Genomic DNA, 72,089 nt, shown 5'->3' on the forward strand with positions numbered 1-72,089 from the left:
TTTCAAACATTTCCCGGACTTAAAAAAAGCCACATAGGGCCATAAACAAAATCAAACATTGTTCAAATCTATTTCTTAAACATCAAACAGCCAAGAGGAAGGAAAGGATTACTTATCAAGAGGACTAGAGGAGGGCTCGACTATAGAGGAGTTACCTTCAGGTTGGTTCTCTTCGGCGTTAGGAACACTACGTAATTAACGAAGGCCTTCCATATCAAGCTCACCAATAAAGATAAAAGGCAAAGTCTATCACCATGAAGTTTTTTATAGAGGCATGCATTGCACGGGTCTGCTCTACGATAGCACTTGGCTCTCCAGGGGTAAATTTCTTGGTGGTGACTTGCCCCCACACCAACATTTTACCACCCTCCACGCCGGCAGTCATGCTTGCCACCTTCATTTTCCAGACCCCCAACAAAAACTCAATGCTCTTAATCACCCGGTCCATCACGGGTACAACTCTTTTCTAGAGAATCCAAGCTGCATCCCCCTTAAGATCTTCCTCTTCGACTTCTCTATAACCAATTGCTTGTCCTATTGATTCACTTTTGTCACACCCCCAAACCAGATGGCGGAAACGTCTGGGAGTGGATGACTTCATTTGTAGTATCACAACACATGCATAATAGTAATCAGAGTACAAAAAACCATTGTATTTATTAAGTACAAGTATTTACGTGTGTTCCATCATTGTATAATGAAACCAAAATAGTTATACAAAAGAAGAAGACAAGACTCAAAATAGCTGCATCTTTTAAAAAGCTCGGGGAGTACCTGTCTACTGGTTCCCTGAGAATACAAGTAGTTTGAAAGGAGAGTATCAACATAAAGTTGAGTGAGTGCATAAGTATTAATGTTTGAAAGTATGTTTCTGTTTCTTGAATATGTAAACTGTTCCAGAAAGTCCTATATTTTCTACGGTATATGAAAAGTAGTTTTAATCTCATAAAACCGTTATGTTTGTAAACCAATGTTCGTATTTGTATTCCTTTATGTAAAACTTGTAACTGTGAGTGTGTCTGGCTCCACCAGTTGTTATTGTAAACTGTAATGTAATACTATCAATTGTATCTTGTAAAACTTAGTACTTTGAAAATGTACTTATGTTTAGTAAATTATACACTAACGTATTGTTAATATGTTTTTAATGAGTTATTATAACCATACTGACTAGATGGCCTGAGTCAACGCTGTAAATGCATTAAAAACTGTTGATAATAACTGTCACTCGTAGGAGTGTATGCCTGGCTGTAGCTAGCAGTCTGAGTGTGGGGTTGTAAATCCCAATATAGATCTATACACACATTGTTTCGATCCCCAGTTGGAGATTCTGGTTATAATGTCAGGACTTTAACTATATGGTTTAAATGAATTAAACAACCTGTATCAAATGACTCATAAAAAGCATATAAACGTTACATGTATAATAGTTATGAAAACCCAATCAATCTGCAATTAATGATTGACAGTATGTTCTTAAATTAGTATTCTTAACTTGTATATGAAAGATGTTTACTCTTGATTAGTTTTGAATCAAACCTTTGTTCTTGTAAAACAATGTACTTTAGTATACTTGAATCGTGAATTAATGTTCTCGGAATCATAAATTATATCTGTTATAATTTATATATACTTTCTGAATTGATACTGAGTATTCATGAATGCAACCATTTGTATTTGAATTGATTGAAATAACTTTTATACTTACATACATATATAATTATACATAAGTAAAATTTAAATGACATTTGGACAAATAACCAACACTTATAATCCCACATCCAAACAAGGAAAAGGAATCAAAGTGGTTTATCAATCCTAAGCCTTTTAAATCTTTTTTATATAAATATATGTATATAAATATGATTTATGGGGAAAAATATAAGTTTATAGAACCATTTAAAAGAAGTTTAATATTTTGAAATACTTTTGTAGACTTGATGTCATTTTAACACAATCTTTGAAAAACCATTTGATTTGATGATCACTGAAATCCATTTTGATAAGATATTTGAAATCATTTGTTTATAACACAAAATCTTTGTGTTAGACTTGTATTCCCCCCCCCCCCCCCCCTTAAAATAGTAAAAACTATGAAAATACGGGGGTATGAACTCACTTTTTGGAGGGTGATTCAAATGATGATTTGATATTGGATGTTTAGTTCCAGGAACGAAATCCCGCAACAAAACTAGTCCTATATAGTAATTTATATAACATATATGCATCCAATCAGCTAATATAATTATATTAATGATTGGAAATTGGACTAATTCGTAAGTATAACTTACAAATTGGAGTGTTAGAAGCTAAAATGGAAGCTGATAAGTGTTCATGACCAGGAGAGGTGTTCACTGCCCAAGAGTCATGAAGGGTTCACGGCCCAGGAGGTGTACACGACCATGAGTTCTTGAAGATTGAAGAACACTTGATGATCCTAGACCAGTTTCTAAGAAGATTTAATGGTTTTCAGGTGCTTGTTCTTCACACGTTCTTCGTGTTATTCGTGAAAACTAGGGAAATCAAATGATTTTTAGCCTAGTATAAGAAGATTGAATGATGTTCTTGAAATGATAATAAGATCAAGAAGTGATACATGTTAGATATTATGAAGAACTAGTGATTTAACACTTAAATATAATGAGAAAGGATGGATATAGCATGTTCTTGAGTAGAGAGAGGTTGTTCTTCGCTGATGATACTTGAGAGAAAAAGACTTGAAATGGTGTTTGAAAGTGTAAAAAGTAAAGAAAAATCGGCTAAAAAGTATATGTATGCGAGGGTTCATGGTTCGAGGGGTTCACGACCGTGAACCTCGTATACGGTCCGAAGTGATTACGGCCGAGAAGTGGTTCACGGTCGAAAATGAGGTTCGAATCGAGAAGGTTTGATTCCCGAGGCGATAAGATACGAAGAGTTTGTGGCTCGAAGTTTGATCACGGTCGAAGCCTGATCACAGTCCAAAGTTTACGGCTCACCTATTCACGGCTCGTACATTCACAGGGCTCGTTTGCATTCAGAGGATTTGTGGTCCGAAGGGAATAGGATTCTAATGTTCTCGTTGTTAAGCATTTTCCTTCTTATTTCAACCACAATTATTTTAAGGATTTTTAGCAAACAAAGGTTTTTATTTTAACCTTAATAAAACCCGAAACAATAAAGAAGACTTTAGTTGACCCAATCTAGACTGTGATTGACTAGGTTTGACTTTGACAAACAGAAAATAACGAGATGTTACATTATCCTCTCGTTAGAGAGAATTTCGTCCTGTAATTTGGATTAGAGCGATACAACAAGACTAGGGAAAGAGATGTGGATACTTCTGTTGCATTTGATCCTCCCGCTCCCAAGTGAATCCAGGTCGCCGTTTTGCATTCCAGCGAACCTTCACTATCAGGATACAACTTTGTTTGCTTCTCTTTACTTCCTTGTCTAAAATCTCTATAGGTTCTTCCACGAAGTTGAGGCTCTCGTTGATCTCGATTTCATCGAGTGGATAACTAGAGTCTCATCATATAAACACTTTTTCAAGTTAGAGACACGGAAAACAGGATGTATGTTACTTAGTTCTTGGGGTAGTCGGAGTTTGTAAGCTACTGGACCGATTCTAGCAAGAATCTTGAATGGTCCTATGTACCTTGGATTCAGCTTGTCACTCTTTCCAAAGCATACCAAGCCCTCCCAGGGTGTGACCTTCAACATGACGCGGTCACCAACCTAGAATTCCAAAGATTTTCTTCTTTTTTCAGTGTAGCTTTTATGTCTATCTCTGGAAGCTTTAAGTCGCACCCAGATTTGTACGATCTTCTCCGAATTTCGCAAATTATTTCCGGAATAGTGCGAGCACTTTTAGGAAGTTGACTTCTAACTAGCTGCATGTCACCCGCTTCAGCCTCACATAGAGGTGATCTGCACTTTCGGCCATATAGGGCTTCGAAGGGAGCAGCCTTTATTCTAGTGTGATAACTATTGTTGTAAGAGAATTCGAAAAGGGGTAAATGAGTATCCCATGCCTTTCCAAAGTCAATCATGCAAGCTTGCAACATGTATTCTAAAGTTTGAATTGTCCTTTCACTTTGTCTGTTGGTTTGTGGATGGTAGGTTATACTCATGTCCAACCTAGTTCCCAAAGATTTTTGTAAAGACTGCCAGAAATGAGAAGTGAATCTACTATCTTTGTCTGAAATAATAGACATTGCCACACCATGTAGTCTAATGATCTCCTTAAGGTAAGTTCTTGTTAGTTTCTCCATCTTGTCAGTCTCTTTGATTGGTAAGAAGTGTGTGGATTTGGTTAATCTATCGACGATTACCCAAATAGTATCATAACCACCCGATGTCTTGGGTAACTTAGTTATCAAATCCATTTTAATCTGCTCCCACTTCCATTCAGGGATTTTAGGTTGTTGCAATAGACGTGAAGGTTTCTAGTATTCTACCTTGAGTTTGGCACAAGTAAGGCACTTGCACATAAAGGTAGCGATTTCGTCCTTCATGTTAGGCCACCCCGTATAGTTTCTTGAGGTCCAGATGCATCATGTTTGAACCTGGATGAATGGAGTATTGGGTTTTGTGTGCTTCTCTCATAACCACATATCTGTAACCACCGAACTTTGGTGTCCAAATCCGGTTCATGAAACAATAGACTCCATCATCCCAAATTTTGAAGTTTTTATCCATTCCTCTCAGGGTTTCACCTGCCACATTTTTAGGTTTTAAGGCCTCGAGTTGAGCCACTCTGATCTGTGTGGACAGATGTGAATGGATTGTTATGGTCAAGGACTTTACTCGGCGTCCTAAGTATTCTTTTCTGCTAAGGGCGTCAGCTACTATGTTGGCTTTACCAGGGTGATAAAGAATCTCACAATCGTAGTCGTTCAGTATCTCCACCCATGGTCGTTGTCTCATGGTCCGTGAATATTGTGCATTACGTGCCATATAAATAATGTATCCAGATCTTCAGAGCAAATACCACTGCTGCTAGTTCAAGGTCATGTGTTGTATAGTTGATTTTATGTGTCTTTAGTTGTCTTGAGGAATAGGATATAACCTTTCCTCTTTGCATAAGAACACATTCAAGTCCTTGATTAGATGGATCACAGTATAGTACAAAATCCTAGGTCCCTTCAGGAAGAGACAAGATCGGTGCACTACACAGAGTTTGCTTCAGCGTTTGGAACATTGTCTCTTGCTTTTCTCCCTAGCTAAAAGTTACACCCTTTTGCATCAGGGTGGTAAGAGGTTTAGCTATTCGATAGAAATTTTGGATGAATCTGCGATAGTAGCCAGCAAGACCTAAGAATTGACGGATTTTTGTAGGTGTTTTGGGTGCTAACCAGTTTTCAATTGCCTTTATTTTGGAAGGTCGGCGTGTATTCCTTCTGAACTGACCACGTGGCCTAGGAAATCAACCTTCCTGATCCAAAATTCACACTTTCAAAACATCGCATAGAGTTTCTCTGATCTAAGAGTTTGCAATATTTGACGAAGATGTTGGCCATGTTCCTCTTCACTTCTTCAGTAGATAAGGATGTCATCAATGAAAACTACGATGAATTTGTCCAAGAATGGACGACAAACTCTGTTGATTAGGTCCATGAACACAGCAGGTGCATTCATCAATCCGAATGGCATCACTACAAACTCATAATGACCATAACGAGTTCTGAACGCAGTTTTGGGAATATCATCCTCCAAAATCCATAACTGATGATACTCGGATCTTAAGTCTACTTTCGAAAACTAGCTCGCACCTTGAAGTTGGTCGAACAGATCGTCAATGCGAGACAAAGGATATTGATTCTTGATCGTAATTTTATTCAGCTCACGATAGTCTATGCACATACGGAATGATCCATCCTTCTTCTTCACGAATAAAACCGGTGCTCCCCAGGGTTAGAAGCTTGGTCTTATGAAACCTTTCCTAAGGAGTTTGTTAAGCTGGCTGGATAATTCCTGCATTTCAGAAGGTGCAAGATGATAGGGGATTTGGCTATAGGGGTAGCCCTAGGGATTAAGTCGATTCTGAATTCGACTTGTTGTTCGAGAGGCACTCCTGGAAGATCATCTGGAAAAATATCGGGAAAGTTTCATACCTCAGGAATGCTCGCTATGTCTTTCACTTCTTGCTTTTTGTCTACCACGTGAGCTAATAAAGGACAATACCCTTTGCAAAGGTACTTTTTGTTGGAATAGTGTCTAAGGCTGTAACTATATTTGGCAAGTATTTGACCCGGTTGTGCATGATCCTTTTAGGTTGCCTTCACCATAGCAACTTGACAGGATGATTTATAATGAGAGAAGAAATATTATTAATATATTATGAGAATAATATAAGAAATAATAATATTGTTATTTGATTAATATAAGTCAGAAATTAATTAGGAATTAATTTGGTGACTTAAAGAGATTAATTGAATAAAGGGGCATAAACTGTCAAATGTGTGATAGTTATATTTTGGGCTATGAATCCTTAAGGATAAGAGGGTGGACAATTTTAGGGTTTGGAAGAACCTAGAAATCGTCCAAGTCCTAGTCCATAGGGATCATTGGATTGCTTAGGGCCTAAGTTATCCAATTAGGGTTTTAAGGGTGAAACCCTAGGAGCTCACTAGTATAAATAGACCCATAGGGTTGAGGAATCGACACCCCTTGTTATTGGAGTAACCCTGACTGATTTCTCACCCTCCTCTCTCTCTCTATTATCATCCTCTTGCTAGTTGGTGTTTTTAACCCATTAGAGGAGTGACAATTGTGACTCTAAGCTCCAAGGACAAGAAGATCCAAGCAAGCAACTCAAGGTATTCCTTTAGATCTGATTTCATATGTTATGATTTGAATGGTTACACTAGATCTGTCAATGAAAGTCTTGGATACATTGCATGTTCAATTAGAGAAACCTAGATCCAAGCATTAAGGTTTGTATGTGCACATAGGAATGTTCTTATGGCTCAAACCCATCACTTTTATGCCTTTATGCAAGATATGATCTGATGGTTTGTTCAAGGTTTGTCGCCGTAAATAATAAGAGTTTCGTTAGTTGGCAAGTTTAGGAGAATGGCTCTTTCATAGCATAGGATGTCAGCATGGTTAGGGCACAACCAATCCATACCTATTATGACGTCGAAACTTTTGATAGAGACCGGCATAAGGTCTATTCGGAACGAAAATTTATTCAAGGTAAGAGTACATCCTATGTATATATCATTGGTGGATTCAGATATCCTGTTAGCCATTTCAACTGTGAAAGTTTCATTTAATGGTTGGGATTTTTTGATTTAGCAAATGTTTGAAATTATGGCTCACAAAGCTCTTCTCAGCACCGCAATCAAATATAATGCATGCATAAGTGTTGTTGAGAAGAAACGTACCCGTGAACACCCCCCTACGGCCACTGCTTCTTCATGACCCAAAGCTAAAATTCTCCCAACTTCACCAGTATTTCCGACTTTTGGACAATCTCTCTTGAAATGCCCTACATCACCGTATTGGTAGCATGCTTGACCTACTCCAGCAGCAGGTACTTGGTTAATTGGTTGGGGTGGTGATCTATAGAATCAGGCAGTATGCCCTTTTCTGTTGCAGTTATGATACTGTATTTCCCGAAAATTTTCGTTATGGTGAAAATTGCACTTGTTGCACTTGGGGAGATTACCAACATAAGGCTTAGCTGGTGCAGGATTAGCAGGAACAGCAGCAGGTATAGTAGCAGCATTGACTGGCACCAGTTGTTGCTTCTTTGAGGATTCTTGTGAAGACTTGCCCTTCCTCTTGTTCTGTCCTTTCTTCTTGATGTTGTTGTTGTTATTGTTGGTGTTATTGTTTCCCTTCGGTTGTTTCTGGTGAAACAACCACTGAGTTTTGACGGGCTCCGTGGTCTATAAGAGACTGTGCTAGCTCTTTAGCACTGTCGAAGGTAACAGGCCTTGAAGCTAAGACACTTGATTGAATCTGGGGTGACAGTCCCCAAATATATCTCTCGATCTTTTTGCTCTCCAGGGCAACCATTTTAGGACAAAGAATTGCCAAGTCATCGAATCTATTCGTATAGGTTGTTATGTCTGAACCAACCATTGTTTGACCCCAAATCTCTTGCTTAAGTTTCTGAATTTCTCCTCACGGACAGTATTCCCGCATCAGCATAGTTTTTAAGTTCTCCCAGCTTATAGAGTTAGCCACTACCAGATTCAGTGACTTAACATAGCCGTTCCACCATGTTAAGGCTCTATCTAAAAAGGTACAAATAGCGAACTTAACCTTGCTACCCTCCGGACAGGAGTAGATTTCGAAAATTGCTTATGTCTTCTCAAGCCACTCTCTTAACTCCATAACTCCTCCAGTCTCGTTAAAGGTCCTGGGTTTGGCATTCGAGAAATCTTTATAAGTACACTCTCATGAGTGCCCATGACTCTCTCCATGGTTAGAAGGATGTTCACCATCTCCTGACCCACTAGTACCAAGAGTGTAGATATAATACATGGCAGTTGAAATAGCTGCCGTGACGCCGCTTGAAACATAACAACGTCGAATTGAGGAGGTGGTGGCGGAGGTGGTGTTGGTGCTTCCTTGACATTGTTACGTCTTGGATTTCTCCGAGGAGGCATATTTTACTATAAAAGTTAAAAGAAAAAAAGATGATAAGATATCAAGAGTGAAGAAGAATTTGATATCTCTGAACTAAAACATTTAGTTCAACATGAATCTTGTAATGAGTTGGAAATAGAAGTCTACTACAAGTACAAATTGCAATAGGATAACATGAAATTGAGTGGTTATTTTTTCAAAAAGTTGTGAAAAAGTATGTCGATTATATTGGCATATTGGATACATAAAGTCTGGAAAAATTGACCTTAAATAGGTCTACAATACACCAAATTCCTGGAAAAAACATCGACATCAACCCGACCTACCGAAAGTGAAATTTTCGCGGTCGTACTGAAAAATATGAAAAATAACGCTACAACATATCCATAGAATTAACTATAACCAAACGACTAAACAAAGAGAAAATAGAGTAAAATCCTTTCTTAAACCACAAGAAAGGATGAGTAGAATATCTCCTACTAGCGAATAGCATCACTCAGGCGAACCCTCAATTCGGCCAGTTGACGCTCCACATTAAGTAGATGTCTTTCATACACTGTCTGGCGTGCTCGGAGCTCTATGAATTCAGCTCAAGTTATCGCTAGCTCTTGCAGCAGAGCCTTATTGTCTCACATTGCCCTGTTATGAGCAAGTTCAAGATTGCGAATACGATCCGTATTGGCATTCGTGTCCGCATCAAGCTCCACAGTTTGTTGAACGGCTGCCACTCCTAGCAGAACATTTCGAGCTACTCGGCGAACCAAAATAGGAAGAATTTTTTAGATAAGGTGTCTAAGTCCATAACTATTTCTGGTATGTACTTGACCCGACCCGGCATGGTCCATTTGGGTTGCATGACATCATGCATTTGGATAGACTAAATGAGAGAAACAACACTTGTGGTTTACCAATATATTATAAGTTCTAATATATTAATAGTAATATTTAATTAGTATTGATCAAGAATTAATTTGGAATTAATTAAGTGATCAAAAGATGACTAATTAAATATATGGGTTGATTATGTTAATCATCCATAACTAGTATATTGAGCTAAAAGGCTCCATGGATTATCAAGTTAGGTTAAACCCATAGGATGCTCCATAGGAGTTACAAACCCATGGGTCATGGAAATGAAGAGTCATGTCACATTAGGGTTTACATGGTGTAACCCTAGCTGTGACACACTATATAAAGAACATATCATCTACCAAAATCGGCTACACTAAGTTACAAGAGGGCTAGGCCGATTTTTACAAGTGTTTGCATTTTCTCAAAGCCATTCCAAAGCATTTGGTGTTGTGTGAAGGATTTGAGGCATCACACTTGGGGTGCTAGGCTCTCAAGGTTTTCAAGGAATCAAATCAACTACAAGGTATGCAATTCTAGCCATCTTTTAGATTAAAAGTTCCCCATGTATGCTAGATAGGATAATGAACCTTGGAAATCATATTTTGCATGTATTTTAGACAAACATAGATCCTAGGTTTTCTAGGGTTGCATGTACACTTAGGGGTGTTAGAATGCTCAAAACTCATCAGTGGTATCAGAGACTAGGCTTGTTTGTTAATACTTGATGCAAAATAGTGATAAAAATCGATTTTTGAGCTGTCTGTGCAAGGGACTCGACGAGTCCAAGTGAAAATGCAACCAACTCGGCGTTTCAGTTCGAGCACTCGACGAGTTGGCCAGGCAAAGTGCAGAATTTTGATTTTTGTTGTTGGAAATGGACTAGAAACATTACCCTAAACTGTTTTGGTGTTGTAAAACTTGTTTTAGAAGGTGTAATGGTTGTTCTAATCCATTTTTAATGGCTAATATCAATTTTTCATGATCTTATGTGTTCATATGTTATTGAAACTTTGATATGAATATTCATGTTCCTATGAGTTTTTGATAGATCATAGGAATTACTTTTTTTAAATGTTTAATTCATGATCTTTATGTGTTTTAATGGAGTCCATAACTTGTCCTGAAGTTATGGATAACCAAAAGTCTCTTTGTGTTAAAAACCATTAAAAGAACACATAATTATAAAATGAAGAGTCATCATTTTAATAACTCATAAGTTATGAATTTGAAAGGTTTTGTAAGGTCACAAAACTTGCCCTCAACTTTTGGAACATGTAAATTCACTTAATAAACTTTAGTTCCAACCCCTAGATTTTTAAAAGTTAAAAATCAACCCTTATACTTTATAATATTATAAGTTTATATATATATATATATATATATATATATATATATATATATATATATATATATATAAGAGCAAGTCGTTTTACCATTAGTAGGCCTCATTCACGAAGCCGGTCTATAAGGGGGTATAAGGTCGCTGCCTATAAAATGGCAGCTTAATGGGTGTCCACTCTCACCCACCGCTTCCTTGATCGGTGGAGGGTCGTTAGCCGAACGGGTAGGACAAGGACTTATAAATTCTCATTAAAAGTATGATGAATATTTTAAAGTAACTAAATGCTTTATTAAATTCCCAATGTTAGTTACTTTAGGAAAATGTGAATAAGGTGCTAATCCATGAAATTACAGTTTACACTTTGTTTAAGTCGTTAGTGGAGCGTGTGTGGTTAACCGGCACACTAACCTGGACTTAACAAAGTAGGTAAAGGGTGACTTAAAGTTTGTTATAGGTCGATGGAGGGCGTGTGCCGGCACATCGATTGAGTGATAAACTTTAAGGTTACCAAGAAATTTGCATGGTTACTTCACACCTCGTTGTGTGATCCTCGATATCCCAGTCACAAAACTTAGAGGGCACACTCGAGATTGATACATGTCTTTGAAAAGTTCATTGAATCTCTAAAGAATCTAGGAGTTTCTAAGAACCAATTAAAACCTAATAATCTATATTTCGGTTTTTGGTGGAAATTGGTGAATCGTCATTCACCTACCTTTCAAATATGTTATAGCTTAGAATACGGCATACCTCTTCTAAATTATAATATATTGTAATTGGATCCTAACCTTAATATTAAATTTGGGTGTTTTATTAAGGACTATCTTTATATCTAAACTAAACTTGTTCTCTTATTTTTCAGATGTCTTCCAACAACACTGCTTCTGGCTCAAACCCTACTGGCTCCTTCTCCCTCGTGAACCTATGTGGTAGGATCATCTTTGATGGTTCCAGCTTTATGGATTGGATTCGGAACATCAGGATGGTGACTCGTTACGAGGACAAGGAATATGTCCTCAACAAGGAGCTAAAGGAGATCAATGAGTCTACTGTGACATCCCCAAAATCTCGGCCAAAAAAGACCGATTTTCATTTATGCTTTTAAATACATTTTCAGAGTAAATCCTTTTGATTTGAAAGAGTTGCGGAATTTGTTCCCAAAACAAAACATGATAAAATAATATTTATCAAAGCATTTCATCAAGAGATGCATTTCATTATACAATCAAAACTTGGGATGTCATGTTCCGATACAGACCATAAAGCATAAACGATAAACATTACAAGTCATTCAACAAATATATACATATACAGACTTGTAAACAAAACAACAAGATGATCCATCCATCTTACGCCCTTGTGCCACTTCCTGTAATACAAATAAAACTGAGTGGTTCAGGCTTGGGAGCCTGGTGAGCATATAGGGTTTTCAACCCACAATAAATAAATTATATTTAATTTCACCAACCAATCACTATCCCGATTACCCATTCCCGTTATCCTCACTTTACGTCCCTAAAACAACATCTATCTCAAGGGACCTAATCTAGGATTTTCATCGGGACGGACATCACTGCGAAGGAGTTTCCTCAACAATAGATATCCTAAAGGCAACCATGAGGGGGATAGAGTACACCGGTGAACACATCGTTCACAACACCTATAGGTTATGAACCTGCTAGCGTTCCACTGGACTGTCTAGAAAGAGTCTGTGGTCGTTATACATACTCCGCTGAATAACTAGATCAACAACAACAACAACATCGAGGCCTCTCATCTGTTTATTACACACCAACTATCAACCCATGTTCTACCCAACATATTAGTAGATAATAATATATATTTTCATACGTATTTTAAAACCTGTATATCATTTTCATTCAATATATATTCCACATAACAGATGAGGCATACCACATAACACGTATTCCATAGAAAACAATTCAGATCTATGAGATAGAATAAAGTGAATATCCATTCACGCGTACAATCACAAAATATACACATAACAAGTATATCATATAAAATACTTCATAGTTACTCGTTAGAAGAAAGTAACTATACCCTCACACCTATAAACCACAATTTACTTAATACACTCAAACCGCACTTGTATTATTATCGTGTTTATGAAAGGTAGTATACACTCACTTGATCAAAAGATGATCGGACAGCACTACGACTTGCAGAAGTAGTAATCCACAGCAGATCTGGAAGATCTCCTCAAAAATCGAACTTCTCGCGGGCAGAGCTTCGGCTCGGGAACCGCACTTCTCGAGATCTTCGGGATCTCGGGACTTGCCTCGGGGCTAGAGAATAATATCGGGGCTTCGGGGTATTTCTGGCATGCAAAACGATGCAAAACGGGAGAGAGAAGAGAAGAAATTGGCAAAATAGTCGGCTGCCTTCGGACCCCTTTTATAGAAGCTGGAACCTCGGAGTACGCGGGGCGTACAGGCGTACTCGAGGCGTACTAGCCTCCGAAATCGTCACTGCATGCGTCATCAGAAGTGTCGACACTCTTCGGAGTACGCGGGGCGTACTCGCGTACGCGGGGCGTACGTCGGATCGGACTGGTGACTCGTCTTCGGATAATACCTCCGAATTTATTATTAAATTTAAATACAAAATGATTAATAAACTTCGGAAATTCATAACTTCTTCATACGAACTCCGTTTTCGACGTTCTTTATATCCACGGAAAGGTGAGACTACGCTCTACAACTTTCGTTTAGACTCCGTCGGCTAATTTCGAATTTATTTTTATTATTTATTTTTAATAGGCCGCGACAGAAAACTTCGTTATAAATTCATAACTTCTTCGTTTGACGTCCGTTCTCGCCTAACTTTTTATCGCTTCGATACCAACAATGAGATCTTCGATTCTCATTTAGATTGCTTCGGCTAAAAACCGCTCGATGTCAATTCGAGTATTTCAGGCTGCACATCGCTAAGTCGAAACTTCGATAAATCATAACTTCCTCATACGAAGTCAGATTTGGGCGTTCTATATATATTCGGAAACCTCGTTTCAACTACTACAACATTAACCAAAGATATTAAGTTTATTTTACACTTAAATTTTGACGCTTATTTTTATTCTTAATTAATCATACCACATAATTAAGTAATTAAGCACAAAACACATAATACTCAAATAATACATTCTTATTATTTCAAAATGGGTTACAAAGGTTAACCTAGACTATTATATTGTTAAAAGTGGCAAGCCCGGAAACACTGGCATTACAATTCTCTCCACCTTAGAATGATTCCGTCCCCGGAATCACACATCAACAAACAAATGCGGATAGCGACTCAACATGTCACTCTCCGTCTCCCAGGTGAGATTCGGCCCATTCGTGTGTTTCCATCGGACAAGCACTAACCCAACCATCTTGCGTCGCAATTTCTTAGTCTTTTGGTCAACAATTGCCTCTGGTTCTTCAACCAACCTTTTATTCTCATCAATTCTCAATTCAGAGATTGGAATTATGTCGGGAACTTCTCCCGTGAACTTCCTCAAATAACACACATGAAAAGTGTTATGAATTCCATTCAGTTCTTCCGGTAATTCGAGCTTGTAAGCTTGGTTCCCAATCCTCTGAAGAACTTTAAACGGTCCAATAAACCTTGGACTCAACTTTCCCCTTTTTCCAAATCTTATAAGTCCCTTCCACGGCGAGACTTTAAGCAAAACCGAATCCCCAACCTCAAAAGTTATCGGTCTTCGCTTCTTGTCAGCATAGCTCTTTTGACGATCCTGAGCCGCTAACATTCTTTCCCTAATTATTTTCAACTTTTCAGCAGTTTGATGAACCAACTCCGGTCCCATGAACTGCTTTTCCCCAGCCTCAAGCCAACAAGACGGCGTACAACACTTCTGTCCATACAAAGCTTGGTACGGTGCCATCTTAATGCTCGAGTGGAAACTATTATTAAAGGAAAATTCTACCAACGGTAAATGTTCATCCCAATTACCTAGGAATTCCAGAGTACATGCTCTCAGCATATCTTCAAGTGTTTGTATCGTTCGTTCGCTCTGACTATCAGTCTGCGGATGGTAAGCTGTACTTGAACACAACTTGATACCCAATTCCTCTTGTAGACTTTTCCAAAACCTCGATGTGAAACGGCTATCACGATCCGATACAATCGTTAACGGAACACCGTGAAGCCTCACAATTTCCTTCATGTAAGAATTCGCAAGCTTCTCCATAGACCATTTCTCCTTGGCTGCTATGAAATGCGCACTCTTAGTGAATCGATCAACGACCACCCAAATCATGTCGTGACCATTCTTTGTTCTGGGAAGTTTAGTGACAAAATCCATAGCAATGTCTTCCCACTTACCCATAGGCACAGGCAAAGGTTCTAAACTCCCGTACGGTTTCTGATGCCGTGTCTTGACTCTCGCGCAAGTCACACACTCAGCCACATACTTTGCAACATCAAGCTTCATCGTCGGCCACCAGTAGTAGGGTTTCAGGTCCCTATACATTTTAGTGCTACCGGGATGAATCGAGTACATGGTTTTGTGAGCTTCTTCCATCAGAAGATCTCTGACTCCTCCTGTCTTAGGTATCCAAATCCGATCTTGGAACACCTTCAGTCCTTGACTGTTTACATCGAACACCAACGTTTTGCCCAAACGTTCCTCCTTTCTGTCATTCTTCTCAGAAGCTTCGCTCTGGGCTTTCTTTATACTTTCCAAAATAGTCGAGACAACTTCAATTCTCAACGCTCTTGGCCTTTTCCTTTCAAGATTGACTTTCCGACTGAGAGCATCAGCAACAACATTAGCTTTACCGGGGTGGTAAAGTATCTCACATTCATAGTCTTTAAGTAATTCTAGCCAGCGTCGTTGCCTCATATTCAATTCTTTCTGATTAAAGAGATATTGGAGACTCTTATGATCAGTGAAAAGTTTGCACTTCGTGCCATAGAGGTAATGTCTCCATATTTTCAGAGTGAAAACTACCGCTGCCAACTCCAAATCATGAGTCGGGTAATTCTTTTCATGCTCTTTCAGCTGTCGAGACGCATATGCTATCACCTTTTCTCTTTGGGTCAAAACACAACCCAATCCAACCCCAGACGCATCGCTATGAACAACGAAGTCTTCAACTCCATCGGGTAGAGAAAGTATCGGTGCCTCGCATAGCTTCTTCTTTAACTTCTCGAATGCTTCTTTATGCTTCTCACTCCAAGCATAAGTAGCTCCTTTGTGGGTCAAAGCTGTCAACGGAGTAGCAATCGAAGAAAAGCCTTGGATAAACCTTCGGTAATATCCGGCTAATCCTAAAAAGCTTCGAATCTCCGTGGGACTTTTCGGTTGTTCCCACTTTGTTACAGCTTCGATCTTCGCTGGATCAACCATTATCCCTTCTTGGTTGACCACGTGACCCAAGAATTGGACTTCACGAATCCAAAAATCACATTTGGAGAACTTTGCATACAACTTCTCCTTCTTCAAGACTTCTAACACTTCTCGCAAGTGTCTGCCATGCTCCTCCTGGCTTTTCGAGTAAATCAGAATGTCGTCTATGAACACTATCACGGATTTATCAAGGAACGGGTTACAAACCCTATTCATCAAATCCATGAACGCTGCCGGAGCATTGGTTAGTCCAAACGACATAACCAAGAACTCGTAATGTCCATATCTTGTTCTGAATGCAGTCTTCTCGATATCTTGCTCTCTTACTTTCAGCTGATGATATCCTGACCTTAGATCGATCTTCGAGAAATAGCTCGAACCTTGCAATTGATCAAACAGTTCATCAATCCTCGGCAACGGATATCTATTCTTTATTGTTGCCTTGTTCAGCTCTCTTTAATCAATGCACATTCTCATACTTCCATCTTTCTTCTTTACAAATAACACCGGAGCTCCCCAGGGTGATGAACTAGGTCTAATGAAACCTTTGTCCAATAACTCCTGTAGTTGCATCATTAGCTCCTTCATCTCCGTTGGTGCTAATCGATAAGGTGCTTTTGCAATTGGCGTCGTTCCTGGCAACAAGTCAATACGGAATTCCACTTGTCGATCAGGCGGTAATCCAGGAAGATCTTCCGGAAATACTTCCGGATAATCACACACCACTGGAATATTCTGCATCACCTTCTTTTCCTTCTTAGCATCAATCACGAATGCTAAATATGATGTACACCCCTTGGTCAAACATTTTCTGGCTTTCATCAATGAAATGATTCCAGAATTCACTCTGCGTTTATCTCCATACACCATAAACGAATCTTTCCCAGGTGGGTTTACTTTGACTATTTTCTTCTTGCATAAAATTTCGGCGTCGTTGGCGCTAAGCCAATCCATTCCCAATACGATGTCGAAACCATTAAGTTCGATAGGCAATAATTCCTCGTGGAACTTATTCCCATTCAGATCAATTAAGATGTTTTTCATGCAATAGCTAACAGGTACAAACTTGCCACTAGCAACTTCGACTAATAAGGCATTATCTAGTCTAACAACAGGCAAAGCTAGCTTTCTACCAAATTCATGCGATATAAAGGAGTAGTTGGCTCCAGAATCAAATAAAATTTGGGCAGGCAATTCGTTAACGAGAAAGGTACCTGAAGCGACATCAACTTCATCTTTAGCAGCTTCCAGTGTCATCTGGAATGCTCTCGCCTTTGGCTTTGGCGGAATGTTGGGTCTACCTGCCTCCTTCTTCTTCGGGCAGTCCCTCGACATATGACCCTCCTCACCACAACCATAGCAAACTTTCTTTGTGAGGTTACACTCATTGGCATAGTGCCCTGGCTTTCCACACTTGTAGCATGTGTTCGCCACCTCACATCTTCCATGATGCTTCTTCTTACATTTGTCGCACAATTTCGCTTCACCTCCACCTCCCCTCGAACCAGACTTCGAGAACTTGTTTCTCTTGTTGGACCCTGAAGTTCCATCGAACTTCCTCTTTTCTCCAACATCTATCCTTTCCAGACCCCTTTCCTTCTGCTGGGCCTCCACATTCTTAGCTGCACGAACAGCCGTTTTCAGAGTAGTTGCCATCTTGACTGTCGGACCAAAGTCGGCAGGCAGTCCGTTAGCAAACCTCTCAATCTTGGAGAGTTCCGTTGGCACTAGGTACGGAAACAACTTCATCTTCTCAGTAAATGCAGTAGCATAGTCATCTATGCTCATCTTCCCTTCTATAAGTTTTGAAACTCATTGTTCAGATCAATCAGATCTATCTCCGAACAATACTGCACCCTTAACTGTTCCAAGAACTCCTCCCATGACATTTTCAGGGCTTCTCCTCGTGGCATAGTATCTGCCAACAACTTCCACCAACTCAAGACTCCAGTCTTCAGTTGTCTAACCGCAAAGACGATCTTCTGTTTGTTGCTACAGTCGCAACTTTCAAATACCATCTCCATTTCGGAGATCCAATCCATTATCTCAACAGGCTTTGGGCTCCCAGAAAGACTTGGCGGTTTGGTGCCCAAGAAGTTCTTGTACATACGCCCATCCTTGTTGTTTCTCCTTTCTGGATCGTTCCTTCGTTCCTCTTGAGTCCCAACTTGACTCACCATGCGACTATTGTTCCCTTCCTCCGATTGCTCGGGAATCAATTTAGGTTCCTCAATAGGTATGACAGATTCATCCCTATTATTATGCAACATTTGTCGCATCTCCTCCCTTTGTGCGGCTAGCATAGCCCGAATCATGGCTTGCACCGCAGCCATTGTTATTGGTTCTGGTGCTGCTGCTACAACAGGTATCTGCTCAATCACTGGCGGTTGATTCCTATTTTCATCCGCGTTTCCAACGCCACTCCTTGTTCTCACCATTTTGATCTACACACCGAATAAGGTGAAATTAGATCCTTATTCACGATAGATATTCAAATCATCCTTATTACTCCGAAACGTTTACATGCTAGTTCTAATGACGTAGACGCACGCTTAGAATCCTACACACATAAGGTTTCCAGATCCGGTCGGCAACAGACCGTAGATCCGAACAAATAATATCATATATGGCAACATATAACATTTAGCACATAAAGCATTTTAGGCAACTTTCCTAAAATAAACTAGTGCTCGTGTCTAAAATCCAACAGACACACATCTCATCATTCCATTTAGCATTCTAAGTTTAAGTCTAGAAATCCTACAAATTCCTAGTTCGCTTAAACTAATGCTCTGATACCAACTGTGACATCCCTAAAATCTCGGCCAGAAAAGACCGATTTTCATTTATGCTTTTAAATACATTTTCAGAGTAAATCCTTTTGATTTGAAAGAGTTGCGGAATTTATTCCCAAAACAAAACATGATAAAATAATATTTATCAAAGCATTTCATCAAGAGATGCATTTCATTATACAATCAAAACTCGGGATGTCATGTTCCGATACAGACCATAAAGCATAAACGATAAACATTACAAGTCATTCAACAAATATATACATATACAGACTTGTAAACAAAACAACAAGATGATCCATCCATCTTACGCCCTTGTGCCACTTCCTATAATACAAATAAAACTGAGTGGGTCAGGCTTGGGAGCCTGGTGAGCATATAGGGTTTTCAACCCACAATAAATAAATTATATTTAATTTCACCAACCAATCGCTATCCCGATTACCCATTCCCGTTATCCTCACTTTACGTCCCTAAAACAACATCTATCTCAAGGGACCTAATCTAGGATTTTCATCGGGACGGACATCACTGCGAAGGGGTTTCCTCAACAATAGATATCCTAAAGGCAACCATGAGGGGGATAGAGTACACCGGTGAACACATCGTTCACAACACCTACAGGTTATGAACCTGCTAGCGTTCCACTGGACTGTCTAGAAAGAGTCCGTGGTCGTTATCCATACTCCGCTGAATAACTAGATCAACAACAACAACAACAACATCGAGGCCTCTCATCTGTTTATTACACACCAACTATCTACCCATGTTCTACCCAACATATTAGTAGATAATAATATATATTTTCATACGTATTTTAAAACCTGTATATCATTTTCATTCAATATATATTCCACATAACAGATGAGGCATACCACATAACACGTATTCCATAGAAAACAATTCAGATCTATGAGATAGAAAAAAGTGAAAATCCATTCACGCGTACAATCACAAAATATACACATAACAAGTATATCATATAAAATACTTCATAGTTACTCATTAGAAGAAAGTAACTATACCCTCACACCTATAAACCACAATTTACTTAATACACTCAAACCGCACTTGTATTATTATCGTGTTTATGAAAGGTAGTATAAACTCACTTGATCAGAAGATGATCGGACAGCACTACGACTTGCAGAAGTAGTAATCCACAGCAGATCTGGAAGATCTCCTCAAAAATCGAACTTCTCGCGGGCAGAGCTTCGGCTCGGGAACCGCACTTCTCGGGATCTTCGGGATCTCGGGACTTGCCTCGGGGATAGAGAATAATACCGGGGCTTCGGGGTATTTCTGGCACGCAAAACGATGCAAAACGGGAGAGAGAAGAGAAGAAATTGGCAAAATAGCCGGCTGCCTTCGGACCCCTTTTATAGAGGCTGGAACCTCAGAGTACACGGGGCGTACAGGCGTACACGGGGCGTACTAGCCTCCGAAATCGTCACTGCATGCGTCATCCGAAGTGTCAACACTCTTCGGAGTACGCGGGGCGTACGTCGGATCGGATTGGTGACTCGTCTTCGGATAATACCTCCGAATTTATAATTAAATTTAAATACAAAATGATTAATAAACTTCGGAAATTCATAACTTCTTCATACGAACTCCGTTTTCGATGTTCTTTATATCCACGGAAAGGTGAGACTACACTCTACAACTTTCGTTTAGACTCCGTCGGCTAATTTCGACTTTATTTTTATTATTTATTTTTAATAGGCCGCGACAGAAAACTTCGTTATAAATTCATAACTTCTTCGTTTGACGTCCGTTCTCGCCTAACTTTTTATCGCTTCGATACCAACAAGGAGATCTTCGATTCTCATTTAGATTGCTTCGGCTAAAAACCGCTCGATCTCAATTCGAGTATTTCAGGCTTCACATCGCTAAGTCGAAACTTCGATAAATCATAACTTCCTCATACGAAGTCAGATTTGGGCGTTCTATATATATTCGGAAACCTCGTTTCAACTACTACAACATTAACCAAAGATATTAAGTTTATTTTACACTTAAATTTTGAAGCTTATTTTTATTCTTAATTAATCAGACCACATAATTAAGCAATTAAGCACAAAACACATAATACTCAAATAATACATTCTTATTATTTCAAAATGGGTTACGAAGGTTAACCTAGACTATTATATTGCTAAAAGTGGCAAGCCCGGAAACACAGGCGTTACATCTACTGCTACTCCCCAGGAGATTGCTAACTTCCGGACTCATGAATGAGATGCCACCAAAGTGGCATGCATCATGATGGCCACCATGACAGTTGAAATCCAGAAGTCCTATGAGGACTACTACCCTTTTGAGATGCACCAAGATAAAATGGAAAGATACCATCAGAGTGGTCGTCAAGAGCAGTATGAAATAATCTCCATGATAACAACCAGGATGAAGGACGGAGAATCCGTCACGAGCCACATGCAGAAAATGCAAAGGTATGTGGATCGTTTGTTGAAGCTTAATGTGAACTTCCGTGAGGAGCTTGCAATAGATATTATTTTACACTCTTTACCCTCGTGTTATGATCAATTCCGCATGACATACCACATGAATAAGGAAGAAGTCACACTTAGCAAACTTCAACGACTCCTAAAGACCGCAGAAACATGTCTTAAAGGTAAGTCGGTTGCTAACACTCCTACTCCTACTCCTACTCCAAACTCCACCCTATCTTGGCAATCGGGAAAGGTAGAGGGAAGAAGAGGAAGAGCTCTTCGAAGGGTACCAAGGCTAGGACCCTTGATGGCTATTCTTCAAGTGGAACCGAGAAAGGTTTCGTCACTCCTTCTTCTGACCCAAAAGAGGCTGAATGCTTCTACTGCCATGAAAAGTCGCATTGGAAGCGGAACTGCCCAAAGTACTAGCAAGATGTGAAGGATGGGAAAGTTAAACCCAACCATGCAGGTATTTACATTATTCTATCTAATAAATTACCCTATTCTAACTCTTGGGTCCTTGATACTGGTTGTGGTATTCATATTTGTTTTGATTTGTAGGGATTAAGAAGATGTGAGAATGTGGAGCATGGAAAGATAAACTTGATCATGGGGAATAGGAAAGCTTCACCTGTCACCAAGATTGGAGTTTATTCTTTGTTGCTAAGTAGTGGTTTTACTTTAGATTTCAATAAATGTTGTTATTCGCCATAAATGGTAAGAAATATTATTTCCTTTCATGCTTTGTACAAACAAGGGTTTACCTTTTCTTTTGATAATGAAATTGGTGGAATAAATGCTTTCTTTGATAATGTTCTTTATTTTAAAGCATTACCTTGTGATGGTGTGTATGAAGTTGTATTTGTTGTAGATAATCTAGGAAATAATGTGTTGTGTATTGATTCTTCGAGTGATAACAATAACTTGGATAAAGCATCATTATGGCATTGTCGTCTTGGACATGTGAGCAAGAAACACATAGGCCAACTCCAAAAGGATGGAGTCTTGGAGTCATTTGACCTAAAGTCAGACGATAGTTGTGAATCATGCTTACTTGGAAAAATGGCAAAGTCATCCTTCACTGGTTCTCTTGATAGGGGTGAAGGTTAGTTGGATCTAGTGCACACGGATATGTGTGGACCCTTCAAATTTGCCACAAGAGATGCTAATCATTATTATTTGACTTTTACTGATGATTATAGTAGATATGGATATGTCTATTTAATCAAGCATAAGTCAGAGACTTTTGAAATGTTTAAAGAGTTTAAGTAGGAAGTCAAGAATCAGTTGGGCAGGAACATTAAGATGCTTCGATCCGATCGTGGTGGTGAGTGTCTTAGTACAGAGTTCCTCGACTATCTTAAGGAATATGGGATTATCTCACAATTGACACCTCCCAGGACACCACAGCTTAATGGTTTGGCTGAGAGGCGTAATCGAACCTTGTTGGATGTGGTTCGTTCCATGATGAGTCGAGCTTCGCTACCAATCTCATTTTGGGGGTATGACTTAGAGACTGCCGCCCATATCCTTAATCTAGTCCCTACAAAGAAAGTTGCCAAAACTCTTCATGAGATGTGGACTAGTAAAGTTCCCAAACTAGACCACATCAAGATTTGGGGTTGCGAGGCTTTCGTGAGGTGCGGGACTCATGATAAGCTCGAACCTCAAAGTGAGAGGTGTATTTTCATCGGCTACCCATAAAAATCCTTTGGTTACCTCTTCTACAGACCCAGTGACAATGTGGTCTTTGTAGCATGGAGGGTGTCGAGAGAGAGAGAGAGAGAGAGAGAGAGAGAGACAGAGAGAGAGAGAGAGAGAGAGAAAGTTCATAAGCCAAGGAAATAGTGGGAGGAAAATTGACCTTGAAGAAATTCAAGAGTCAAGTGGTGAAGGAACTTAAAACCCTAGCACTTAACCTGAGGAGGAAACTCCTGTTGAGCCAATTGACAAGTTTGTACCTCTGAGGCGTTCCACAAGGGTTAGGAATGCACCTGAGCATTATTATGGTTTCCATATTACTGCTGAAGGTGAGAAACTTCGTAGTGATGAGACATTAGTAAGTATGGATGAACCTAACAGTTTTTCGGAAGCCATGGCAGGCCCCGAGTCTACCAAATGGAAAGAGGAAATGGACAGCAAGATATAGTCCATGTATGACAATCAAGTTTGGAACTTGGTTGACAATGTACCAGGTTGTAAGACAGTTGGGTGCAAATGGATCTTCAAGAAGAAGACCGACATGGATGGTAATGTACACACTTATAAGGCACGACTGGGTGCAAAGGGCTTTTCTCAAACTCTGGGAGTTGATTATGATGAGACCTTTTCACCAGTTGCAAAGATTAAGTCCATTAGGGTTCTGTTAGCCATAGCTGCATTTCATGATTATGAAATATGGCAAATGGATGTCAAAACCGTCTTCCTTAATGGAAGTTTGGCTGAAGATGTTTACATGAGTCAGCCAGAGGGTTTTGTCAGTACTGAATACCCTAATAGAGTGTTTAAGCTCGAGAAATCCATTTATGGATTGAAACAGGCACCTTGCAGATGGAATCTTTTCTTTGATGAGAAGGTCAAAGAATTTGGCTTCTCAATAAGTGAAGATGAATCTTGTGTATATGTGAAGGCTAATGGGAGTATAGTTAGCTTTTTGTTACTATATGTGGATGGCATACTACTCATAGGAAATGACATCCCAACCTTGCAGGAAGTGAAGTCCTGGCTTAGGAAGTGTTTCGCTATGAAGTACCTAGGAGAAGCTTATATTCTAGGGCTAAGGATTCTGATAGACCGGAGTAAAAGACTAATCAGAGTACCTACTTGGATAAGGTGCTGAAGAGGTTCAACATGCAGGACTCCAAGAAAGGAGAGTTACCCATCCAGAGTAACGCCAGACTGAGTAAAACTTAGAGATCGAGTACTAAGGCTGAGATAGCAAAAATGAGTCGAGAACCTTATGTTTCTGTGGTAGGCTCGATCATGTATGCTATGACTTGTACTCGTCCTAATGTAGCCTTTTCCTTGAGCATGGTTAGAAGATATCAGGGGAACCCTGTCAAGGCTCACTGGACCGCGGTAAAGAAAATCCTCAAGTACCTGCGGAGGACTAAGGAGTAGGTCGTTACCCTCGGTGGGAGTATGACTTGAGAGTTGTGGGGTATAGTGATGCCAACTTTCAGACTGATAGGGAAAATTTCCGCTCTCAGTCAGGCTGGGTCTTTACCTTAAACGGAGGAGCAATTACTTGGAATAGTTCCAAGCAAGAGACAGTGGCTGATTCAACTTGCGAATCAGACTATATAGCAGCAAGCGAGGAAGCAAAGGAGGCGATATGGCTGAAGAACTTCATTGGAGACCTTGGAGTTATACTAGCTATAAAAGAGCCAATGGAAATTTTCTGTGTTAGTGAAAGTGCAGTTGCCTTAGCCAAGGAACCAAGGGATCACGAAAGATCCAAACATATCGACAGAAAATACCATTTCATCGGACATCGAATACAAGAAGGACTCCTCGTGGCAAAGAGGGTATCATCGAATGAGAACCCAGCAGGTCCCCTCACGAAGGGACTGACTCTGGTTAAGCATCTCCAGCATGCTCGGAGCATAGGGCTGAAAGATGATATTAGTTTTAGTAGTTAGATAATTTTGAAATGTGTAAAGTGTAATTGACATTTGATGATGAATAAAGTTGTGTTTATTTATGAGTAAAGTGTTGCTATCTCTTGTCAACCGTTTACTATATTTCTTTTGCATGTTTTGACTTCCAGAATAATTATGTTTGGTATATCATATTATTCGAATCTCCACAGTCGGTCATATGTTGGAAGTAGGAATGAATCAAGACTGTCATGAGATGGTTGTAGAGGTCTAAGTTGTTGGACATGGCCTCGACACTCATGAGTGCTCATAAGTTCTGAGCATTAGACTCAACCCACGCTCATTGGTATCACTTCATGGAATTTATCTCGAGTGATTGTGAGACGGTAATATCATATAAGTCTTCAAACCTAGAGATATGACTTGTTGCCTATGAGTTGGTTATGCATTGATCATACGAAACTGCATTGGTAACTCGATGTTATAAAACGTACTTTTGTGTGTGATTAAACAAGTAGTAGAATAAGCATATGTGTCGAAGTTTATATGTTCCTTCTTGGATTAGAAGCGATATTTGGGCCCCTCGATGATTTTTTTTTGACCTATGTACCGGGCCCAGTCAGAACTGAATTGATGTGTTCAATCTAGTTCTGTGTCAAACAAATCGGAAATCAGGAAACAAACTACTGGACAATAAGTAAGACATTGTTCCATGTATTTGTCTGGCTGATATCTAGAACGGAGGATTATATGATCACTTATCTTAAATGGCACATCATCATCATCTCAGATCCGAGAGACCTTGAACGAGCTATGATTGATGATCGGTTCCTGAAGTCATACTTGCAGTTATAGTTATTAGACTTATCCAGGTAGGAGAATGTTGGATAAGGTGTCTAAGTCCATAACTATTTTTGGTATGTACTTGACCCGACCCGACATGCTCCATTTGGGTTGCATGGCATTATGCATTTGGATAGACTAAATGAGCGAAATAACACTTGCGGTTTATTAATATATTATAAGTTCTAATATATTAATAGTCTTATTTAATTACTATTGATCAAGAATTAATTTGGAATTAATTAAGTGATCAAAAGATGACTAATTAAATATATCGGTTGATTATGTAAATCATCCATAACTTGTATAGTGGGCTAAAAGGCTCCATGGATTATCAAGTTGGGTTAAACCCATAGGATGATGCTCCATGGGAGTTACAAACCCATGGGTAATGGAAATGAAGAGTCATGTCACATTAGGGTTTACATGGTGTAACCTTAGATGTGACACGTTATATAAAGAACATGTCATCTACCAAAATTGGCTACACTAAGTTACAAGAGGGCTAGGCCGATTTTTACAAGTGTTTGCATTCTCTCAAAGCCATTCCATAGCATTTGGTGTTGTGTGAAGCATTTAAGGCATCACACTTAGGGTGCTAGGCTCTCAAGGTTTTCAAGGAATCAAATCAACTACAAGGTATGCAATTCTATCCATCTTTTAGATTAAAAGTCCCCCATGTATGCTAGATAGGATTATGAACCTTGGAAATCATATTTTGCATGTATGTTAGACAAACATAGATCCAAGGTTTTCTAGGGTTGCATGTACACTTAGGGGTGTTAGAATACTCAAAACCCATCAGAATTCTGTCTACAGAGCCTCCCTCACTTATGTTGTAGAAGCTTTGGTCTCTGTTGTAGGGTAAGGGTTGACCTTGCTCTCGGCTCCACCTACCCAAGTTTTCAGCCCACGAAGGCATCGGGCCTTGGAAATTTTGTCATGGATTAGGATTCTAGGCAACTGGTGGTGGATGATAGGCTTCTGATTTGGAATCAGTGTCTTAAGGAAAATTTTCTGCAAAACCATCATCTAAGGGAATTTCATGATTCTCTTCTGGCTCTACATCTTGTCCTTGACCGGGAAAGTACGGGTCTCCGCGTAAATGAAATCCAACTGATATTGCCATATTTATACCTATTTTTAGGCAATATTTAAGTACATTTTTATTAATAAGTTGATAATATGTTTAGAATAATGGTACTTATGACTTTAAATTGTTATTTTCAGTCAATTAAAAGAATTTCCGAAGAGAGGGACCAAAAGTGACAATATGTAGAACATGGGAGACTTGGAAGACAAGAAAAGAATAAATCCACGAAAGTTACTAAACCCACGACGTGGCAAAGTCGGCCACGATGTGGCATGAGGATTCTAGAAGATAAAGATCGCGATTCGGAGGAATCCTTGCCCGGTACGGATAACTTGGAGCCCACGATGTGGCCTGGATAGCCACGATGTGGCGCGGGATTTTGGAGTCTATTTAAGTGTTCCTAATTATTACGAGAGAGAGAACTTTTGGCTGAAGGAAGGAGTTCCAGAAGGCGATTTGGAGCGAAAGAAAGGTTCTGGAAAAAGGTTTTCAACACCAAAAAGAGTAAAGGTCTATATTTTAGTTAATTAAGAACATGTTTTCTATTACTTTAATTTGTGTTGGTTTATTAGTTGCTATGATGAGCAGCTGAATCTAGCTACTCTTGTTTAGCTAGATGAAGCTTCCAACTTATGAATAGCTCAATTTTTATGGATTAAGTTTAGTTGGTAAAAATTGCTTGTGTTTGATTGGTATTACTTAGCATGCTTATGTTTGTTTTTCTAATTGCTTGATTACATGATTTATGTAGCTTAGTGACCATTAACTGCATGAACTTGTTTACCTAATGATTTAGTGAACATTGAATTGTTAGAGCTAGGATTGACCAATCTTAGTTAGTAATTAGAGTAAATAAGCTTAGCCGTGCTAGAGAACGTGTATTGTGACTATAATTGCGTTTATATAACAAATCTTACATAGCATATTTACATTCATAATTAGTTTTGTGTTTAATTATGTGTGAACATACATGGTTTGACATGAATTAGTTAAATATTTGTAAAGTTAGAACTAAATTACTAATACAACTAAAAACCAACTTAATAATCCGTAATCATTAGCTAGCCATTAGGAAGAAGTGGATTCAAACTAAACAAGAGTGTGTTTTTACTTATTGAATTTGATTTAAGTTCATCTGATCTTGTAAAATCAGATAAAACCCTTTTAAACTTGTTAATAATTAGGTTAATTTAATAGTAAGTAGATTAATTAGTAACACAATTCCCTGTGATCGACACCCAACTTACCCAAGCTATACTGTAATCTGATTAGGTACACTGCCTATAAGTGCATAGTTAGTTTAAGTTAGTTAGGTTATAAATATTAAAATTAGTGAGTACTTTTGTGCACATCAAGTTTTTGGCACCGTTGCCGGGGAACGGCTTAGTTTTTAGCTTATTTATTTGCATTAAATTAATCGATCCTTCTTGTGGAGTAAAAACCACAAAATAGTTAATTTTTTAGCAAAGTATAATTTTTTCTTTCAGTCACAGAGTCCACGACGTAGCCAGATACCTGCCACGACGTGGACATCTAAAACACTAGATTTTTAGTTGTTAGTTAGTTTTTCTTATTTTAGTTCAATTTTACGTTTTTAGTTTAGCAAGTTTCAGGAGTTCATGACCAGAGGCTCAAACACACCCTTGGTGCCACCACTTGAAGATCCCGAGTCTGCAATTCACAAGAAAAAGACGCCCATACAAGAATTGAAGTCAGCTTTTTCAAGGAAGTCGGGAAAGAATACAGGAGAGTCAAGTTCATCCGCGAGGCACAAGAGCAATTTTGAGCACTTGGATCAAACACCCGTCCAAACAGAGTCCAAATACGATACCAAGCCGGAATTTGAAGAACACACAAGCGAACCCGAGAACGAGCCAAGGAACGAGATGGTAGCAATTGAAGAGATGTCCATGGGAGCTTACAAGAAGTGGATCCGAGAAGATATGGGTCCCGGTTTAGTCCAGCCCGCAATACCTGCCACTGCCACATTCGAGTTGAACGGGCACATATTGACTGCACTGAAGGATATCCCATTTTTTGGGAAAGATCATGAGGATGCTTTTAAGCATCTAGATGAAGTCAATGACATTGCGGATTACTTCAATGTCCCAAATGTCAACAGAAACACAGTCTTGCTTAGGATGCTTGCCATCACTTTCAAAGGAGCTGCTAAGGAATGGTTAAAAGCACTTCCACCGGGTACAATTACCACTTGGGCTCAAATGTGTGAGCAATTCCTGGACCAGTTTTGCCCACCATCCAAGATAGCCAAACTCAAGAAGGCAATAGCCAACTTTGAGTAACAGCCGGGGGAGTCATTATACGAAGCATGGGAGCGGTACAAGGGCTTGCTTAGAAATTGCCCTCAGCATGATCTAAATGTGCAACATGAGATGTCAATCTTCTATGACGGGGTCAACGTTATGACAAGACAACTCCTTGACTCTCAAGGACCTTTGACAAAGAAAAATCCAAGGGAGGTCAAGGAGCTGATTAAAGAATTCGCAAAGCACTCTTGCGAATACCACAACCCTAGGCAAGATGGAATAAAAGGTGGTGGAGGGGCCCAAACTGAAGAAATAGCAGCTATAATGGCCATGCTGAATAATTTGGATCGAAGGATAACACAAATGGACCAGTCAATACATGCCATGAGAGTGGGTTGCGAAAGATGTAGTGGTCCACACTTGACCAAGGACTGCAATGTAGATGAGTTTGGGAACAGAAAAGCTCAAGTGTGCTACTCTAGTGGGGATAAGTTTGATGAGGATTGAAGGAAACCGAAGAAAGAGTGGCTGCCATATGAAGAGTATAAGAAGCAAAAAGAAGAGAAGTATAGGCAGACAGGTCGAGGCTTTTATCAAAAGGAGCAGCCACCAGCCGAGAAGAAACCCGATCTAGAGACCATTTTGATGAAATTTATGGAAGCTTCAGAAAAGAGGCACGATGCCACTGATTCTGCTATTATGGAACAACAAAATTTAATAAAGAATTAGCAAGCCTCCATCCATAACCTTGAAGTACAATTTGGTTAACTAGCCACTCTGGTTCATGAAAAATTGTCCCCGAAGAATCCCGAAATAAAGACCCAATCTCATGTAATGGCCATCGATGCTGAAGAAGAAGCAATCTCTGAGTTCCTGGAGGCATTGGAAGAAGAACCACAGTAGCCCGATCCAAAAGCCAAGAAGTCAAAGTTCGAAAGTGAAAGGGTTCCTGAAACAGCTTCGCCACGACGTGGCACTCCTCTGGCCATGACGTGGCCCATGTCTGATCAAAAAGTCTTTGAACCCATTCCGGTTTATCAGCCACCTTTGCCATTTCCACCCCGAGCTGCACTTAGTCTACTGGAGAAGGAGCATATAGAGTTTTTCAAGCATGTGAAGGGGATCCCGATTAATACTCCCTTTGTCGAGTCCTTATCCAAAACTCCCGAGAATCAGAAATTACTACAAGATTTGATAGACACTCGCAGGCAATTAAAGAAGCAGTCTAAGGTGGTTCTAAGTGAACAAACCTCAAAAGCCATGTTGGGAGAGACACCAGAAAAGATGGGGGATCCTGGACGCCTCACTCTTCCGTGTGAGTTTGGAAATAAAATGAAGGTTAATGCTTTAGCCGATTCTGGGGCTAGCATTAATTTGATGCATTTTTCATTTTATCAAAAATTGGAAATTCAGAAGATGAAGGCTACAAAAATGAAGATTCACATGGCGAACCGTTCAGTGACATAACCCCGGGGCATAATGGAAGATATTTTGGTGAAAATTGGAAAATTTGTTTTTCCAATCGATTTTGTAGGTTTGGATATGAAGGAAGATCCTGATGTTCTAATAATCCTTGGTCGTCCATTGCTTAACACTGCCGGAGCTCTTGTTGCTTAACACTGCCGGAGCTCTTCCAATCGATTTTGTAGGTTTGGATATGAAGGAAGAAGGCGGACTTTGAGGGTTGGAGATGAACAAGAAGTTTTTGGAATACAAGATGACTTTCAAGAGGATCATGTTCAAGAAGAGGTGTTCACAATTAATGAATACAATAAACAAGAAGAACTGGAAAAGCTTATGGAAGAAGAGATCAAGGCAGTTCATCAAGTCAAAAGAACAAAACCGAGGGCATCTGTTCCATATTTGATTGAATTCATAGCTTACAAGAGTCCGCCTTCTTGGGTGAGCAAAGAGGATGAGGAGATGACAAGTGATGAAGAGGAGGCCACTTCAAGAGTGACAAAGTCGGTGGTGAAAGAAGAGGAGGATGCTATAGAGTGCAAGGAAGAACCCAAGGGCACAAAACGCAAGCTTGAAGAAGAGGGCAAAGCTAAAAAAGAAAATTCAAAGAAGGCATATAAAATGCGAGTTCAAGATTACAAGAGGTGATTCAAGGAACAAAAGATTTTAGTGGTGGACTCTTCAGAAGATTCAACGTAGAAGGCACGGAGTCCAGCTCAAGACTCCAAGAAAAAGAAGCACTTCTCGGGAGGCAACCCGAGTTTGGTTTGCATTTTCTTTCTTTTAATTTTTGAGTTTTTAATTAGGAAGATATCAACTCATCATCTAATAACTGATACTTAGTAAATAATTAGTTGTGGGGAGCTTTAATTAATAAATGAAATGCAAAGTAGATAGTAAAAATGTGTGATTTAACAAAATTTTGCGATCAGGCATTTGCCACGTCGTGGTCTGATAGAGCCACATCGTGGTAAAAGTATAATCACGGGATGAGATGAAAAGTTCAAAGTCCACGACATGGCATAGCCTGCCACGATGTGGCCGTTAAAAAGTCACGAGGGGGACCATTTCTTAAAACACTTTGACCAACATTCCCACTCCCCATTTGCTACTGCCACACGAACGGGAACAAGGTCCCCACAGCTAAATTCTTAATTTGCTTCCAAATTCCTTGCAAGTTCTTGTCATTTAACTCTACTTGGTATGTGTTCTACCCATTAATTGTAGTTATATCTTACAATTTTAAATTTTCATGGTTAGGGTTTATGTGATTCACGAAATTGGTTGAAACTAGTTGTTGATTCTAGGTTGCATGTCCCTTAAATATCCATAGCAACAAACCCCAAGCATTATTTTTGGTAGAAATCGAATACAAACTAACCGATCTATACACAGGTTGTGACTGTGGTCCACGACGTGGCGAGCCTGGCCACATCGTGATTCCTGGCAAACAGTTTTATTTTATTTAATGTTTTGGGTGTTTGTTGCTTTGGTTTGATTTTGTATGCAGAAATGGGACCATGAAGAGCTATTCCACAGGAGGAAAACCCGATTGATGTGGCGAGTATACATCCTTTATATCAGTTTCCTCAAAACATTCCCCGACCATTGTTGACTACATATGAAAATCGACTGGGATGGTTGTATAATAGGGAATTTGTTATAGCCCCAATTATCGATTGGGGATGGCTCGGTGGTGTGGGAATGGTTGCTAAGTTGGAACGCTATTGGACAAAAACATACGAAGGGGATCAATTTTCTTTCACTTTTCATGGGTGGAGGAATTTGTTTGCAATTCAAGAACCCGTATACCGGGAGTTATCGGTGGAGTTTTTCTCTACCGTATGCTTCGAGGAACGCACCATTGATTTTACTTACAACCGGGCACTTGTGTTTCGTTTGGGTGGTGTTTATAGAGAGTGTAGTCTTCGGGAATTCGCTTGGCGGATGGGGCTTTATACCGAAGTGGAGACTTAATCTCCATTTTTCATACCATTCCTACTTGGATGTGTTCGGGATTTTAATCCCGGTATTATGGATGTTCAATTCTGGCGGGGCATTTCTAATCATGAGTATAATACTCGTGATTCGAGTGAGTCACAAATTCAGAATCCTGTTTTCCGATTTCTACATCACCTGATCACTTTTTCTATAAATCACAAGCATCATGGCGATAAAGTCCCTATTCATAATTTGTTTTATCTGTGGACTCTTATTACCCCGGGGGTTTGCTGTGATTTACCGTATATGTTGGCGAGGTTCATGGGGAAGAAAGCGGCCAATTCTAGGCCCGAGGGTCCGATTACAGGGGGGCATTTGGTTACTCGCCTTGCTAGGTGGTATCATATTTTGACCCATGATTTTGTGAGGAATCTTACTCGATTCCCGGACACTGATTTGACCATTCAAGTCTTGGGAGTTATGCGGGCGGTGGTGAATGTCGGGGGAGAGATCGAGAGAGAGCATGCTACTTCACAGCATGTAAAGGGAGTGCCCACCGACCCTTTTCAGAGTCGGGTGGGAACTTATTTGGATAACCTCCGGGGGCACGCCATTTATCATACCCAGCTTACTGAGGGTATTTATTCGCATTTGGGTGTGACCCGACCACCTTCTATGCCACCACAATATCCTTATTTTCCAACATGGGAAGAGCTTTGGCGTCCACAAAATGACGGGGCAAGACCAAGTGGAGTGCAGGACCAAGGAGATGATGATTGATTTTCTTTTCTTTTCTTTCCATTTTGTTTTTTTAGTAGTGTTTTCTTTTATGTTTGAATTTGGTTTGTAATGTAAAACTTTCTTGAACTATGATGTTACTCTTTTATTTCTTTTGGGTTGTTCCGTTTTTCAGATTAGCATTGGAATTCTAAGGAGCATATAAGGTTAACTCTAGAGTCGTGTTTGTCTAGTCAAGTCAAGGAAGCTTAGAGTCATGAGTTGGAACCCACAATTCAAGATAAGTGTGGGGTACGTTAGTAGGAGAGAGGTTACAGTTGGGAAGTATATTTACATAGAAGCATCTTAAACCATTTAGACATTGGTCAAGCTGCTAGGATGCATCAAGAAATAAGGCATTTTTGTGATGTCCAATTTCCACGACGTGGGCTCCTTTCGCCACGTCATGGCGCTCATGGAATTTAAAGAATATAAAGGAGCCTGTTGTTCGCGCTTTCATCTTATATCACGACATGGTGCTCTCTGCCACGACGTGTATCCTTTCCCACATTTCTACTTACTAGCATCCACTTTGAACAATTGAAGTTTCGATTCATGTTCGTGGTTTATTTACATATTCATCCAGTTCTACACCGAGTTTTTTATTTTTGGAGGTCCATATTCAGGATGCACGTTTTCAACACTTTTGTAGAAGTTCACGCCACTATCCCAGGGGAGTCTGTTCCTTTTTCTCCCTTTTCTTTAATTTTGATTTATTTTTATGCATACAATGAGGGCATTGTATGAAATAAGTGTGGGGTAGGGGTAGAAAAAGTAAATTTCTAGATAATCATAGAATTTGATAGTAAAATTAAAAATTTGAAAATTGAAATTTTTATTAATTGAATCTAGTAATAATAATTTGAACTGTAATTGCTAGTGTTATGTGGGATGATCCGATGAAAGTTCAAATGTTTAGTTGAGCGAATACACGTTATAGTGCATTTGTGGCCTCCCTTATTTTAGTGAAATCATTGAACAAAAACATAACCCCGCTTGGTTTGAGGGATGCAACATGTTTAGCAGCCTAAACCTGAAATATATCCAGGAAAATTATTATCATTAACCAATAACGATTGAGGTTGAGCGCCTCTGCTTAAGCATGTAGGTTTTGAGTGAAAAAGTGAGGTACATGTAAAAAAAGAGAGAATTGCAAGAAAAGTTTGAAGAATTTTGGATCAAATAAAGTGAAGATCAAAAGATCAAAATTCCAAGAAATTCAAAAAGTTGGAGATACCAAAAATCAAACAACAAAGGTGGTGAATTCAAAGAAATCAAAGATCAAATGTCAAAGAACTAAAGAATTCCAAAAGAGCTCCATAGTGGTATCATAGATTGTAATTCTAGATTATGTATGCTTAGGTTGCTCAACTAAAAATACCTTGAGGATAAGGAGGTTTTCTGCAGATGGATTCGGAGGGTTGCATAAAATAAGCATTGTTCGGAAAAAGTGGGCAGGTGTTTATGAAGATTGTGTGTATTTAAAGTATGGGGGGTACTTTTGGAAAATTTTAGACACAAATCCATGCGTTGAGGTCTTGGCATAATGGTTGAGCTGGAGTCGGATTGTTCTATGTGATGTTAGTAATTAAGGGTTAAGTTTAAATTTGCTTGAGAGCAAGCAAAGCCTAAGTGTGGGGTATTTTGATATTGCCATATTTATACCTATTTTTAGGCAATATTTAAGTACATTTTTATTAATCAAGAAGTGATACCTGTTAGATCTTATGAAGAACTAGTGATTGAACACTTAAATATGATGAGAAAGGATGAATATAGCATGTTCTTGGGGAGAGAGGTTGTTCTTGGCTGATGATACTTGAGAGAAAAAGATTTGAAATGGTGTTTGAAAGTGTAAAAAGTGAAGAAAATTTGGCTGAAAAGTATATGTATGCGAGGGTTCACGGTCCGAGGGGTTCACGGCCATGAACCTCATATACGGTCTGAAGTGATTACGGCCGAGAAGTGGTTCGCGGTCGAGAACGAGGTTCAAGGTGATAAGGTTGATTCCCAAGGCGATAAGATCCAAAGAGTTTGCGGCCCGAAGTCTAATCACAGCCCGAAGTTCACGGCACTCGTTTGCATTCAGAGGATTTGTGGTCTGAAGGGAATAGGATGCGAATGTTCTCGGTTTTTCAGAATTTTCCTTCTTATTTCAACCACAATTATTTAAGGATTTTAACAAACAACAGTTTTTATTTTAACCTTAATAAAACCCAAAACAATAAAGAAGACTTTAGTTGACCCAAGTTCGACTTTGGTTGACTAGGGTTGACTTTTACAAATAGAAAATAACGGGATGTTAAAAATTTCCCTCCAACACCTCTTTCTCCACCACCAAGCTCTCTACTTACCGAGACAGGCGCTTCATTTCTACATCCAAACCCATTACCAACAAGTCATAACAATCCTCAAACTTATGCTTCTCGACCTCAAGGACAACCACTCTCTCCCTTGGCTTGTCACGTTCAGCCTTGATGGTAATGAATTCCGCCAAATCTGAGCTAACATGACGCAGGAAACCGACTATAGCCACTAAGTAATGGGAAACCTAGGCTACCGCATATTGCAAGTTGTTAACCATATGCGAGTTAGAAAGGAGCTCCAATGATTCTATAGTGGCAAGAAGGAACACATTACAACTCCACTCATAAGCAGCCGAACGCTTCATAAGAATAGACTCACAAGTAAGAGTCCACTTCAAAAGAAAGACGTCGGGAGCCACCAAAATTGAAGCGGAAGCACCAACAAAAACACTGTCTCTCATTGGAGACAAAGTAAAGCTAGGGATAGTTTGGAAGTCAACTTCCAGATTCCTCCTAAAGTCACCACCACCAAGGTCGGTGGCATCTTTCGGTTATTCCTTTGCTTCATGAGGTAGTTTTATTGCCTTGTTGTCCATAGCCTTTGATAGGACCGAAGCTTCATCATTAGGGATGGTGACCAAAACATCGGACTCCCCCAACAAGAAGTCTGTGTTGTGTCTCTTGTGAACATGATTTCCGATGGTATCGGTACCAACGTTTCCAGCAAGTGGGGAGTCTACCCAAACTATTAGTCTATTGGTGGTTTCTCGTCCGTGTTAGGTGCATTTAATGCATTCATTTTGTAATTTTAGTTCATAAAATTGCATTGCATTTAAGTTTAAACTCATGTAGTTTGCATATTTTTCGGGATTTTTCATGATGCAATTCCATTCACAAACTTTTATGATATTTCATGGAGGAAGTTAAAAAGAGTTGGAGACAAAGTTTCAGAAGTTTTGGAGCATTGAAGAGAGAGAATGAAGAAATAAAGAATTTGGCTTCACAGGAATTTACAAAGCCGTGTAAATGATAGCTTATAGTTTACACGGGCCACGTAAACGCATACACAAGAGCATTCTACTTCAAAGGCCTGGAAGGATTGAGCATTCTACTTTTCTTGTTTACACGGTCGTGTAAATGGCACCCTTTAATTTACACAGGCCGTGTAAATGTCTCGACAGTTTTTAAATTATTCTTACTCTCATATAATTCAAACAATCAGTTTTGTTGGAAGTAAAGTCGGATTTTGGGCAGAGAGAAGGCGATTTTTAGAGCTTTTGGAAGGAGATTAACACTTGGAAACACTTTAATTTCATTTTTGTAAGTCAATTTGAAGTTTAAACTTGTTTGATTTGTAGTTTAACCTAGACATGTGTGGTTGATTTCATTGTCATTTTCGAATCTGAATTCTTAAGTATGTGTTGTTAGGTTGTAACTTGAACTTGATTTGTGTTTAACATCTAGTAATCTTTGATTTGATCTTAATCATGTGTTTGGTTTATTCTCTTTTTCACTTGATCAATGAATTAGGGTTTTCATCAATCTAGTTAATCAAATTGTAAAATTCGTATATGTTTTATGATTTGATGTTAGTAACATGCACTTAATTGATTCTAATTAAATCAAAATGAGTGTAATCAAAGATTAAATGTTCATAATCCCAAGCTTATGAGGAATATTGAATATTGTTGGCAATTGTTGCAAGAACTTAAAGTCATTTAATGATTTAATTCAAATAAGCTCTTTAATCAAATGACTTTAAGCCCTTTCAAATAAGCTCTTTCATCTCAAGTCAATTCTTGGAACAAATTATGGTCTTACTCTCGTGAAATTATATGTGACAAAACATGCTCAACCATCTTTGTTTCATAAAATATAACAATGCCCGATTCCAGCTATTTGTTAGTCAACAACAATCTTTTTCTGAAAAATCTTTTCTAAAAATTCCCTAATATTTATCCAGATTGGTTACAAACTTCAAACCACTTACACCAGTCAAAGTAGTTAACATTCAGTCAAATGTCATAAGTTCAAATCCAAGTCCAAGGGAATCTTTTGACAGCCAAGTATTTTTTCTAAACACAATATTCAATTAAACTATAAGCACAATTATATACAAACTTCTTAATTATATTTTTTTACAAATAAAGCTCATGGATTTCTTTGAAATCCATGTAACAGGCTTCCAACCAACACATCCAAATCAAATGACCTTAGTGTGCTAGATTTAAAAAGATCCCTCGGGTTTACTTGCCCGAACCTCAAAGGCCACATATTAGATTTATTTGCTATTATTAAGTTCATGACTTTCTATGGAACCCATGTAACGAATTTTCAACTCAATCAGTCCCAAACAATTTAGCTTTATGCGATTAGGTGTAAAACACCCCTTAGAGTTTACTTGTTCGAATCCCAAAGGTCACAGATTAACTTAATAATAGTTTTCTTTAAGTAACACATATACAAATAACTAAGTTAACACATAACACTCTTATTAATTTATTTATTTATTTGGCCAATTTCTTTATATTTTCGTCCTTGACTTTTCTATTGTGGGACATCTCACGGTCTATTACCGTGAGGACTTCTAAGACATTTTTCAGGGGACTAAAGGTGAATATGCAAAGACCCGTAAGTATAGTTGAAAGTTATGTCCCCAAGCAGGGTATATAAAAGGGAAATGAGTAGAAATGACTTTTAAGAGAGCTGGAAGGCTCGGGACATTGAGATTTTGCATTCTTTTTATGAACTTTTGAATTTGGCATTTTAAGTTCAATTGAGCACTTACTACTCATAAGACCAGTCATATGTCCCAAAGAATCGACTCATACCTGCTGTTATGCTCCAGTGTTGACAATCTTCTCATTTTCTGTTTTGCACAAGTATCTTCGGGAGATGTGCTCGTGTGTGATTAACTTGCTTTCAAATTTTCAATAAAAAGAGCAGGTTAAATCTCAAGGCACACAACTCACTTACCATCTCAACTGTTTTGAGAAGATTTGGTTGCTTGGGATTGGATCAATTCTTTTTTATTTTCAAGATCATGTAATGCAAAAATTTAGATGCAAAATGCAAAGTATAATAAAAATAGAGTAGAAAGAAAAAAAATTTGGATTTTGTAATTTTTTCTAAAAATGACAAAGAAAAATAAAAATGAAAAGAAAAATAATGCAATGCAATATGTAAAACATTATATGCAACCTACATGCAACAGGATAATGCATGGATGGATGCCCCTCCCCAAGCTTAAAATAAGCATCGTCCTTGATTCTTGGAGAGAGGCATAGCCTTCCTATTAAGGACTGGGCGGTGGATATGGAGGGAACTGTGAAGGATAATCTGTAGGATAGTATGGAGGTCATTGGGGTTGGGATGATGATGGTTGTTGCTGCTGTGTGGGGAGCACAAGAACTCTATGGATATCGCTCAGTAGGTGATGAATGTTGCGGTTATGCTGCTCTTGAGCGACCCATCTCTGATCCTGCTTAGCCCACCGCAACTCTAATTGGGCCCAACGCTCTTCTTGCAAATTACGGTAGTCCTGAAATTCAGAAGTGATTTCAGCGACACCCGTATAAATTTCTCCGACTTCCTGCTGTATGTTGGTGTAACGGTGGTTCAAGCGTGCAAACTTGCCTATGTAAAGATTGTGTTCAGGAAAAGGAATGGGGCGAGATGAGCTAGAGGCACCAGCAGTATGAGCAGGAGGAGGAGAGGGTGGAGGACTATGGTTGTTGGGTTATTGGGTAGATGGTTGTTGGGTTATTGATAGACGAGTACGACCCGTGACTATATTTGTTGGGTTATTGGGTAGATGGAGGCCAAGATGCTCAGCAATAATAGAAACCATGCCTCCGCAATGTAGCTGCCCACCATTGCTCGTAGCACTTCTGAGCATTTTCTGAACTACCCAACACCCAAAATGAGGGACTTTTGCAGGCTTGTTAATCATGCACCACAAAACTTCTAACTCCTTCTTATTAGCCTTGCTAATCTCTTCTAGAGGAAATAAGAGAGAAGAAATGATCCGGTAGGTGACTTTCAAGACTGGATGAATAATGCTAGAAGCTTTGGCTGTGCCTGACTGATACTCATACTCCACTAGAGATGCTTCTCCAAAAACTTGCATAGTTTTGCTCAAAAATGACATTTTTTCTGCCCTTTGTTGTGTATACATCCCTTCTTGCTTTAGGAGCACCAATGATATCACAAAGGATGTCAGCATGAAATTGATGGGTTTGATTGATCAAACGGAAAGTAAGGAGATGGGTTTGATAGTCAAAGGTGATTGAGGACAAAAGTTCCAACATTGGTGTTTGATAACTAATTGCATGTAGACTCAAAAGACCTTCTCATCCTATGTTTTTGAAGAGCTTGTGGACACCTTTATAGATATGCAAATCCTTGAGGGCTTGGATGTCTACAAACGTTTGAGTTCCCATTGTTCTGCTAACAAGATTTGAATACAAGATCTCTTGTCGATTGGTCTCAAAAACAAGACCAAATTCATAAGGGTTTTCTATGGGATGTGGGTCTTATTCATTATGTGAAGTTCCAATTCTAGGTCTTTTACCCCGGGAAGCCATTACCTAAATGAATCAACAAAGTATTTCACACAATTTAGGACAATTGAAGCACAAGAACTAGCAAGTTTCACCAAAAATCATCCAAAAAGGAATATGGTTCTATCTAAATGCACAAAGCAAGAGTTTGGAACAATTATACCAATTTGTGCTTGAAAATGATGGTAGGGTGATATCCAATGCTTCCCCAAGCTTTCCCCAAGCTTATCCTACAAGAAATGATAAACATTAGGTCGAGATTTTGAAGTTCAAAAATTATAGGGTTTGCTAAAAAAAAACCCCAAAATCGGCCATGAAAAGGGTGGAATAGAGGTGGAAGATAAAGAAGATGAAGAAAAAAGAAGAATTTCATACCTTGGAGCTTGATTTTTGATGCAAAATTGAGGAAGATTGAGTATTTTGAAGGGTTTTTTCGAAGGGGGCAGTAGGGAGGAGAAGAATCGCAGGTTATGTGAAAAGAATGAGTTAAAAAAAATCGAGTTTAGCCTAAAAATCATCTAGCTCTGTTTTTATGTTTACACGGCCCGTGTAAACTAAAGGGTAGCACTTACACGGCTACATAAACGCTGCGTCTGATCTACTCTGGTCTGGCCGTTTACAAGGCCCGTGGAAACTATAGGCATAAGTTTACACGGCCATGTAAACCTCTAAGAAGGCCAAAAAATTGATTTTTTCACTTTTTCGAATTGCAACCCGCTAAACCTCTACTGCCCAAAAAATGATTTTTAACCCTCTTTTAGCATGAAAAACAACTTGGAAGTTTGAAAACAAAGAAAATATAAGAAATGACAAAAATACCCCTGGGTTGCCTCTCGGTTCGCCGCCCCTTTTTAATGTCGTTGGCTCGACTTGGACCCCAACTATTTGTCAATCTTGATACTTTGGATCCATTACTTCCTCCATCTCTTCATTCTTGACTTGAAATCCTTCATAATAAGGCTTCAAACGGTGACCATTCACCTTAAAAATCTTCCTGGTTTTCTCACTTGTGATTTCTGTTGCATCATGCTCAAAAACATTAGTGACAACAAATGGTCCCACCCAATAGGACCTTAATTTACCAGGAATCAATTTAAAACGCGAATGGTAAAGTAGTACCTTTTGACCTTTGTGAAATACCTTGCGTGTAATCATCTTGTCATGGAATGCTTTGGTCTTTTCCTTATAAAGAACCTCATTCTCATATGCTTCATTGCGGATTTCCTCAAGTTCTCATATGTCCAGCTTCCTCTTCTTTCCTGATTTACTTAAATCCATGTTGAACTGCTTGATCACCCAATAGGCCCTATGTTCCAACTCAACGGGTAATCGACACGGCTTTCCAAAAACAATACGGTATGGAGACATTCCAATTGGAGTTTTGTATGCAGTGCGGTATGCCCACAAAGCATCATCAAGGTGTGTACTCCAATCTTTCCTTCTTCTATTCATGGTTTTCTCCAAAATGCCCTTGATTTGTCGATTGCTCACCTCGGCTTGTCCATTTGTTTGTGGGTGGTATGCTGTGGAAACTTTATGAGTGACAACATATTTCTTCAAAACACTCCCGAGCATACGATTGCAAAAATGTGTATCACGATCACTGATCAAGGCCTTTGGAACACCAAATCTGGAAAAAATGTTAGCCCTCAAGAAATCTATCACAACTTTTGAATCGATAGTACGGGTAGCCTTTGCTTCCACCCACTTGGAAACATAGTCCACAGCCAAAAGAATATCAATAAAACCCGAAGATGATGGAAAAGGTCCCATAAAATCAATGCCCAAAACATCAAAAATTTCACAAACTAAAATGGGATTTAGGGGCATTTGATTCTTTGAGCTTAAAGAGCCCATTCGTTGGCATTTATCATAGCTTGAACAAAAGACATAAGAGTCATGGAAAATACTTGGCCAGTAAAATCCACTCTCTAAAACTTTTCTTGCAGTCCTTTGAGGACCAAAATGTCCTCCACAAGCATAAGAGTGACAAAATGTTAAGATAGAAGGTACCTCATATTGATCCACACATCGTCTAATCATTTGGTCAGCACAATATTTCCACAAATATGGCTCATCCCAAACATACCTCTTGGCTTCTTTCTTGATCTTGTCTTTTTTCCATCGAGTCAAATCTGGTGGAAATTGATTTGTGACAATGTAGTTCACAATATCGGCATACCACAGGGCAACGTTTGCTGAAAATAGGTTATCATCGGGAAATGCATCATGAATGGGAGTTGAGTCATCAAGAGAAACAATCCTGCTAAGATGATCAGCTACAAGGTTTGACTTTCTGCTCTTGTCTTTGATTTCAATGTCAAACTCTTGCAAGAGTAATAACCATCGAATAAGTCTAGGCTTCGAATCCTTCTTTGCAAGTAGATACCTAATAGCTGCATGATCAGAATAAACAATGACTTTAGAACCTAGCAGCTATTGACGAAATTTGTCTAAAGCAAAGACAATAGATAGTAATTCTTTTTCAGTTGTTGAGTATTTGGCTTGTGCACTATCAAGTGTTTTTGAGGCATAGTAAATGACATTAGGAACACAATCTTTTCTTTGCCCTAACACTGCACCAATTGCATGATTGCTGGCATCACACATGATTTCAAAAGGCAAACTCCAATCCGGTGATTGAAGTATAGGTGCTGTTATCAACTACTCTTTCAACTGATCAAAAGCTTGCTTGCACTCTTTGGAAAATTCGAATTCTGCATCTTTTTTTAGAAGCTCACACATGGGACTAGATATCTTGGAAAAATCTTTGATAAACCTTCTATAAAATCCAGCATGACCAAGAAATGAGCGTACCTTACGAACACAAGTGGGATAAGGTAAAGATTTATGACATCTATTTTTGCTTTGTCAACTTCTAGACCCTTAGAAGACACAATATGACCTAGTATGAGACCTTTTTCAACCATAAAGTGACACTTTTCATAATTCAAAACAAGATTGGTCTCAATACATCTTTGCAAAATATTTTTCAAATTACCCAAACACTCATGAAAAGAATTACCATAAACTGTGAAGTCGTCCATAAAAACTTCAATGATTTCCTCAACATATTCTAAAAAAATACTTACCATGCACCTTTGAAAAGTGGCTGGAGCTTTGCAAAGTCCAAAAGGCATTCACCTATATGCAAATGTTCCGAAGGGACAAGTGAAAGTAGTTTTTTCTTGGTCCTCGGGTGCAACGGGTATTTGATGGAAACCAGAATACCCATCCAAACAACAATAGTGTGTTTCTCCCGCTAACCTTTCCAACATTTGGTCAATGAAGGGAAGTGGGAAATGGTCTTTTCGGGTTGAGGAATTGAGTCTTCTATAATCAATGCAAACTCTCCACCCATTTTGCACATGGCCGGGGACTAACTCACCTTGGTCATTCTTTGTAACGGTAATACCTGTCTTCTTGGGCACAACTTGGACCGGACTTACCCACTTGCTATCTGATATAGGGTAGTTCATCCCCGCATTTAACAACTTTAAAATTTCTTTCTTCACTACCTCCATCATTGGAGGATTCAAACGCTTTTGAGCTTATCGGGAAGGCTTGTAGTGTTCTTCCATAAGGATTTTGTGCGTGCAAAGTGCAGGACTTAGCCCTTTCATGTCGGCTATAGTCCACCCAATAGCTTCCTTATACTCTTTCAAAGTGGTGACAAGCTCTTCCTCTTCTTTTGTTGACAACTTGGTGGAGATGATCACTGGCAAAGTTTCTTTGTCTCCCAGATATATGTACTTAAGATGCTTGGGTAATGTTTTGAGCTCCATGTCCGGTACCTGCAAAATAGAAGGAACAAGTTTCTCATTAGACATTGGTATTTTCAGCTTTGGAACACCAAACGTCATTTTCTTTTTCTCGTCCATGCAAGACACAACCTCCATAATCTCTTTATCAATTGTAAATTGATTGGCAAGTTTTTCCACTCTTTCCTTTTGAAGATTCCTGTCTAAAATGAGCTAACACATCAAAATTAGACAAATCAAAACACTCCGTTGTCAATGGTTCAATGACATCCACAAAATTCAAAGATGAAATATCACTTGGATATCTCATAGCATAATAGATACTGAAATTTATCACCTCCCCATCAAATTCCATGGACAATGTACCATCATAAACATCAATTTTTGTCCTGGCTATTTTCAAAAAGGGTCTTCCTAGGAGAATTGAACTCAAATTTGGTGAGTCATCATCATCCATGTCAAGGACATAAAAATCTGCTGGAAACACTGATTCATTCACTTGGACTAACACATCTTCTAGCACACCTTTGGGATGCACTAAAGATCTATCAGCCAATTGAATGATTACCCCGGTCTTCTTTAATGTGCCAATATTTAAATTTTTAAAAATAGAATATGTTAAAACATTGATAAAAGCTCCAAGGTCTAGCATAGCCCGTGGAACATGAAGATTACCTAATTTGCAAGGAACCATGAAAACACCCGGAACCTTACATTTTTGAGGTACTCTTTTTTGTAACACTGTAGACACATTTTCTCCTACTTTAACAGTTTCATTCCCTTTCAACTTTTTCTTGGATGTACATAAGTCCTTAAGGAATTTAGCAAACATAGGGACTTGTTTGATGGCATCAATAAGAGGAATGTTTACCTCAACCTTCCTGAACATCTCCATGATTCCATTGTCTTCCTTCTCTCGCTTTGACTTGCTTAACGTTGAAGGAAATAGGGGAGGAGTGACTTTTGCTTCAATAGGAACTTGCTTTGAAGGTGTTTTTGACTTCTCTTCTTTTTCCTCTAGCTCCATCTCTTCTTCTTATTCAATCATTTTAGGACCTTCATATTCTTTGCCATTCCTCAAAGTGATGGCACATGCACTATGTTTTGGATTCTTCTCGGTTTGCACGGGTAGTTTGCCTTGTGACTACAATTTACTCATAGAAGTGGCGAGTTGAGTCATTTGTTGCTCCAAAGTCTTGATGCTCGCCTTGGTCTCATTTTGAAATGTTTGAGTACTTGTGGCTAAACTATTAACAGTTTCTTCCAAAGACATTCCCGATCTGCTTGACCTACTTCCTTGATGCATATTCTGAGGTTGGAATTGAGATTGATGAGGAGGTTGAGATGGCTGGAAATGTGGTTGATAACTTTGTTGGTGATGCATTTGATTTTGAAATGGGGGTCTTGGTTGATAAGGTGGTGGTCTTGGCTGAAAATTGGCATTAGGTTGATGCCAATTTGGATTGCTTCTTGGCTGGAAATTTCCTTGTTATTGACATGAAAATCCCATAGCTTGAATTGGCTTTACATCTTCTTGTAACATTGGGCACATATCAGTGGGATGTCCAACTTGTGTACAAATACCACAAGGTCTAAATGTTGGCCGTTGCACGCCTTTGTCCTTCGCAAGCATCATCACAACTTTAGTCAACTCATAAAGTTGACTTTTAATTTTTGGGGTAGAAATTTCTTCCACTTCTCCTGGTGCATCACTGTACCATTCTTCTTCTTGGACTGTATGCTTGGACTCTTCTATCATGTTCTTGATAAGAACTCTGATTTATGTTGGAGTTTTATCAGCTATAGATCTACCACTTGATGCATTGAGTAATCTCCTATCCCAAGATGACATTCCTTCACAAAAATACTGCAACAACTGATATTCTGTAATCCCATGTTTTGGACATCTTGAACTCAATTTCCTGAACCGATCCCAATAAGTATGCAAGGCTTCTCTCTTTTGTTGCTTGATACCAATTATCTCTCTGCATAAAGCTGAAGCTATCATTTCTGGAAAATATTTATCCAGAAACATCCTTGCAAGTTCATTCCATGTTGTGACTGACCCCGATGGTAAATCATATAACCACTCCTTGGCTGAATCTTGTAAAGCAAAGGGGAATGCCCTTAACTTGATTTGATCTTCTGTAACTTCATGGGGCTTCATACCCACACAGACAACATGAAACTCCTTAAGGAATTTATGTGGGTCTTCATTCTCAAGGCCACGGAATGAGGGTAAAAAATGGATGAGTCCAGACTTGAGTTCAAAGTTGATTGCTGCAGGGTAATTTATGCACAAAGGTTGTGGGTGACATCTTGAGTGGCCCAATGTCTAAAGGTTTGTTCATGTGGTGGACGTGGAGGATTTTGGCCATGGTTGTCTCCCATGGTAAGAGTAGGGATAAAGGTTTTAGATTCGGGTAAAGGTGAAGATGATGAGGTGGTACTTTTGGGTGTTGGTGAAGATGGGGTTGATGGATTTGATGAAGAAGCTCCGGATTGTTGTTGTTTCTTTAAAAGTCTGGCTTGCTTCCTTCTTTGTTCAGCAGATTTCTCTATCTCCAAATCAACTGGTAAAGGTGTACCTGTGCGAAAAGATCTTGACATAAACATTTAGTACTACCGTATCCACACACTTTTATGATATTTCAGGGACTTTTGAAGGTTGGATTTTGATGGAGGAAGTTAAAAAGAGTTGGAGACAAAGTTTCAGAAGTTTTGGAGCATTGAAGAGAGAGAATGAAGAAATAAAGAATTTGGCTTCACAGGAATTTACACGGCCGTGTAAATGATAGCTTATAGTTTACACAGGCCATGTAAACGCATACACAAGAGCATTCTACTTCAAAGGCCTGGAAGGATTGAGCATTCTACTTTTCTTGTTTACACGGTCGTGTAAATGGCACCCTTTAATTTACATGGGCCGTGTAAACGTCTCGACATTTTTAAAGTAGTTTTACTCTCATATAATTCAAACAATCAGTTTTTTTGGAAGTAAAGTCGGATTTTGGGCAAAGAGAAGGCGATTTTCAGAGCTTTTGGAAGGAGATTAACACTTGGAAACACTTTAATTTCATTTTTGTAAGTCAATTTGAAGTTTAAACTTGTTTGATTTGTAGTTTAACCTAGACATGTGTGGTTGATTTCATTATCATTTTCGAATCTGAATTCTTAATTATGTGTTGTTAAGTTGTAACTTGAACTTGATTTGTGTCTAACATCTAGTAATATTTGATTTGATCTTAATCATGTGTTTGGTTTATTCTCTTTTTCACTTGATCAATGTGTTGGGTTGAAGATTCGCTAAAGGATTGCATCATTGGGCTCGACTGTTAAACCAATTATTTTATATTCCGGTTTGGGCCTGTCCAACCGAGAGCCTGTTAGGTTTATTATATAAGTATATGCTTGCATGCATATTAGGTTAACGATCTAGATTACAAGATAGAGAATTACGATAGCTTTGATTTTCTTTATCGTTCTTGTAAACGTTCCAACCCTCTACAGCTGATGTTCTTGATCGAGCTCTTCTGAGGGTTTAATTTTAATCATTCGACTCGTTTGATTCATTCTTGACTTGTTCTTTATTTTCGTGTTCTTGCTGTTTAATATTTATTTACCTGTTTAAGATCTAATCGATCTTCAAGATTAAGTTTTAATCTCATCAATTGGTATCAGAGCAGGAGGCTGTGTAATCGATACACATCTTTTCTGTGAAAAGGTTTCAATTAGGGTTTTTCCGCAATTACTGATATTTATTGAGCCGTCATCTCGTTATTGACGTATCTTGATATTTATTGTTTTGCCCTAATCTGATTTATTACAAGCCTGATCTTTGAACAGGTTTTTCGATCATAATGGACGAGTCGCAATCAAATCCCATCAATATTTCCAACAGCATCAGTTCAACCACGAAGATTCCAATCCTATATACCCATGATTATGAAGTATGGGCGCATCACTTCGAAGACTACGTTATAGGATCTGAGGATAATGGATACCTCATATGGGAAGCAATCATTAATGGACCTTTTTCTCATTCTGCAACGTCAAGGATTATTAAAACTCAAAAGGAGTATAATGATCTGTTGAAGGATGTCAAAGATATTGCGCAAGATGAAAAGGATAAATTCCAATGTAATATCAAGGCGTTAAGATTGATAAGATTCGCCCTTCAGTCCGACACCTTCAGGTTGGTCAGCTCATGCACGACAGCAAAGGAAGTTTGGGATAGACTTCGCGAACTGTACTCTACAGACGAGGATCTTGAACATTCTATCCAAACCTTGCTCTTATCTGAGTTTGGAGAATTCAGGCAAGGAGCCGAAGAAACTGTGACCCAGACCTTCGATCACTTCAATCATCTTCTCAGCAGAATGATCAAACATGACATCGAAAGGAAGCTTATCGAGCAGAAGGTTACGTTCTTAAATGGTCTAAGGTCAGAATGGAGAGCAGTGGTGTCAATAGTTAAAGCCCATGAGCAGTTTAAATCATACTCTTTGGCGAAACTGGTGGGTATTCTCAAGTCTCAGGAGAAGATTGTGCTGCAGGAAAAGAATGTTGTTTCAAGCCTAGGTTCGCTGGCCCTCCTGTCAAAAAGTAAAACTGTGATGGAGGATGAAGACCTCAACTTGGAGGAGTATGACCTCACGTCTGAGGATTATGCTATGATGGTGTCTAACCCCTAGAGGTTCATTAAGAAGAGATTCCCCAACAACAAAAACCGAAACTGGCAGGGGAGTTATAGTTCAGAAAAGGTTAATAATGAACCGAAGGTTGAAGAGCCCAAGAAGGAACCGAAAGCAGATGGTGATTCTTGAGTAAGCTGTTACTACTGTGGAGGGAAAAATCACTATGCTAAGGATTGTGTCCTCAAAAAGATGGCTGAAAAAGATGAGGAAAAGGATGAGGAAGCTTTGCTACAGAAAAAGCTTGATGAGATGAGGAAGAAGAAATCTACCGCTAACCCTTCCATGAATGCTCTTATTGTGCAGGGTTCGGTTGCTCATGACGAGTTCGGTGGAGTGGAAGTTTGGTCAACCGACTCTGAAGACGATGAAGTGAGGAAGCCTTCTCATGGAAAGGCTTGTGTGGCAAAGGAGGAAAGCAGTGGAGGAAGGTGCTTCATGGTGTCCGATGTATCTCAGATGAGGGGATACAACACTGATAGTGGAAGCAATGAACCGAAGGAGCAGCAGGATATGTACTTTACGGCCAAACCGCTCAGCGTGCAGTTCAACGAGCTCGATGAACTGATCAAGAAGGTACAATCGGTTTTCGTTTCATTTAAAGTACCACAATCCTCATATGAGAAAGAACTAAAAAATGTTAATACAAGAATTTCTCATCTAGATAGTAGCTTAACTCAAACTCGAGTCACCAATTCTAACCTAACTGATCAATTAAGCAGGGTGTCTTCGAAGAGTGAGGAGCGGCGCATGTGAATCGAGTTGAAAGAGTCTGAATTAGTTAAAATAAAAGACGAAAACATTTATTTACAAAGAGACAATTTAAAGTTGTTAAAACAGCGGAATGTTTTTTGTTTAATTGCAAAACGTCTTTATACTAATATTACTCAGCTTCACTTGGACTGTGAAATAGGCCAAAAGATCCATCGTATGATTTTGCCCTTCCTTGAGTTTAAGGAGGATGAAATTGATGCTGAAGCTTATAATTGTGAGAGTGTGATATCATCTGATGACATTAATCCGACCTACATGTATGGACTGGACAAAATAGAATCTTTCATTAAATCCAAGGACCACAAGGACATGCTTAAAAACCTTTTGGATGAAAATGATAGACTTAAACTGAGAACCGAAACCATACAAAAATTTGACTCTTTAAACGCCAACTTGAGCTCAGAAAACAAAATTGATGTTGAAAATGCATCTGAGCTTAATGAGGATGACAATATGAGTGAAATTTCTGTAGAGGACACGGTTGACTGCTTAGAATTTGTAAAAAACGAACCTGAAAACCACAAGAATCTAATTTCTGAAAATTCAGTGGAATTCGCTAGATTGTCCCAACAAAAGTCCCCGATCTTAGCAGAAAAAGTGGTTGTATATCAAAAGGTCCGGACCACTCCAAATCAAGTGTACAAGGTCACTGGAGTAACCAAACATCAGACTGCTGAACTCATAGCAATTGTAAACGAAGACAATGCTGATGGCTGCGATGAGTTCTTCTGGTCAGCTCCAATTGATAATGCTGATGAAACGGTAGGGTTATCTGAAAGGACTTCATGGAAAAGTAAAGGACGATACGTACCAGAACCCTTGAACAAGCCAGATAATTTCGATGTGCCAAGTACTAGTGGTACGAAAGACATTCCTCAAGAGAATGGAAGTTCGGCAAAAGAAGACATTCCCTCTAGTTCCTCATTTCAAAGTGAAACTCCCACTGTTCAAAGTGAACCAACCAAGGAGAAACCGAAAGTGAAAGCCAATATTCATCATCAATCGAAGCAGATGAGGAATAAGAAACGTGAAAGGAACCAGAGATACAGGAAGAATCTCTCTGAAAGGAAACAATTATGGCAATCCCAAAATGCATATTTCTCACATCAAGACAAGAATCTAAAAGTTGAGAACAATCCTGTTAAAAAACACGAGAGCCACAACAACCGAAAGTCAAGGTTCGGTTCAGAAGAGAATACCAACCGAAAGCAAAGGTTCGGTTCTGAAAATGACTCCAACCGAAAGCATAAGTTCGGTTCAGAGAACTGCTCCAACCGAAAGCAAAGGTTCGTCTCTGAAATCAAAGGAAGTCACAACTCTAAGGTCAGTCCCACCAATGATCAAAAGCAAAAGGGTCACCTAGAGTCTCCAGCCAAGAAGTCATCTCAATCTAAGCCCACTCCTTCCCATTCATCTAATTCTTCTAATTCTTCCAATTCATCTCCATCTTGCTCTAAAGCTCATTTTGTTCGTTCTCAAAAATCTCATTCGTCAGCTGAACAAAAAGGCAAACAAAAGGTTAATGCATCCAAACCAGAGTCTAAACCGAACGCACCTAATCCTAATAAAGTCAAAGTTTTTACCATTAAAAGGAAAGATGAAACAACACTTATAAAACGAACATATCTTGTTGACATCTCTCTTACTATTCCTGTTCCTATGAAAAGCTCACGTAGACCCAAGAAACTTTGGGTTCCTAAATCTGCTTAATTTTTGCAGGTTATAAGTGACGAGCAGTTTGACGAAGAATGGTACATCGACAGTGGCTGCTCGCGTCACATGACAGGGAGGAAAGAAGAGCTCAGGGAATACAGGTCTCTCTCAAACGGTGGCAACGTCAAGTTCGGAAACAATTCTTTCGGCACCATAAAGGAATACGGAATGATAACTAATGGTGATTTTACTATAAGGAAAGTGGCTGATGTGGAAGGACTACAACACAACCTCATCAGTGTATCTCAGCTTGTTGGAGGTACAGGTCTCAAAGTCTCATTCGACAATGAAGGTTCTGAGATTATTGAGAAGAAGACAAAGAAAGTAATTCTCAAATCGGAACGTAAGGGTGAAATGTTTCCTCTAAACCTTAAACCCATCAAAGGAAACCCAGCTATATGCTTGTTATCAAAAGCTCTATCTGACGAAAGCTGGTTGTGGCACCAAAGACTCTCTCATCTCAACTTTAAAGATATCAACAAACTTGTCACTGGAGGTCATGTTCGAGGCCTTCCATTACTCAAGTTCGACAGAGATCATTTGTGTGCTGCATGCGAAATGGGGAAGCAGAGTCGTCAAAGTCATCCATCTATAATTAACACAAAAGTTGTTGAACCACTCGAATTACTTCATATTGATTTGTGTGGTCCATCATCTATCGAAAGCATCGGTGGTAGCAAATATATTCTTGTTATTGTTGATGACTTTTCACGGTTTACATGGGTGTTCTTTCTAAAGCTCAAATCTGAAGCGACTCATAAGCTGAAAGTGTTCATCAAGCAGATTGAAGTACAACTCAAGAAGGTCGTTCGCAACATCAGAAGCGACAATGGACTGGAATTCAAGAACAGGGAATTTGAAGAATTTCTAGCAGAAAAGGGAATAAGTCACAACTTCTCAGCTCCCTACACACCTCAACAGAACGGAATTGTCGAAAGACGAAACCAATCTTTGTGTGAAGCTGCCCGAACAATGCTAAGTTTCGCTTCCTTACCTCTTTATTTTTGGGCTGATGCTATTTCTGCTGCTTGTTTTACACAGAACAGGTCTTATCTCAACAAACGATTCACGCTAACACCTTATGAGATTCTCAACAACAGAAAGCCCAATGTGAAATTTTTCCACGTGTTCGGTTCAAGGTGTTTTATCTTTAACTCTAAAGAACACCGCAACAAGTTCGATGTCAAAGCCGACGAGGGAATCTTTCTGGGTTACTCTCTCACTTCCAAAGCATACAAAGTCCTAAACAAGCGTTCGAGAAAAATAGAAGAGACTTATTACGTGACTTTCGACGATAGCTATGTCAAAAGGCTACAGGCCAAAGAAGACACAGCTGGGGACATCTTTCCTCAAACTGGCCAAGTCACAGTCTCGATCGCTAATCTATATGAAAAGTTTCTGGAACTTTTTGACGAACCAGAGAAAGCTACTCTCTCAGAAGCAGGCGCAGCAGACAACAAGCTAGACCATATGAAGCAAATTGTCGAAGAAGCTGCCAGGATAATGAATGAAGGAGGATCGAATTCTGATGAACCTCCATCCAACGATGCTTCAGTCGAGGGGGAGCCAAGCTCACATGTTGAGGGGGAGCCAAGCTCTACAACTGCTACCGAAAGTCCAACTGCAACCGAAAGTGCTTCTCCAACCGAAGGTGCATCAACGCCTGAAAGTCCAGCATCACAAGAAACCTCTGAACCTCAAGTTTCTCATAGCTCATCAATCGAGGGGGAGCATGGTGATATGTCACTTGACTACGAAAGCCAATCCGAGCCAGAAGAAATGATCAATGCTGAACTAGACCCAACCTTTGATCCAAACTATCCTCCTCTTACCAAATGGACCAGAGATCATCCTATCTCTCAAGTGGTTGGTGATGTCTCCGAAAAGGTTCTGACCCGATCACAACTGAAGGCAAAACAGACATCCTTATTTTCAAAGGTTGAGTTTTGTATGTTTAACTCATTCGTATCAAAAGTTGAACCGAAGACAGTTAATACTGCTCTCGATCACTCCGATTGGGTTCAAGCGATGCAAGACGAACTGAACGAATTTGAAAGGAACAAAGTCTGGCGCCTCATTCCAACTCCTCCAGATGCCTCAATTGTTGGTCTCAAATGGGTCTTTAGGAATAAAATGGACAAGGAAGGGAATGTTATAAGGAACAAAGCTCGTCTGGTAGTAAAGGGATATTGTCAGGAGGAAGGGATTGATTATGAAGAAACTTTCGCTCCCGTAGCTAGGCTGGAATCTGTTAGAATATTTCTTGCTTACCCTGCCCATAAAAATTTTGAAGTTTTCCAAATGGACGTCAAGTGTGCATTTCTCAATGGAGAACTCGAAGAAACCGTGTATGTGGAGCAACCTCCTGGGTTCGTGAACGAAAAATATCCAAATCATTGCTACATTCTGGATAAAGCTGTGTATGGCCTCAAACAAGCTTCGAGAGCCTGGTATGAAACGCTAACTAAATTCTTAAAGATGTCTAAATTCAAACAAGGTTCGGTTGACCCAACCTTCTTTCGCAAAAAGGAAGGTAACCACCTTATGATAGTACAAATTTATGTCGATGACATCATCTTTGGCTCTACGAATCCCAGCCTAACAGCTGAATTCAGAAAGCTGATGGATACTAAATTTGAAATGAGCTCAATGGGTCCTATTAACTTTTTCCTTGGTTTAAATATTAGACAAGGACCCGAAGGCATCTTTATCAATCAGGAAGCTTACACGAAGACTCTACTAGCAAAGTTTGGTATGATGGGGACTCCAAAGTCAAAGTCCCAATGGCATTCGGCACCAAGCTAACTCCATCTCTAGACAAACTGGCTGTTGATATCACGCTCTATCGTCAAATGATAGGCTCACTAATGTATCTTACTGCTAGCAGGCCTGACATCATGTTTTCTGTGTGTTATTGTGCTCGATTTCAGGCAAACCCACGCGAACCTCACATGCTTGCAGTGAAGAACATTTTATGCTATCTCAAGCGAACCACCTCCTTAGGTCTATGGTATCCTTCCAACTCAGGCTTCTTCGTTCAAGCCTATTCAGATGTTGACCTTGGAGGATGTGGACTCGACAGAAAAAGCAACACTAGTGGCTGTCAATTCCTTGACGGGAAGTTGGTTAGCTGGCAATCCAAGAAACAAACGTGTGTGTCGTTGTCTACTGCCGAAGCAGAATACATAGCCGCTGCATCCTGCACCTCTCAAGTGATTTGGATCCAGAGTCAACTTCGAGAGTATGGACTCAATATGAAGAAGATCCCCTTATATTGTGACTCTGAAAGTGCAACTAGGATCTGTCATAACCCAGTGCAACACTCTAAAACCAAACACATAGCACTGAGGTATCACTTCATCAAAGATCACGTGGAAGATGGAAACGTCGAAGTACACTTTGTCAGAACCACTGATCAACTGGCTGACGTCTTTACCAAAGCTCTTCCTGAAGCATCATTCAACAGAATACTGCAAGGGCTAGGTATGATGGAATCAGAGTCAATACCTCACACTACCTCTCATCCTCAAACGTAAGAAGCGAAATTGACTGAACGTTCAGGTTCGGTTAAATCATCTGACTCGCTCATCACCACAACGGTAGTTTTCTTGGTTGTATATTTCTTGTACACAGTTGTTTATCTTACTGTTAATAGTATTTTCTGATTCCATGTCTAAATTCCTTGGTTTTTCAAAATTTTCCAAAACTGAAACCTACCGAAGATTCGGGTTCGGTTTCTCAAAATTTTCCAAAACCGAAACCCACTGAACGCTCGGGTTCGGTTTTTCAAAATTTTCTTGAACCGAAACCAACCGAACGCTCGGGTTCGGTTTTTCAAAATTTTCTTGAACCGAAACCAATCGAACGCTCGGGTTCGGTTTTTCAAAATTTTCATGAACCGAAACCAACCGAACGTTCGGGTTCGGGTTCGGTTTTTCAAAATTTTCTTGAACCGAAACCAACCTAACGCTCGGGTTCGGTTTTTCAAATTTTTCCCAACCGAAACCAACCGAACGTTCAGGTTCGGTTTTTCAAAGTTTTCCAAAGTTTTTTTTTTTACTCTTTCCAAGTCTTATTTTTTTTTTTGCTTATTTTTTATCTTTTAATTTTTTTTATTTTTTTTTATTATTATCTATTTCAAAAACTCCAAAAATATTTTTCTCTTTTAATTTTGTTTTTGTTCGTTCATTTATGGAGATATAATTGTTGGATTACTTAAGTGTCCCTAGAAGCATGCTGTTGTATGTGTCCCAAGCCTCATAAGATTCTGAATAATCGCCTTAATGACTTGGTATAAACAACCCTTGTCTTCCCAATTAGGCTACCACATTTATTCTAATCGAGAGCTACCTCACTCTCTTCTCACATGAGTTAAGAGTTTTCTGCTTGGTCCTTATTTTCGCAGCAGAGGTACTTTAATTTCTTACACCATCTCCATTACATTTCTCCATTACATTCGTTTCATCAACGTAACCCTTGAGACTCTCAGAAATTACCACTGAGGTTTATGGTTACATAACATATGTGTTTATGATCTTAGTTTCGTGCCACTACGAGCTGAGTGAAACCCAAAATTCAACACCAAATCTGTATTGACGGTGAACAATTAATTTGCTCAAGTTTTCACCAAAGAATTGACGGATGTACCTTCATGAAATCTCAAATTTTATTTTGTTTGATTCCTATGAAATTGTTAAACACCATAACATTTCTTCCCTTGGGATCCAATTTTTCATTTTTTTCTCGAGATTTTATATTTTCCAAGCCAATTTAAAATTAATTCCTACCTACTTGTTCAACAGACTACACCGGTCTCACAAGTACTTTGATCCCTTTCTTTCTTATTTCAAGATTAGAATTGTTGCATCAAAGCAAAAGCCACCCTGCAGTAGCCTAATTAAAAGAAGCCTTTCAACATTTCTTAACAAATGTTTGATCGTAATTCAACGGGAATCCACATTAACACTTTAAGGTCTCTCTTTACCTTGAAGGAAGAGATTCGTGCCCGGGGTCATTTGTTTCGTGTCATTATTGACATCACATTTATTCCTACAAAGAGTTGCTTTATTTCTTTTCTTTTTACACTCTTAGCACGAAAATCCTTGATTTTCCAAAAATATGGTTCTAATAATTTCAGGCTGATTTATTGCATTGGTGGTTAATTATTAAGACGTGATCAACATTCATCCACGTGGCCAATTTATTCAAAAGATGCGATTCAACAGATAAGACGAAGGGTTGCTGACTCAGGCGGGAAATAAAAGGATTGAATTTCAACCGGTGGTAAAAAGGGGCGCGTGTGAATTTGAAACGCCCACTCTTTTACTGACATAATGGACGCGTGTGCGAATTTCAAGCGATTCCTCTCTAGCACTTAAAGGCGCGTGAGGATTTGAACCGGTTTGTTCTGAAACGGCGCTTGTTGGGCGGCGTGTTCCTAGGAATCTGACAATCTCTCTCCTACGTGATCATCGCATGCCTTCACTGTCACGCATCTATCATTCCGGGAAACCTTTTCGTATTTCCATAGAAGATTTGAACAGATTTCTTTCTCTCCTTACAATCACTATAAAAGGCAGTCTCCAATCCCATTTACCTCTTTACTGTATCCGGACTTCCAAGAGAGTAAAAATTTCCCTAAAGCTTTCCTGTTCATCTTCTTCTTCCTACCTTCAACAATGGCAGAATCATCATCCGTCCATGCCACCTCACACATCCTTCCCATTCGTCCTCAACAGTGCTTGGTGATTGACCTAACACCTCAGGCGTATGATTCTTACATGTTTCCGATCATCGAGTGCCTGAAGTACTCGCAAATCGCTCCTGCACTATCTCGGGTTGAGTCTGTGCCCATGGTGCTCCTATCGCAGGTGTATGCGACTGCTCATTACGATAAAGCAGTCGACAGGGTGTTCTTCGAGGTGTCTGATCACAAGACCTCGATTTCAAGGCAACGATTTGGTACACTGCTAGGGTTTGCTGTTGACCCTTCAAGAATCAATCCGGAGACGGTTCCGGTGGGCCATCTTTACAACATGTTTTACAATATGGGGTACACGGAGGTGCTCACCTCCGTCGCAAAGTTCAAGAAATCCTGCTTGCCGCCGCCGTGGAACGGCATGTTCACAGTCCTCTTCAAGGGCTTATCTGAACGGAGCTCAGGATCCGATGGTTCTAGTCGACTGTTCTTGTCGATTATGTATGGCGTCTACAACGGAGTCAATCTTGACTATGGGTTCGTTTTCTGGCAACAACTCATCCAGAGCCTCTCTTCTTCTTCACGACATTCTGAGGTGTCGTTTGCCCGATTCTGGACTCTCATCACAAAGTGGGCAATGGATAAGTTCGACGTTCCTACTACTGCTGGTGCATCGATGTCTTCGGTTGGTACTTTTCATACCACGAAGATCATCGTCTCCGATGCATCCAAGTTTTCTTTCATTGGCTCTATTCCGGAGACAATGTACGGCGATGTTCCTTCTGACAGCAGGATCATCAGAACGATTAAGGAGTTCAAACAGTCAGGACCGAGGAAACTCACACAGGAAATGCTCAAGTCCATCCATGATGCTGACAAACCTGTTCCTAGGGGTAAAAAGGCATATAAAGGGAAGCAAGTGACCAAAGCTACTAAAGGTCCTTCTCCCAGGAAGAGGAAACCAACCAAACCTGCAACATCCCCGCAGCCGAAGAAAAGGAAGACTCAACCGAGGCGAAAGCTTATCATCCCTTCCTCTTCGAGTGACTCAGAAGGAGAGAGTTCGGGTTCGGACGGCTCTCAACGAGGCGAAACCCCTCCAAGAGGCAACACCCCACCCCGATCTCCTACCCCAGACATGGAAATCCATACTTCACCCATTCCTTCACCCACTCAAACAATCCCTACTTCCATTCCCACCATAACCCCCACTACCACTATTCCTCCAACCTCTTTCCCTATACCACCACCCATTTTCACTGACACAACTACAACAACAACCGCAAAGGTTCCAACCAACGTATCTGATACGGGGGTTCATACTGATGCAACCGAAACACCACCCGTAACCGAACCACCTCAAACCGAAACCCAGCATACAACCGAACCTACCCACACTCAACCACCTCAAACCAAAACCCAGCATACAACCGAACCTACCCACACTCAACCACCACCCGAAACTACCCCAACCAACACTCAACCTGAACCTACAAAAACCACCACACCCCCAGCTTCACCACCCCCACCATCTCCAAATCATGCCTCTGATGGAGATAACCCGTTCCTTGGCGGTGGAAACATGACCTTCGATTCGGTCTACTTTTGGTCCGTTTCCGGTTCAAAGTGACGATGAGGACGATGCTCCGGTAACGAAGAAGCATCTTAAGGAGCTAAACGAGAAGGTTGAATTACTTCTTGCTTCATCTTCCAACCACCAGTCCTCTCTCTCTGAAGCCGCTCTTCAGAAGATTGTTGATACCTTCTCCAGGGCTCAGCATGATTCTGTAGCTTCAGCCACAGCCGCCATAGACGCCTCTACAAAAGCCTGTGAGGCGGCGACCGCAAAAGTCGATAAACTATTCTCAGACGCCTCTTCCCTGTTGAAGTCCTTACAAGAGAGCGCTGATGTCACCAAGACAACTTTGGAACCAATCGTTCAGCAATTGGCCAAGTTCGTCTCAACGGAGTTATAGTCATTCGCTACACTTCGCCAATCAATCAGCGATGACAACTCGGCTCTTCGTGCCTCCATTGACGAGCGCCTCGCTAAGCTACAAGAGGATCTCGCAGCTGAAAATTCGTTAATGGACGTTCTGGCAAGCAAAACCACCGCCCTTAAGGTCAAGAGCACTCAGCTTTCAAACTCTCTACAACAGCTTGAAGCTCTTCGATCCGAACGGGAGGTTATAAAAACTTGTGTTTCGGATGTACATGCTGCCCTATCTAACATCCTGGAAGCACACGATCTGATTCTCAATCATTCGGTGAGGCGAACCCTTGCTGAAAAACTTGCTCCTGCCATGGACCTTCTCAGCAAAATTGAGGGCTTACCTAGTTTCGTGTCCGATCCGAAACAAGGGGGAGAAGAGAAGAAGTCCGGATCGAAACCACCTCCTTCCTCCAAAGCTACTCACACAACCAAACCACCTCCGACTGGTCAAGCTTCGGGTTCGGGTGTGAAGGATAAAGGGAAGAACATAGCTGAGGAAGAAGATGAAGATGAAGATACATAAACCATTGCGGACATGTTGAAACGTAAAAACAGTCGCAATGTTGATAATGATATCTATCGTGTGGCGCGAGAGGCTGAAGAAGCCGAACGCAAGAAGAAAGAAGCCCACGATCTCCTTGAGAGCAGGAAGACTCTCTTCCCTGCCTGGACTCGGGAGCGAATGATTAAGGAGGCCATAGATACTCCTAGCATCCTATGGCTCGAGCCGGTGATCTTCTTCAACTGCTATAATTCTGTCGATTCGCAGTTCGACATGCCGTTGACTCGAAAGGCGTTTATCTTCCATGCCTTCTCCAATATTTTTGAAGTCCCTCATCCGAACTCTGAGGTTGATAGGGAGCTGATCGAATTCTATCTGAAGGCTGCTCGTCCTCAGTATCAAACATGGAGCGCCCAGAAGATAGTGAATGTTCGGGTTTTGAAGCCTTATACCGAAGGAAGATTCACCAATGTTCAGTTCAGGGTGATTCGAGGGTCTGCAAGAACTGAACATCTTATATCCTTGGCAGATCTACCGAACCTAAATCCTCATGATTGGATCGTTTTGCATAACATCCTCTCGACGAATGAAGCTGAATATGGTCCGATTATAGACCATCTCAAAAGGATGTTAGTCTGTTACATCATGGAGGTAGCCCTAATGGATCAAGAGGTAGCCACAATCTTCAAGAAGAAACCGAAGATAGCTCCTGTGGGATCGACCAGTGATCTCAATCAAATGAAAATGGGCAAGATCGACCCGAGACGCAATTCGGTCATGTTCACTAGAGCAGAAGGACAGAAATGTCTCTTTGCTTTAGCTGACAAACATCTTTACACCACTGCTTGTCTAGAGCACGTGTTGTCGATCATCCGAAGGTGTAAAGAGAATGCAGCGGATGATGTTAAATACTTCAACGACATTATCCAATGGTACATCAGGTTTAGACAGACGATACTAGCTCTTATCTCGCGTCTGTTTAATACCGTGAAGAAGAAAGTACCTGCTACTGCTGTTGGCCCAAGTAACAAGTGAAGATCTCGCTCCAATTGACGCAAAGGAGGAGATTGTTGGGTTGAAGATTCGCTAAAGGATTGCGTCATTGGGCTCGACTGTTAAACCAATTATTTTGTATTCCGGTTTGGGCCTGTCCAACCGAGATCCTGTTAGGTTTATTATATAAGTATATGCTTGCATGCATATTAGGTTAACGATCTAGATTACAAGATAGAGAATTACGATAGCTTTGATTTTCTTTATCGTTCTTGTAAACGTTCCAACCCTCTACAGTTGATGTTCTTGATCGAGCTCTTCTGAGGGTTTAATTTTAATCATTCGACTCGTTTGATTCATTCTTGACTTGTTCTTTATTTTCGTGTTCTTGCTGTTTAATATTTATTTACCTGTTTAAGATCTAATCGATCTTCAAGATTAAGTTTTAATCTCATCACAATGAATTAGGTTTTTTATCAATCTAGTTAATCAAATTGTAAAATTCGTATATGTTTTATGATTTGATGTTAGTAACATGCACTTAATTGATTGTAATTAAATCAAAATGAGTGTAATCAAAGATTAAATGCTCCTAATCCCAAGCTTATGAGGAATATTGAATATTGTTGGTAATTGTTGCAAGAACTTAAAGTCATTTAATGATTTGATGAAAGAGCTTATTTGAATTAAATCAATTAAATGAATTTTTATTTGAAGAACATGTTTTGAATAAAACATTTTTTTGTCAACTTGGATATTAGAGTTTATTAGTATCTAAATTACCAACCTAGATAGAACATAATCATATTCATTTTGCATCTTTCAACATAATACATGTATAAGAATCAGAATCGGAAATGTATTTCTTTTACTAAATTCTGTTAACAATCTTGTTTATTTATGAAGTTTAAATCTAGTTCAAACATAATCCCCCATTTTAATATTATTTGCATTATGTGTGAAAATATGGCTAGATAAGAAGTCCTGTATTCCTATGGACCGACGCTGCTTACTCTATACTATCTTTAGTATAAGAAATAGCAGTGATTTGAGCTTTATTAATATTATTTTATCCCATTATTTGTTGGTTTGACAACCAAACAGTCAGCCACCAACTTCCACCTCCTTTGTTGGTTCAACTTCAGAATTTGGAGGCAGAGGACCGTCACAAGTAACACCCTCAAAGAGGGCATCCACCAAAGCTGAATAAACTTGAGGACCATGCCCCTCATCCCTGACAACATGGGTCCACCAAGTTCTAGGGATCGATCAGAGCTAATGGGCAGTGGAAGGGTCTCCACCAGAGGTACCTCACAGTATTGGAGATTGCCCTTATACTTGCCCTGCAAAACCGTTTCAAAGGACAAGATCCTCTCGAGACCTACAAAGACAAGTAGTAAACAAAGTGGGTAAACCTATTCTCTTAAAAAAATGTATTTTTTTTTGGGGGGGGGGGGGGGGGTCCATGAAGAACATGGGCATCATTCCTCGAGCCAGGCGGTACTCATCAATGTCGTAACTAGGATGTAATCCTTCAATCTTAACCATTGAAGTGGATATCCCTCAGTGCTTGTGCCATGGTTAGACTAGTACCCTACAGTTGTGGCAAATGGTCAAAAAAGACGGCCACCCAGGGGTAGCCATAACCAACCAGGTTACGATTCACCCAAAGCCACTTATCTAGCCAGTTTTTCTTTGGCGCTTTCTGGTTAATGATGAATGCATGGATGTCTCGCCTCTGAGAAAAGGTACGGACGCTAGACTGGGTGGAAGAGTTGAAATAGGCTTTAAAGGCCCATAACTGAGGAAGCACTCCAAGGACTCGACAGACCAGTTCAAAACCTAGAATCTTGTTGACGGCGTAGGGAGTCAGGTCGTCCATGGAGAAGCCGTATTGACGCATGGTTTCCTCAGAAAAAATCAGTCGTCGGCAGCCTCATACCTTCCTAAATGATCGGAATGGGGAATCCGACCTTGCCCTCTAGTGGTCGAGAAATGATCGCCCATTTCCTGGGAAATTGCACCCCATGTTCAGGCATGAAACCGAACTGGGTCTAAAGAGACTCGAACTCATCTGGGGTTGGCTCAATTTTGGATAGGTATGTCGTTATTTTCTTTTAGAGAAAGAACAGGAAAGAAGAGAGGGTAAGCGAAGAGAAGACAGAAGCAGTTGAAGATGGGAAGTGTAAAAAAGGAAAAATATCCTTAATAAGGGAGGCTTTAAATGCGAAGCGTGAATATCTGACCGTTACCATGATCAAACCGCCTACACTGACAGCTCCATCACATCAGGACACGTCAGGTCCATCTTCACCAAACATGTGTCTGATCAAGGATAGAACAACATAGGTATGCTAGGCCAACACTGACATCTACTAACCTAGGGGGCTTGTTAACGAATTCCACTAAGAATGCATTAAAGATAACAAAAATTCTATATTTAGGACGACCTAGCTAAGGGTCTTTATTTATCTTAGCATCAAACTCGGGACCTCTCCCTCGTGCTAGGACCCTGATGCTTGGCACCCTCGCGCCCAAGTCCAATTCTTGACAAAAATCTTTAGCCAACAATAAGCCTAACCACAATTGGTTGTTTCCCAGAATGACATGTATAGCGCTCAAGGAGCTATCCTCTGTTTATTCTGTGCCAATAAAAGATGACCACTAGTGGCGCACGATCCACCAATGGGACTCCTTTACGTCCTATTGGCCAAGATGGGACAAAGGGAACTGTTAGGATCTTGTGTACAGAGCAACATGTATAAAAGGAACCTTTCGTCTCCAGAAGAAGGGACCGCCTCCTAAGTCTCCAAAACCTAATCACCTTATTCTCACACACATACTAACTAGCCCATCGGAGCTTTGTCTTGGGACCAGCTCCCAAACATCGACTGATGTTATCTCTTTATTATTGTGATTACAAGACTCTACCAAGCCAAAATTATCATGTGACAGTGTTAAGAACCAAGTGCATATCACAAATATATATATATATATATATATATATATATATATATATATATATATATACACACACACACACACACACACATACATGCACTCGTAAATAAAGTTTCACAAATGATCATTATGGTTTTCATTTTCTCTCCAAAATAATCCTTTTTGCACTAATCATCCATTTGAACAAAACCTTAGACTCCAATGGTCCTTATGATATATATATATATATATATATATATATATATATATATATATATATATATATATGTATATATATATATATATACAGACATATCGAATTTGATATCAATGGAAAGAGGATAAAATGTTATGAATTTCAATTTTTTTTAGTTTTTTTAGATAAAAATATAATCTCTAAAAGTTGAGAAACTATTGGTTCCTTGGTTCTATGGTTTCAAATGGTTCCTTTTGAAGGTTAAAGGAAGAAGGAGCCCTTGTTGTTGATTATGAGTGTGGTTTCAGATCAGATCCACCATCTTCATCTCATTTATGAATCATTGGAGATTAAAAGTATCTACCTTGCTCGCTAATTCTATAGATTTAGTTCTAGGTCATTTTATGATCTTTTGTTCTCGGAACCCGTATGAGCATTGTTAGCATCTTGACCCTGGGGTTGGTTAGAAGGTTGGATTGCATTGCTTAGAGAGTGAGTCTATGCCTTAGTGTTGTTATTAAGAACTTAAGAATTGAGATCTTTCCTTAATGGGATGCCCTAATGGATAAAGTTAGAAACATTATCCATCAAGAACTTGAGGGAAACATGACCTAAGCTTTATAGCTTTTGGGATTGAGGAGTGACAACTTAATCCATTAAGTTGTTGGTGCCTAGTGTCCACAGTGTGGCTACATGCTGCCACAACGTGGCAATTGGTGTTTCCGTGACAATTTTGATTGGACGTTGTGATAGCTTGGCCAATGGATGGCCATGACATGGGAATTATCTGATTGTCTAACTTTTTTGTCTTGGAGCGCCCATGATATGGAGACCTATCAAAGTTGACTTTGACCATTGACTTTTTGACTATGGTTGACTTTAAATCGATTGGGGGTTATAGAGTGTAGACTAAGTGTGTACTTATTGTTGAATAGGTGTTTCAAAGTACTAGTGTTCATTGTGTGAGAGTTGTAATGTTTTAGTTGTTGTCTACATGGTGAGTCATGTTACCATACTATAGGACACTTGGTGTCATTTGTGCATATGTTTTTGTGACTATTGCTGGTATGATTGTATGTTGTATGCATGGAGTCGATCTGCGCTTGAAGTCAATAAGTACTTGAGGTTGCTACCGACTCGGGGTTATTACATACTCGATACAGTTATGTGTTGGTATATATGATGTATGTGGTATTTTGGGAAAGTCATTAAGCTTCATGCTTACAATTGTTTATATGTTGTGTTTTAGGTACTCCAGATGATCGTAGGAAGGTGAATGCTTGATTGTACACAACCACCTATAGTTTTTGATACTCTATCATTTTTTAGATGATTGTATTTTGATGCTAATGTTCTTTGAAATGGTTTTCAGAAATCAATGATTTATTTTAACACCCATAAATTTTTTCGCCAAATTTAAACTTTTCAAGCATAAATAAAACTAGATAGTAACAGTTTACAAAACATTTTTATCAATATCCATCAGAGTGTCCCAAAATAAGATCATAAGGATGAGGAGTGGTACGGTCACACCTTTGCCTTGCCATTATCTCCTCCTAAAGTACCTAAAACAATAAAATGCAAACTATAAGACCGAGGGCTTAGTGAATTACCCCCAAAATACCAATACCACACTAAAATACCAAATCTGTAACCACAAATCAACAACATGCATACTGGGCCATTGGCCTGACTGGACTGCCCTCCAGGGCATACAACCTACTGAATCTGCACCGAGCCTTCGGCATGACTGGATTGTCATGTGGGCCTACAGTCTCCTCGGACCACTCATAGGGTATGTTGGCCTTCGGCACAAAGCAGGACTGCCTCAGCCCAAATCAACAAGCAAATAACCATGTGCGCACACAAATATTTAATGGCATATACAAAACATCGAATATATCTATCTCACTGGTTACCACACATAGCAATCTCTCGTAACTAGAGCACTGACCTAGCAAGTCACTAACATAGCAATGCTTAAGGATCATAAGAACATAACATATAGTATATCCTGATTCTGATCTAACGGATCATATCCACATGTAGCATACCATAACGATAACAACTAAAGGGCCGGCCTTGGTGCCTTAGACCCTATCGATATAGTGAGGATAACTCACCTCACAGATGTCGACTCGAAAGGTAAACTCCAACTCTCGGATCACTTGACACAGGCTCCACCACCTATTATCATAGTACAACATACTCATAAGTCCTTAACCTTATAAGGTACTCAATATCCCACTAGTCAACCCCTGGTCAAAGTCAAAGTCCTCAGTCAAGGTCTACAGTACATGTTGACCTCAACTCGCCGAGTACCCTCGACTACTCGCTGAGTTCCTTGAAGCAAATTCCAATTCGCCGAGTCATCAGGGTGACTCGTCGAGTTCCTTCGATTCTCGATCAAACTTTAAGGCCACTCGTTGAGTTTCCTGCTTGCAACTCGACAGATACACACGCATACATATCCTGGAGAAAACTCATCAAACTCACTGAGTTGTTCTTCAACTCGTCGAGTCTATGGCAATCTTCATCGGACTCACCGAGTTGTTCATCCAACTCGTCGAGTTCACGGCCATCTTCATGTGACTCACCGAGTCAACCTTGCGACTCGCCGATTCCATTCAATCCTTTTTCCATACAGACTTGTTTTGAGCCATGCAGCGGCTCCAAATCATAGATCCAAGCTTCTAGGGCATGCTTATCACGTAAAGTTGCAAAATTTACGTGCATGCATGGCTATAAAGGCTCTAAATGCCTATTTTAAGTTCTTAATGGAGCTTCATGCTCAAGAGGGACCTCAATCATGACCAAAACTATAACTTTATGCTTCTAAATCCAAGGAGGGTCCAGATCTAAAGTTACAACCTCAGATCCAGCCCATAGCTCATCTTACCAACTTAATATTCCACAAAAACCCTAAAACTCAACCAATAGAAGAGATCTATAAGGAAAATGGCGATTTGGGTACCTCTAGAAGATGATAACTAAGATAAGTGTTTATTCCCACACTCCACTTGCTCCAATCTCCTTCTCCTCTAAGCCTTCTCCCTCCAAAGATCCTTTTTCAAGTTTCAAACACACAATGGGCAGACACACACGTATAAGGGTTCTCAAGGACTCTCTAGAACAGTAAATAGGCCCAAGGGAGGCTAAGTTTCCTTTATATAGGGTGCAAAACCCCAGGATTTAGGGTTTCATCTGGCAGCTTCTACTCGTCGAGTCCCAATATGGACTCATCGAGTATGTCACTTAACTCGCGATCCCACCCCGCTGCTACTCGACGAGTAGGGCAACCAACTCGTCGAGTAGGGCCTAAACTAAGAAATCTTATTTAAAACAATACCTGAGAATCGGGGCGTTACAACTCTCCCCCATTTGAACTAGACTTCGCCCTCGAAGTCCACTGGAATAAACAATGTCGGGTAATGATCGCTTATCTCCGCCTCCGGCTCCCATGTCCACTCGGATCCCCTCCGATGTTCCCATTGTACCTTTACTAAAGGTATTTCCTTGTTCTGTAGAATCTTCTCCTTCCTTTTCAAAATAGCCACAGGCCTCTCCACATAGTTCAGGCGCTCATCGACCTGAATATCATCCAATGATACCACTGCCTCCTAGTCCATAATGCATTTTTGCAATTGCGAAACATGGAATGTGATATGGATCTGGCTAAGCTCCTCCAGAAGCTCTAGCCTATAAGCCACCCCGCCAACCCTGGCAACAAACCTGAACAACCCAATGTAACGGGGATCCAATTTTCCCTTCTTCCTGAAGCAGATCATACCCTTTCAGGTTGAGACCTTCAGGAGAACCATGCACCCACCTGAAATTCCAGTTCAGATCGGCGTCGGTCGGCATAACTTTTCTGCTAACTTTGAGCGGTCTGCAAACGCTGTCTAATCTGCTGTATCTTTTCGGTAGTCTGCAGAACTACCTATGTCCGCCCCATTTCCCTGTACCCAATCTCACCCTAGCAGACTGGGGTTCTACACTTCCGACCATACAACAACTCAAAAGGCAGGGCGCCAATACTGGAATGATAGCTGTTGTTGTAGGAGAACTCTGCAAGCGGTAGGTGGGAATCCCAATTCCCACCAAAATCAATAATGCATGCCCTCAACATATCCTCTAGGGTCTGGATGGTCTGCTCACTTTGCCCATCTATCTACGGATGGAAAGTTGTACTAAAATACAGTCGCGTACCCAGTTCCTCATGGAACTTCTACAAAAAACGGGAAGTAAACCGTACATCCCGATCGGAAACAATAGAAACTGGAACCCCATGGCGAGAGACAATCTCGATGACATACATGTCGGCCAATTTCTCTGCCGACGAACTCTCCCGTATGGCCAAGAAATGGGCACTCTTGGTCAACTGATCCGCGATGACCCAAATAGCATCAAACCCCTTCACCGTCCTCGGAAACTTTGTAACGTAATCCATCGTGATCTACTCTCGTTTCCACATGGGAATCTCTAGAGGCTGCAGCTTTCCATACGGCCTCTAATGCTCGGCCTTGACCATCCTAAAGGTCAAGCACCTCTCAACATACCCAACGATTTCTCGCTTCATTCCGGGCCACCAATAACTCAAGCTCAAATCACGATACATATTGGTAGCCCCCGGATGAATAGAAAAATGAGACTTATGAGCCTCCTCCATCACTGTCTGCCGATCTCCTCCAGACATCGGAACCCATACCCTACCGTATCGGGTCAAGAACCCACGGCTATCCTGAATAAACTGGGCACTCTCGCCCTTAATTCTCTCTAACTTCCAGTTCTCCGGTCTCATACCCCTAACCTGAGCATCCCTAATCAAGCTCACAAGCAGGGAATCCATCGCTATCCTCATACACCTTGCTGGGGTAGAAGACCCAGCTGACTTGCAACTCAAAGTATCCGCAACCACATTCGCTTTACCAGGATGGTAAAGGATCTCACAATCATAGTCCTTGACCACATCCAACCACCTGCGCTGCCTCATATTCAGATTCGGCTGATCCATGATGTGCCTGAAACTCTTGTGATCTGTATATATAGTACATCGGACCCCATATAGATAATGCCTCCAAATCTTGAGAGCGAAAAACACTGTTCCCAACTCAAGATCGTGTGTAGGGTATCTCATCTAATGCGGCTTCAGCTGCCGCGCTGCATAGGCTACCACCCCTCCTCTCTGCATAAGGACTGCCCCCAAGCCCATGATGGACGCATCACAAAACACTACAAAGTCCTCGACTCCCTCGGGGAGTGTCAACACTAGCGCCTCACATAAACACTGCCGAAGGGTCTCAAAAGCCCTCTGCTGCTCAGGGCCCCATCGAAAATCCACCCCTTCCCCGTAAGACGAGTGAGGGGTACTGCGCTCTTGGAGAAATCTTGAATAAATCTCTGGTAGTACCCTGCTAAGCCCAAGAAACTCCTGATATCTGATGGAGATCTCGGAGTCTCCCACTGCATAACCGCCTCCACCTTGGCCGGATCGACCAAAATCCCCTCCTGATTAACGAGATGTCCGAGGAACTGAACCTCTCGCAACTAAAATTCGCACTTCGAGAACTTGGCATACAGCCGTTCTCACCGTAGGACCTCCAGCAGCTCCCTGAGATGCTCCTCGTGCTGCTATCGGGTCTCGGAATACACCAAAATATCATCTATGAATACAATGACCGAGCGATCGAGCATCCGTCTGTAGACTCGGTTCATCAAATCCATGAACACTGATGGCGCATTAGTGAGCCCAAATGGCATCACCACGAACTCGTAATGACCATAACGAGTCCGAAAAGCGGTCTTCTCTACGTCTTCCTCCCTCACCCAGACATGGTGATATCCTGACCTCAAATCAATCTTGGAAACCCAAGATGCACCCTGCAGTTGATCGAAAAGATCATCTATCCTTGGGAGTGGATAACGGTTCTTCACTATTAACTTGTTCAGCTCTCTATAGTCAATGCACATCATGTGCAAACCGTCCATCTTCCTGACGAAAATGATTGGTGCTCCTCAATGTGAACTACTCGGGCGAATAAACTGCTTACCCAGCAGTTCCTGCAACTGAGATGACAACTCCTGCATCTCTGGCGGTGCCAGTCGGTACGGCGCCTTAGCGATAGGGGCTGCACACGGCACTGGATCAATCCTGAACTCAACCTGCCTCTCCGGAGGCACTCCAGGTAACTCCTCCGGAAACACGTAAGCAAACTCTCTAACTACAGGGACCTCCAAAACTGAGGGCTGATCCCTATCCCGCGTATCCACCACGTACGCTAAATAACCGGCACACCCATGTTGTATATACTGTCGAGCCCTGGCCGCTGAACAAAACCCTGATCCCATCCTGGTGCCCTCACCATATACCACCAGTTCTCCCCCACTTGGGGTTCGAAATACCACTTGCTGCCCCTCATAATCGATCATGGCGCCAAATCGAATGAGCCGATCCATCCCTACGATCACGCACACTTCCCCATGGGAATAGGAATCAAATCTATCGAGAAGGGCACCCCGAAAAACTCCAACTTGCATCCCCGGTAGACCGAAGAAGCAGAAACCCCGTGCTCGTTGGCGATCGAGACTCGCAACGGGAAATTAAGCTCCTCTACCGGCACACTAAACACTCTACTGAAAACCCGAGATACGAACGACCGACTCGCCCCCGAGTCAAATAATACCAGAGCAGGAAAATAATTCACTAAAAACATACCAGCAACCACATCCGGTGCCACCTTGGCCTCCTCAGCCGTGAGCTGGAAGGCACAACCCTGAGCCTTCGGAGGCTCCACCTTGACTGGCCTCCCATCTCTAATCCTCACAGTAGCTAGCACGGGACCCTGCGCCGGCTTGTCGGTGAACTACGGACAGTTGGTCTTCACATGACCAACCTGATGACAATGGTAACAAATCCTCAAATGTGATGTAGGGGCGGACTGATGGTAGTCCCTGACATAGTGCCCCTCCTTGCCATATTTGTGGCACCCACCTCCTGGTCGACACACTCCCGGATGACCCCTGCCACACTTTCCACAAGTGCGGCTCTGCTGACTCCCAGCCCAAGTATCAGTGGTCTTAAACCGCTTAGGCGCCGGCTGAGACTATGTCGGTGCTTGACGCTGCTCCATCAGCTGCAGCTCTAACTCCAACTCACATCGCCTCGCGGCTTCCTAAAGATCCAAGAGGGTATCACATCGTTGTGTAGACACAAACTTTCCAATATCAATCTTCAGCATACTCAGATAACGAGTCATCTGAGACTGCTCTAAAGCAAACTCAGGGCAAAACATAGCCCTCTTCGTGAACATACGGGTAATCTCCATCACATACTCCCCATCCTGTCTCAATGTCAAAAACTCCTAAGCAAGCCATTCCTGCTCAACGCGTGGAACGTAGCGGGTGCGAAACATATCCCGAAACTACTCCCAAGTAACAGCAGCTCGTTGATCATCAGTATACGACCCTGTCGTCAACCACCACCAGTCCTTTGCCCCAAGCCTCAGTAGGTTCAGGGCACACCTGACCTTCTGGTCAGCAGGACATGAACACGTGAAGAAACATCCCTCCACGTCAGATAACCACCTCATAGCCCTGATCACATCCTGTGTACCATCAAGTGAAGAACATTCATATGTGCACATACAAACCCTAATGCTTGGATCTAGGTTTCTCTAATTGAACATGCAATGTATCCAAGACTTTGATTGATAGATATAGTGTAACATTCAAATCATAACATATGAAATCAGATCTAAAGGAATACCTTGAGTTGCTTGCTTGAATCTTATTGTCCTTGGAGCTTAGAGTCACAATTGTCACTCCTGTAATGGCTTACAAACACCAACTAGCAAGAGGATGATAAGAGAGAGAGAGAGAGAGAGATAAGAGGGTGAGAAAATTGGCTCTAGGGTTTCTTGAGATGCAAGAGTGCCGATTTCCTCCACCCAAAGGGTCTATATATACTACTGAGCTTCCTAGGGTTTCACCCTTAAAACCCTAATTGGATAATTTAGGCCCTAAGCAGTCCAATATCCTTATTGATAAGCCTTGGACGATTTCTAGGCTCTTCCAAACCCTAAAATCGTCCACCCTCTTATTCATAAGGAATCACAGCCCAAAATACAACTATCATACAATTGACAGTTTATGCCCCTTTATTTAATTAATCTCTTTAAGTCACCAAATTAATTCCTAATTAATTTATGACTTATATTAATCAAATAACAATATTATTATTCCTTATATTATTCTCATAATATATTAATAATATTTCTTCTCTCATTATAAATCATCCTGTCAAGTTGCTATGGTGAAGGCAACCCAAAAGGACCATGCACAACCGGGTCAAATACTTGCCAAATATAGTTACAGCCTTAGACACTATTCCAACAGTCTCCCACTTGGATAAGTCTAGTAACTATATATACAAGCACAATCTGATTCACAATCGTAGTTCTCAAAGACGCTGTCAAACTCTGATCTCATCTGTCTTGTCCTTTAGATAAGGGATCGTATAGTCCTCTGTTCAGACATCACGCAGACACAGTTATTGTCCAGCGTTTAGTTTCT

The 72,089-nt window shown here is 40.2% G+C and overlaps 1 non-coding gene across 1 annotated transcript; it reads right to left on the reverse strand.

The window, feature by feature from the left end:
* Positions 1-29,210: 29,210 nt before the first annotated feature.
* On the reverse strand, positions 29,211-29,317 carry LOC111893600 (small nucleolar RNA R71). The gene has a single exon (XR_002850915.1). It is a non-coding gene; the product is annotated as a small nucleolar RNA R71 (small nucleolar RNA).
* Between the last annotated feature and the right edge of the window lie 42,772 nt (positions 29,318-72,089).

The sequence above is a fragment of the Lactuca sativa genome, chromosome 8, assembly GCF_002870075.4.
Source record: "Lactuca sativa cultivar Salinas chromosome 8, Lsat_Salinas_v11, whole genome shotgun sequence".
Classification (NCBI taxonomy): Eukaryota; Viridiplantae; Streptophyta; class Magnoliopsida; order Asterales; family Asteraceae; genus Lactuca; species Lactuca sativa.